We start from the raw sequence: 72089 nt of genomic DNA, 5'->3' as shown, positions 1-72089 counted from the left end.
AACAACTTCTTATACTATATAAAAGCCAACATTCCGATCCTGGTCCCTTACCTGATATATTGACTGAATTACTCACGAATAGATGGAGAGGTTCGGGTACTAAGTTAATTAGAGAAATACTAGAATCAAGAAAGCAGTACATTCTTTTTGTATGCCCAGAACATGTCTCACTGCCCATCAAGGAAAGAACGACGTATTACATGGACAGACAGAATCCCTTACGAGAAGTACACCCAATAAAAGGCGAGGACAATCAGTTTAAACGTGTATTTGTATATACGCCCATATCGAAAATAGAATTGTTAGAAATGAAGAAAGTGGTACCCAGTCATGACAAAGACCCAGCGGGTTTTCACCGAGAAATTAGAGACATGTTACTCATGGGAGAGTATACCTATCCCGACATTATGACAATATTAAAGGTATTAATGCCTGCTGGCATTTATGAAAAACTCAAGGAAAAAGAGTGGGAGGTGGGAGACCAAAAGATAGACTGGACAGCATTAGAAGCAGAAGAAAAGGCCCGAACTGCAGGAGCAGGGCTTGGGGATAAAACTAAAGCACTACCAGGTTTACTAGTACAGGTACTGCCACGTTTATTAACTACGAAAAAGGAAGACTGGGGTGCAATCTCAGCCTGTAAACAAAAGCAAGATGAAGATACTAGTGATTTCTATGCCCGATTCAAAAAATGTTTTGGTATAAATAGTGGCATAAAAGCAAGTAGCGAATCATACCCACATCTGTTTGTGACAAAATTAGTTGAAAATTCCTTGCCCCAAGTGAAGAATAGAGTATTAAAATTCGAGAGTACCTGGCAAGGTAACACCCCATCACAAATGTTACAGTATCATCACAATAGAATTAGAGAGGAACAAGAACATGAACAAAGACGCATGAAAGACACAAAAATGAAAATGTTAGTCTCCCAGACAGTTCCAGCTGAAGGTCATAAAAAGGGTACGACACAGTCCGGTGATTCAGCAGGACCTGTAAAAGGGACATGCAACTATTGTAAACAACCAGGTCATTACATACACGATTGCCCAGTCCTGAAGCGTAATATCGCCACAGGTATTACAAAAGAAAGACCACGGCCACCTAGACAGGATCAGAATGAACAAGGAGCCCCGCAGCATGCACAGTCCATGCCAGCTCCACAACAGTCTATACAGTTTGTGCCAGCTGCACCAGCGCTGCCTGTTGCTGCCACGCAAACCACGACACGACAGCTGTACCAGACCGCACAGTACGACTATCCTGATTATCAATGATACGCATGAACCTGCCTAGAGAGGGAAGTTGACTTACCCCTTATCGAGGTCCCTGTAGACCAAGAAGGACCTTATGTACATAGTGAACTATTAGGCCAAGATAGAAAATTTTTACTTGATACAGGGGCAAGTCGAACAACCATAAAACGTAGTGAAGTTCCAGGGGCACCCCTCTCAGGCTCACAGAATATTTCCCTTGGTTTTTCAGGAAAACCTATTGTTAATGAAGTATCACAGCCTCTTCCACTTACGATTGGACCCTTGACCCGAACTACAGATTTATTGCTTACTAAATAATGGCCAGAAAACTTGTTAGGTATAAAAACACTGAAAGCTCTAGGAGCTATAATATGTTGTTCTCCGGAAGGAGTAAGATTGTTTTTACGTGATTTCAAAGGTCACTATGTGTCTCGAGACATGGATCCCCGACTGCAGACTTTACCTACACATTTATGGGCACAAGGCCCTACTGATGTTGGTTGCATGAATATTACACCATATCGAGTTACACTAAAGGCAGGAGTGGTACTACCACGAATGCGACAATACAAGTTACCACCAGATGCTGTAGTGGCTTTACTGCAAATCATTGACGAGCTCATTGCCCAAGGAGTGGTTGTGGAAACAGACTCCAATGTATGTAATTCCCCGATAATTCCGATTCTTAAACGAACAGATCCAAAGGCCCCGCCAGTATATCGATTGGTTATTGATCTGCGCGAATTGAACAAATGCATTGTGCCACAATTCCCTGTGGTTCCAGATATCTCGTCATTACTGACAGCTATTGATTCCAAAGCCACGTTCTTTACTGTAATTGATCTCAAAAATGCCTTTTTCAGCGTCCCAATAGATCCGGAAAGCCAATACCTGTTCGGATTTAGTTTAAATGGACGTAGCTTTAAATTCACACGCGCACCTCAAGGATTTACAGAAAGCCCCAGCATCTATAGCCAAGCACTGAAACGAGAACTCGACAGTATCCACATGCCAGTCAACACTGCCCTGCTTCAATATGTCGATGATCTGCTGATCACCGCTAGAAGCGAACCTGAATGTGAAACAGCCTCACTGACGGTTTTACAATTTCTGGCCGGAAAGGGGCACAAGGTGTCCCCTTCTAAGCTGCAATTCTGTGTCCAGCGAGTTGTTTATCTTGGACACTCGCTGTCCAAGGAGGGAAGGCAGCTTACACCCGACCGCATTCAGTTAATAGCTAACATGCCAATACCCAAGACACAAAAGGAGGTGCGGGCTTTTATAGGCCTCACTTCATATTGTAGACAGTGGATCCCTCAGTATGCATTTCTAGCAAAACCACTCATTCAATTGACAACACAGGAGGCAGCCACATCGACTGTTCTCCCTTGGACTCAGGAACATGCACAAGCTTTTGAAAGCCTAAAGAAAGCCTTATGCCAAGCACCTGTTTTAGCAACACCATGTTACAATAAACAGTTTACACTCTTTGTTACAGAACGCGAAGGTACTGCCTTGTCAGTACTCACACAGGAACAAGCAGGATCACACAAACCATGTGCTTATTTTTCTAGTACATTAGATCCCGTAGCTCAGGCTTTGCCTGCGTGCCTAAAATCAGTGGCAGCAACAGCTTTAGCAATCAGACAAAGCGATGCCATAGTGTTAGGACATCCATTGACAGTACAAGTACCACATGCAGTAGAGGTTCTTGTGAATCGAACGCAAACACAACATTTGACCATAGCAAGACTTACAGGGTACGAATTAACATTGTTTCAGCCACATATAGAAATCAGACCCTGTAACACATTGAATCCTGCCACACTTTTACCTGTAATCGGAATAGACCCACTAGCTCATGATTGTATTGAAGTTATTACAATCACGACGAAACCCAGACAAGACTTGACAGATGTCCCATTGTCAGACCCAGACTTGACGTTGTATGTAGATGGTTCATGTATGAGAACAGGTACAGGAGAGCTAGTGGCCGCTTACGCAGTCACAACAGACACTGAAATCATTGAAACAAATTGCATAAATACCTTGTCAGCTCAAGCCGCAGAGCTCATCGCTCTGACACAAGCCTGTATTCAAGCCACAAATAAAAAAGTCAACATATACACTGATTCACGTTATGCATTCGGAGTTGTACATGACTTCGGCGTGCTGTGGCGAGAGAGAGGTTATTTAACTTCTCACGGTGCCCACATTCAGCACGGACCCCTCATTCATGCCTTACTAGATGCAATACATCTACCCACTGCAATATCAATTATGAAATGTAAAGCTCATACGAAAGTTACTGATATCATTTCTCAAGGCAATGATCTAGCTGACAGAACAGCTAAACAGACTGCTCAAACTCAAACATCCGACATGACAAAGACAATAGTCCCGACGCCAACACATTGTATGACGGTTAAGGATCCCGCTCTTGACGTAATTGACATACAGACACATGCTACACCAGACGAAATAAAGAAATGGACTGAATTAGGAGGGATCCAAACGGATCAAGGATGGATGACGAAGGAAAAATCTGTGTGGTTCCTTCCTGATTCAATGGTCCAAGTCATTATTAACACTGTACATAGTCCAGCGCATCTAGGAGAAAAAGCTATGCTAGACAGCATTCAACACATTTGGTTCAACAAACATTTACGAGCAGCAGCTAAACAAAAAGTTCGTACCTGTATGATCTGTTGTCAGTTTAACCCAGGTAAAAGCATTCCCGTAGAACAGGGTGGATTTCAGCCTCCTGATCACCCTTTTGAAGTCCTCCAGATGGATTATATCCAGATGGAACGATGTCGAGGATTCAAATATGTTCTCGTAGTTGTCTGTGCTCTTTCCCGTTGGACAGAGGCATACCCGGTTTCAGATTACACTGCCCCGACTACTGCCAAACAGTTGGTTCGAGAATTCTTCCCACGATACGGTTTACCACGTGTTGTCTACTCGGATAACGGCCAGCCGTTTTCATCCGAACTAATGAAACACGTTTCACTTTTGTTAGGCTATCAGTGGAAATTTCACTGTGTCCGACACCCCGAGGCAGCAGGTCTCGTGGAAAGACATAATCAGACCCTGAAAATTAGATTGTCCAAAATATGCAGAGAGAAAGGTGTCGACTGGGTAGTAGCGTTACCAGTTGCACTCTTTTACATGAGAATGGTAGCACACTCTCGAACAGGGCTATCCCCGTATGAGGTGATCTTTGGCAGACCACCAAATATGTGGGGGACGCCTATACCACGCAAAATAACTGATATTGACTGTAATATGCTGACAGATTACTTGGCTTCCTTGATGTCTGCACTACAATCTTGTCGTTCACAGGTAGCTGCAGCTTTTCCCGACAACACTGAGGTGAAACCCCATGACGTAATTCCAGGAGATTTGGTCTTAGTGAGGAACTTTGATCGGAAGTCTCAGCTGGATCCTAGGTGGAGGTCGCCTCAACTCGTATTATTAACGACGAGGACAGCCGTGAAGATTGAAGGTCGAAAAGGCTGGATACATTCAAGTCATATCAAGAAATTTCATGGACTACCGTCAGACGTAAACGACACACCTTGCGTGTCTTCACCGATTGACTCAAAACTTCCTTTGGTTGAACTGAGTAACCACGAACAATACAAACTAAAACTTAGGTCTAACCAGTCAGGCAATTTGATTGTTTAAGTCCTCTCCAAGGTGAATCGGTCGAATTTGTCTCTGACATGTACCCCTTAGACCTGTATAGAGAAAGAAACAGAAGGATAAAACTGAAACGACATGCGTACTGTAAATCACTGCGTAGTCATTGCACAGTGACGTTATTAATTTTGTTTTTCTTAAGTCTTTTAATAATTACTGCACGTATATTGTTGCACATATATTATCCTATTTCTAGACATGTTTATAATGTTACTGCTGAACATTCTTTTAGTGAATTACCTCCGCATGAGTTGTCTTATAGATTTGCGCTGCGCAATAACACGTTTATTAGTATGTTATTCCCATCAGGTTAGCAATGCTACAAATTGTTGGATATGTGGCCGACTCCCTCCCTATCAGAATTATAAAGGAATTCTACCTCTCTTTCCATACCCGTTCACACACAACGGCTCCTGTGGAGCATGGTTTAGTTTAATTAATTCCCTAGATTCGAATTCTGCAGTTTATCAAGACAACTGGGTATGGGGAAATTTGAACTTAGTTTTACTTAAAGTCTGCTACCCTAACAAGGAGGGACTTCCCAAAAGAACAGGAACTGATCTAGAAAATGAAGTGTATGGATTAGGTAATTTTACGCTTAATCTTATGATCCTAAATGTCGAATCCGAAGCTACTCCAATTTTGCCCGCTATGTCAATATTTCCAGTAAAAGGTGAATTATGTGTAAGAAAGAATGGTTCCATACATATGGGCCATAGTAGATGCACCACTGTAATAGAATTTAGTGATCAAGGCAAGTCTACATTAAGAGCTTCCCGCCATTCCTATTTTATATGTGGTCAGACGGCATATATACGTCTGCCTCTAGATTGGGATGGTACCTGCTATATCGGATTCCTTTTGCCACCTGTTTTCCTAGCTCCTCCTGATTATCACAGAAATACTCATTTAGTACACAATAGAGAAAGGAGAGATCTCCCAATAGTCGATTACACTGAAACAGCATGGGAAAAATACACAGATTTCAATAAAGGTCTCTTTCCCTATATAGGTACCGTTACTAATAGTAAGCTGATACGTAGATTAACTAGAACCCTTGAAGCAGTAGTGAACGAAACTATTTCCGCCTTAGGCAATTTAACAGAAGAGCAGTCTGCTATGCGGATTGTTGTGCTTCAAAATCGTCTTGTCCTTGACGTCATCCTGGCCGATAGGGGCGGAGCTTGTAGGGTCATCGGATCAAGTTGTTGCATTTTCATACCAGAAAATTCGCCATCTGTATATAAAGCCATAACTCGCCTTCATAAGATTGTAAGCCAGATACACCAGAATCCAGGCACCTGGACTTGGTCCGGTTGGTTTTGGAGTGTATTATCTACCTTTGGATGGAAGGTCCTATCCTTCCTAGGTATTGGCTTTCTCATACTATTCAGTTGCTGTCTATGTCTACAATGTGGACCAGCGATCTGTGGTCTGTGTGCCACATCGTGTATTCCACCACCAAGATTTCATTCATCCCAGAAGAAAAAAGAAGAACAAATGATGCTATATGAACAGATCAACGGATTGATGAAGATTGATATCTCTTAAACGGGCAAGTAGGGGACAAGGAGGGAATGTGGAAATATGGATTTTTCTGATCAGTTATGTCCCCTATCTTGGACCCCAACGGTTTCATGTATGAATCACAAGTACATGTATGTTCCCTCCAGTTCCAGTTATGAAGACGCAAACACATGTGCGTCCACCGTCAACATGTCCTCTTTCAGATCCGCCATGAATGGGCCGGATATTCCATTCCTAAGTATGAAAGGCCACCGGCTTTATATGATTCACTTATGCCATTTTACAGTCCAGGCAAGTAGGCCCTGATTCTGTCATCAAGCTTTTCTTGCCTTCTGCCTCTGAAAGCTCCAGTCTGAGCCTGCATCTGTGACCATGAACTTTGTCTCATTCCCTGCGCGGCTCACGGTGCCTGACATCAGCCTGTTGCCTGCCAAAAACTGTATTTCACCTTCGAAATTATCTGCTCCGCTCCCTGCCCAATGCATTCCTGTCTAGTAGTTTAAGTAAACATTCTTCCAGCTACCGAGCAAAAGGCCCGGCTTCTCTGTCTTTATGCAAGTAATTCATAGCCCTATTACTATGAAAGATTTCTGCCCTCGCATCTAGTGTAGACACCTAGACGCTTGTACACGCACTCACAGTCAGTATAGAATAAGATTCTACTCTAAGAGACCTCTCTTTTGGATAACATAGTTCTTTAAACATAGGATGTTAGATATGATTTGGGATTAGGTTGACTTGACCCTCCAGACTTCTGTCGCCACATGTAGAGCTAAATGTCAAGTCCCCTTCACCCCCTAGTTGCACGTCAATCACACGTCATGCTGCTGCGCGCGCATTTCTGCCAAGTATTTCTGCTGACATTGCGAAATTCTTTCATGGAACCACCCTATTATGACATCATACCTGATGACGTTCTTTAGTTACACCCAGTTACGCCCACTTTTGCTACGCATGTATGTTTTATCTTTACTATCAATTGTTACGCCTCCTGCATTTGCTTCACTGTAATGCCTATTGTATAAAAGTGATTACTTATCAATAAAGTACGTACTTCACTTCCTGAACCTCCGTGGTGATGGAACTTGGAGTCCACGATTCGAATCGTCCATTGGAATAAAGCCCTTTCCGAACCTCTAATACCACGGATTTTGCCTCTTATTTTACTGAGCTATTTTTATTATTTTTCTGTATCAAATTAAGTCCCGGTAATTAAATTATTTACCACAGAGGAGTGGTTAGAAAACGTGGTCTTTTGGACTTTGCATTGACGATCTCTTTGCCACTTGGAGGGGGACAGAAGCGACAGCGAAACAATTTAAAGAGGGCCTCAATAATAATGATTTGAATTTGCATTTCACCACCACTATAAGAGTGAGGTCCTATATTGGATTTAACAGTGTTTGTTAGAAATAGCAAAACCCACACTAAAACATACAAGAAGCCAACTGCAGGCAATTCCTAGTTACATTCACATAGCTTGAGTATCCCCTATGCAGAGAACCTTAGAATGATGCAAAATTTCAGTGATAAAAAGTTGCTAGGGTTGGAGCAAGAAGAACTTAAGGATAGGTTTTTAAGGTGGGGCTATAGCAATGCAGTAGTGGAAGATGCCATGTGCAGGGTCAATCAAAAGGACCGTGAAAAAGTTGATTTTCAGAGAAGTGACGCTTCCAAGAGAAAAACGAATATGAGTGAAAATCAACAAGAGCTGAGAAGGATTATGGGGTACAGCAAAAACCATCAGAAGGTTAGAAGAATCTTCTCTAGACATTGGCATCTCATTCAAAGTGATCCCACCAAAGGACATACATTATGATCCAGGCCACTAATGACTTTCTATTGTGCTAAATCAATCCGACAGGAGTTGGTAGTTAGCAGCCCCAAAATGCAGACCCCCGAAAATTGGTTGACGAGGCGTCCTGGGATTAAACGCTACTATAAATGTAAGGCCTGCAGATATGGGGTTAGCACAAAAGAAGTACTGTCCCCACTGACTAATAAAAGCAATTAAATCAGACAACCTTTGCAATGTAAAAGTGAGTTTGCGGTGTATGTCCTTCAATGTATATGCCCAAAAATGTATAATGGTGGCACAATTTTGAAAGCGCATTTAAGAATCTTACAGCACATTAGGGAAATTAAGAATAGTGACCAAAGTTACCCTGTAGCCCGTAACTTCGAGGAAGTGCACAATGGAGATGTGTCCAAGTTGAAATATTATGTGATTGACTCGGCACCCCCCAATATAAGCGGTGGAAATAGGGAACAGCAGCTTAGAAGATTAGATTTGAGATACATATTGAAGATGAACAGTAAGATAACAAGAGGATTAAATACTGAAGAAGAACTTTATGTACACCTGTGATTGTTTGGTATTTTAAAGCATCCTCCTCTCAGTTCTTAGCCATCTAGTGAAATTTGGAGTAAAATCGTGGTTATGTAGAATTATATTCAGCATGTTTTTTGATAAACAAATTTTTATTCATTTTACAAAAGGAATGCACCAGCTATATCACATTATACTTCAACAATCGGGAATTACAGTCACAGAATCCCCGACCCCAGCATACAGATGATAATGAGGCAAAGAAATGGTGGAGCCAACCAGCTCCGTCCTGACTAGACCATCCCCCCCAGCCACTTCCCCCAAATTCTGTGATATCTCTTGGGGCAGCCACGTGCTGCGTACATAATTTTCTCCTGCGTGGCACACCAGTCCACCCCACTCCGCCAACGTCCCACGGTGGGGGGATCCGGGCACTTCCACAAGGCTGCAATGTCTCTCTTAGCAACCGCCATGGCCGTATTAAAGAGCAGTTTGTCATTTCGTGCCCCATCCATCCCGTCCGTGATGCCCAGGATCGTGTGCTTAGGGTCAAGGGGAACCCCCCACCCCAGAACCTCCGAGAGCTCGATCTCGATGCCCTCCCAATATCCCGCTAGGAGGGGACAGGTCCACACCATGTGTAGGAAGTCTGCGGGGTCGTGGCCACACCTGGTACAGGCTGAGGACGGGCTAAGCCCTGCGCAGTGAGGACGAACAGGGGTGAGATACGCGGCATGCAGATAGTAAAGTTGCACCAAGCGCAACCGAGCAGAGGCAGTGACCAGTCTAGGGGCCATAAGGGCATCTCGCCAGTCCTCTTCCTCCAAGGGGCCTACCCAGACCTCCCATTGCGCCCGCAGTCTGTCCAGGGAAGTCGGGGTGTTATTAATCAATGTATGATAAATACGGGAAATGCCACCCTTCCCCAGGTCCCCGAACATAATCTGTGCTTCAGGTGGGCTATGGTCAGGCAGTCGTGTGCCCGTCGTTAGGTGTGAGTGGAGGGCATGTCGCAGCTGAAGGTAGCGAAAGAATTGTGAGGGATGCATCGAGTATGGGCCTGGAGATCTTCAAAGGATCGCATATGATCCCCCCTCCAAACATCCCCCAGCTGGGAAATGCCTATGCGGTCCCAGGTCCTGAAGTCCCGAAGCCCGGACACCTCCCTGAGCCAGGTCCCGTGCCACAAGGGCGTACAGCGGGTCATCATGTGCGTCCAGCCGGTGTGCCGCAATGCAGCCCGCCAGGCCAGTAGCACGGAACGTGTCACCTCTGGAAGACAAGATGGAATCGGGGTCCCATAGAGAAAGGAGTGCAGTCTGTCCAGGCCTAGATCCCCCAGCTCAAGCCTGTAGGCCGGTTTGGACCACCCCCCCATTAAACCAGTTGTGAGAAGTTGGCCTGGCATATGCTGGTCACTAGTTCTAGTGGCCACCTTGTACCAGTCCAATTCGACTCTTATGGTGATAGGTTAAAGACAACCTTTAAAGAAAGCTATCCTAGTGGTAGCTGTGGAGAGCAGCCTTCAGGCTAAGTCTTGAAGGAGTGTTAAGCTTATTGTTTTACCATAGATAACCTCTTGAATAACCAAATGAAAGAGTAGTCCACACAGGTATATATATATAAAATATATGTATTTATTCTAGGAATAACCCCACAAGTCTCTTTATGAGGCTAGAGGTGAAGATACAATTCAAACAAGCATTGATAATTACAATAAATAGCACTGGAATCACAAGGCCCCAGGGGGGGACCAAACCATATATCAAAAAAGTGGTTTAAGAACCACGACAATTCTACAGACAATGCCTAGGGCATTTAGGGTCGCTGGCCCCCTGTGAAACCACCCAAGGTAGTGAGGAAGGGGACCCACGGGAGACGCGTGCAGTGACTGAAGTTACTGTCGGGATCTCTATTATAGCCTATGGAGAATGTTGCGGTTTGATTTTACAAGTTTAAAGTCACTTCTAGCAGGAGTTCAAGTTCAACACTTTAGAGTTAAGCTTTTGAAGGGCCCACACCCACGAGAGTATCGAGTTACCACTGTTACCTGCCCCAGGGAAGCCGGGCACATAGGTCGTTTTCGATGTCGGGTCGCGGGCTGATTTTCAATGGCAAAACGTGAAGAACTGCTGCTAACCACAAGCGTCGTCGTGAAGAATGGAAATTTAGATCTTGTAGAGAGGAACCTGAAAGCAGAGGGGACAGAGTCTGGGTCACGGCACAGTGACCAAGGGGCTCAAGAGAAGGAGCCCTTCAATGTTGGGTGCTTCCAGGTCGAAGAGGTGTAGCTTGGATCGTCAGCCACGGAGTTCAAGGAAGGCCAGCTTCTGGAGGGTGACTGTCCCACAAAGTATGAGGGTCGCTGCGGTGTTAGTGTCTGGATTGGATCCACTAAGCCTTCGCAACTGCAACCCATGCAAGAAACACAAAGCAGCTACTAGTGCAGACCCACGAGGTCTGAGCGAGGTCTCCAGCAAGGAGACTGAAGAGCAGGCCTGGAGCAACCAGGGGAACTCTTGGAATTGAAGATTGTCCTCTGCTAGGGCTCACAAGTCAAGAGACAAGGGACCGCAGAAGGCAGCAATTTGGCGTGCGTAAAGGTGCGCCCACGGGTCGCCGGAGCGGGCTAGGGCATTGATCTTTGGCACAGTTGCTGCAGAGAGGTTGGCTCAATAATGGGCCAAAGCACAACTTGCCCACTTGTCGGGGTCGGGTGCTATGCAAGAGGTGGCCGGTGTCCTGGGGTATTGGGGATCTGGGCACCCACGGGGTCCACGGTGCAGAGCTTTGCTGTGCACACTCACTGGCCTCTGGGATGCTTGGAAACCCACCTCAAGGTAGGAAAGAGTCGTCGATGTCCGAAGGAGCAGCGAGGTTCCAACCAGGTCACTTGCAGTGTTTCAGGTGCCTGCCAAGCAGGGGGGTAACTCCTTTACCCCAAGGGAGATTTCTTCAGGTAGCTGTGCGGCAGCAAGTCAAAGATCAAGACTGTGAAGTTCAAGAATAATCTGAGGCTCTGGGGACCCAGTATTCACCTTTATCCAAAGATTAGGGGAGTGTGCAGATCAGGGTCAACCAATGAGAGGTCAGGCGGGAAAGGGTGGCTACACCCTCTCCCATTTGTGTGTTTCCCGCCTGGGCAGGAGACAGGATGCCCCTAAACCGGTTCCAGGCGGTGTATGCAGAATGTAGGCACTGGAGAAGCCTACGTGCAACTCTGAAAGGCATCCTATGGTGCACCCACCCAGTTCCAATCCCCATAGTCTGTCTGGGGAGGTGGGAACACCTCCCTGCAACAGGATCCCTATTGTCCAGCTGCCGTGGCTGGAGTTCTGCCCAGCAACAGGCAGCCAGAGTCGTGTGGGTGGCGGGTAGCATCCATTTCGTACTTTGCGTGCACTTTTAAATTGGTGTCTAAATTCTGCCGCTTTTCCCATATTGCCCCTCTAGCAGGGGGGAATCATGCCCTCAGTCCCATGGCTGGATTGGGGGTATGATTCCTACATGTTTGACATCAAACACGATATGGTTCTGTTTAGCCATTCTCAAGTTATCACGCTATCGCGATAGACTTATAATGCGGTTAAGAGTATATGGTATGGCTACACTACATAGGCCTAGAGGTTATGTTTGAAAAGAAACAATGGACAGAGAGAAATCTAACCAAAAACCAAATAAAAGCCCTGAGGAATCTTCAGGATTGTGAATCCATCACCATCAAACCAGGTGACAAGGGTGGCAGTATTGTTGTCCTTGACACGGTTGATTATAATAGGAGGATGCAGAAACTATTGGATGTACCATTACACTATAGGAAATCTAATATAGATGAATGGAACAAACTAAAAGTTAAGGTCCACAATCTACTAAGGTTAGCTAAAGAGGATGACATAATATGTGAAGAAGAGTTCCAGTTTTTATATAATGATCATCCACTAATACCAGCCCTTTACGGGCTCCCAAAGGTACATAAAAGCATTACTGACCCCCCTATGCAACCAATCGTGTCGAGCAATAATTCGATCACAGAACCACTTAGCAAGTATGTCGACAAATTCATTAGCCCATTGGTCAAAAAGTTACCATCATATATAAAGGATACGACAGATATGATTTCCAAGATTGAAGGACTCAATTTTAATAAAGATAATGAGTGGTTGGTGTGTTTGGACATTATACACCAACATACCCCAGCAAGATACAGTTGAGATGATCAAGGGGATATTTGGTCAGGAAGGAAAAGATCTTTCGCCTTTGGAAGTCTTCATTGTAGAGTGCATTGAAATCATTCTTATGAATAACATCTTTTTATTTACAAATGACCTTTATTGTCAAATCAAAGGCACCAGCATGGGAGCCACATGTGCTCCCAGTCTGGCCTGCCTCTATGTGGGCAAATTTGAAGATCGCCATATTTATAATGAAGTCACCCCTTATTTTGAAAACGTAAAACACTGGTCTAGATTCATAGACGATGTGTGTTTTGTTTGGAAGGTAGATGAGGAGGATTTGGTATCCTTTCTAGAATGGCTCAACTGTGGTGATTCCAATTTGAAATTTACGGCCAATAGAAGTAAGGAGTCGGTTGATTTTTTAGACATCACTATTAAAACAAAAGATGATAAATTAAATGTTGAACTTTATACTAAACCATCAGATAGAAATACTCTTTTACATCATACGAGCCATCACCCCAAGTGCCAAAAAGACAGCATTCCTTTCAGTCAATTTTTACGGATCAGACGTAACTGTAGTGAAAATAAGGACTTTGAACAACATGCACTATCCCTGCAACAGAAACTCCTGCAAAGAGGATACCCCAAAAGACTTATAAAAGATGCTCATAAGAGAGCCAAGTATTATAACCGTGACAGCATGTTTGAGACCCATGACAAAACCCAAAAAGAACCGGGAATTGTGATGGTGAGTAATTTTAATGGCATGAGCAACAAAGTAAAGAACCTGATAAATAAAAATTGGTATCTTCTTAATAAACCAGGGAAGAGCCCACTGAACAAGCCATTGTTTTCATACAGAAGGAATAAGACCATCCGAAACCACTTGGTAAAAACCTTTAGGGAACCAAGGAATAGTGTACAAACAAACATCCTAGCTGGAATGAAATTAAAAGGCAACTTTCCTTGTAGCTCCTGCACACATTGCAAAACGATCATCAAAGAACAAAAAGTAGTATTAAATAGCATATCACATTGGATAAATGAAATGGTTAATTGCCGAACAAGAAATGTCGTGTATCTTTTAATCTGTCCCTGTCAAAAGGGATACATAGGAGAAACAAATAGAGAGATAAGGTTTCGCCTAACAGAACATAGGTCAGTCATAAGGAATGGCAAAAAGAATGCTCCACTGGTAGACCATTGGCAAGAAATGAAACATAAGGAAGATGACCTTAAATGGTTCATTCTGGAGAAGATTAATATGTCAATACGAGGGTGATATATATAAAAAAAGAAAACAAAGAGAACAATTCTTTATGTCCAAATTTAAAACTTACCATCAGGGCCTTAACAACAGAGAGGAATGGGAAAGAATTATCAGATAATAGAGTACATAAGGATGAATGGTATTGACCATGCTCCTATAAATCCCCCAATTTAATCCAGAAACAAAGAACATAGAAAAATGATTATTAAGGGAAGGAAGCGTGTCCATTATACCATAAGTGAGTTTTGTCCAATATGCCCTTTTGCATACTTACCCCTCTAGAGAACGAGTTTGTACATAAATAGCTGCTTTTCTTGTGAACATTCGTAAGTAGTAAATATAAGTACGGTAATATATATGAAGTACCGAGGGATGAATGTGTTAATACGGTTTTGCTAATTCGCACTAGGAGCTCTTTTTTATGAACAATTTTGACTATGTAGCAAGAGAGTAGGCGATTTGAGCCTTGTTAACCTAAGACTTTGCAGTATCCTGTATTTGGAAAAACTTTGGGATATTTAACAATTAAGGAACCGTGAGGTAATAACGGATTTGTTAACGTCGCCAGATACAATACGGTGATGCATTAAGATAAGCTACACATACCCGGGGTCTAAATTATTCTAGCATACCATTGTGACTATATTCTCAGATGGTTATTTTACGTAGTGGCACAATAACGGATAGTCAAATGTTCGTCTTATTGTTTGGCTCTGGTGCGTAGTTTGTAGGACTCAATAAAGCTCGCGCAATTCAGATGTAGACGAAGGGACTACCAAAATGGCCGCACGTAACAGATATACGTAATTGTGTGTAACGCGGGAGTATATAAATAGCAAGGATGTGACGTTGTCATTTGTGTAAAAACATCTGAGAATCCCGTGAGACGAGACGCTACGCGTTCTACAAGATAAGACATGGAGGACCGTCTCGATATGAAATGGCAGTGGTTCTATGATTGAGAGCGCTACAATATGTAGTTAAATGCTTTTAAAATAATTTCGTTACGAGTTAAGTTCTAGCGTAACCCTTTAACATTTAGTTGTATATTTTACGTCTTAGGGAAGGAAAGAGATAGGGAATTCCCGTGAAAGCAATATAGCTGTTCACATCTGATGTTGCCGTGGAATGTAAATTGATTGTCGGTTTACTATTAGGAATCGTTAATTTTACGATTAAGATCTTAACCTGATTCCTAATACTCTAGTGGTGCATCTTAGAGTTCAGAGGGCTGATATCGCTTACATAACGCAAGAGCGGAGCGAGCGAGGTAGCCTCAATGTTAAGGGAAAGTAACTTGAGTTGAGTAATTAGATTTGATTCTACGGCATGTAACTTTACGCGTGGTAACGAGACCCCCATTAGTAACTACATAAGGAGGTTTCGAAGTATATGGAGTACCCAACAAACAGTAGAATCTCTCTGTTTGGTACCGGGGAGGAGATTTCAAAAAGAAGGCCCCCAAACCTAATTATAAATGGGTTTAATAAACAAATATGTGGTCGAAGATTAGGACCCCCAGTTTTTTTTTTTTTTTTTTTTTTTTTATTATTTTTTTTATTTATTGATTCAGCGAGGAAGCCATACATAATAAAATAATAAAATAAAATATAAAAAAAGAATAAAAAATATACAAATATTTCTCTTGTAAACAACAGAGGCAAAGCAGGGTAATACATACATAAAACCATATAGCCAAATTATAACCATCATTATTGTATCCATTTTCTCATTGGCTCCCATATCTGAGCCCCTAACTTTTTCTTTGAGAGACCTTTTAATTTATACAGGGCTGATTCAATATTAAAAATTGAGATTATCTTAGCCCTCCAACCACAAAAGGATGGGGGGTCCGGATCAAGCCACTGCGACGTTATACATAGCCTCAAAACCGACATAGACATAAACTTAAAGCCTCTATGAGGCACCAGTAATCCAATCGGGTCTGAGGTAGATTCAAATTCAACTCCAAACAATACCAGACTCGCTGTAATTGTTATCTGTACCCCCAGATATTAACTCATAAACTCCTCTATCTCTAATAACAGAGGCTGAAGGGCCGGGCAGGAAAAAAACATATGAATTGAATCTGCAGCATGGAGATCACATCTTGCACATTTATCACCCCTCCCACACTTCCATTTCGATATCTTTGCAGGAGTATAATACAAATTAAACAGAGCCATATATGACTGGCTCTTAAGACCTCCAGACAGCAAAATAGAACCAGCAATTTGGGTGACCAACTTTAGGTCTAAATTACTAACTGATAGTTTCTCCTTCCATATTGCTTCCTGCCTAGCCATATCATCCTGTTGCATACCCATAAGCTCCGTATAAATCTGACGTATTTTGGAATTCTGTTGCATTAACTCCAAAATACAAATCTGTCGAATCTGACATCTACCCCCCATAATTGCACCCTGAAGAAAACTTCTCAGCTGCAAATATTTAAAAAAATCAGCATTTCTAACATTAAACCTGCCCTGTAAAGCTGCAAACAAACTCATCTCTCCCTGCACTAACAGATCCCCAATTCTTTTAACACCATAACGGGCCCACCTCCGCATGACCGCGTCATGAAATATCCCAGGTAAAATACCCATAGCATCTAATGGTGTTTCCCGTAAGATACTCGGAATATGCAGCTGCTTACGTAACCCCTTCCAGACTAAATAAGCTGCCTGAATTATTTTAAACCTAGTTTTTTTGTAATAGCTTGGCTCCAAAATTTTCAACAATAAGCCTTGTGCTGAATCACCAAGACACCATTCATATATTGAAGGAGAAAGAGCAACATCCAGGACTGCTATCGGGCCACATACCAACACACCCATAAATTGAAGTAATGTTGCGCAATAATACAAATAAAAATTTGGGAGAGCCAAACCTCCTCGTTCCGTTGGGAGATAGAGGAATTTCATTGCTCTTCTTGATCGATGGTATCCCCATAAAAAACGTGTGCACATTCGTTCTATTTTAGTAAACAGCAATCTGGAAAAAAGGATTGGAATAGCCCGGAAGAGGTAGAGAAATTTTGGGAAAATAGACATTTTTAGGACATTACCTCTTCCATACAATGACAAATGGAGCCGGTCTAACCGTTCCAGCGTTTTACTAACGGACGCGATCAACGGCTCCACATTTCTTTCTGGGATAGTTTGAATTTGAGGTGAGATAATTATACCTAAATAGCTAGCCTCCGTGACTACCTCCATCCCAGATACTAGTCCGACTTCTGTATGTAGCACCTGGGTTTTCCCCAGATTTAACTTGTAACCAGACACTGCCCCAAACATTTTTGTGATGACCTCAATTCTTTGCAGTGCCTTATTCATATCACTGGACAAAACAGCCAGATCATCAGCATATGCCAGGACCTTAACAGAGTACGAATGCGCTGTTACTGGTCTAATTTCGGGGTCCGCCTCCAGACTACATATGAGAGGGTCAATAAACAAAGCAAATAGAAGTGGAGAACAGGGACAACCCTGTCGGGTGCCTCTGTTTATCGAAAATCTCTGTGACGCCTCTCCAATCAGCCGTATTGTTGCCCCTGGAGCCCGATACATTGAGCATATCGCCCGTATAAAACCATCCGGAAACGATTTCCACCTCATCACTGCCCAAAGAAACTCCCAAGACACCCTATCAAATGCTTTTTCAGCATCCAAAAAGGCAACGCCAACAGGTAGACTCATTGCCTGTGCCCAATCAAATACAGAAATAACCCGTCTAACATGGTCCGTGGTCCCCCTCCCTGCAATAAATCCATGCTGACGTAATGAAACTAATGGAGGGATGACTACCCCCAGTCTTTTAGCTAGGCATTTTGAATAAATTTTATTATCCGCATTAATTAAAGATATTGGTCGGTACGAGGATAGATCGAGAGGGTCCTTTCCCTTTTTTGGAAAAACCACAATTACTGTCTGTGACCAGGATGCTGGAGGTACCCCTTCAAACGCTCCTTGAAACACTAGCATCATTATCTCCTCTAAAGGCTCTCTAAACTTAACATAAAACTCCAAAGGAATCATATCTGGTCCCATCGCCTTCCCTGGAGATAGTGAAAGCATTGCTGTTTTTATCTCCTCCCACGAAAGGGAGTCTGACAACCAATCCTTATCCATATCATCTAAACCTACACAGGCCATTTTTGGGAGATAGCTCTCCGGGGTCAAGACTGGTTCAGCCATATATAATGTTTCGTAGTATTTTTTAAAGGCATCCTGAACCAGAAATGGTGTCTCTACAAGTTTTCCATCCATATCTTTAATTTTAACTATCCTAGAACAGGCCTCTCTTTGACGTAGTCTATTAGCGAGAACTCTCCCAACCCTCTCTCCATATTCATAACACTGATTCCTATGTACCTGATAGTTTGCTGCCGCCACATCCGCAAATTCCTGATATATTTTCGCCCGAGTAGCTGCAACTTCCGCCTGTACATCCTTAATCCTGCCCCCAACTTTTATTTCTTGAACCAATCTCTGCTCCACCTGGGATAGAACCACCAAGACCTTTAAAAACTCCAAACGATCAGTTTTACGTTTCCTTGCTGCAAACCTAAGTGTCTCCCCTCTCAACCCCGCCTTCAGTGTATCCCAGACAACATCAGCCCTTGCAGAACCTATATTCATCTGAAGAAATTCAAGAATCCATTTCTTCATCCAGCTACAATAATCTTCATTAAGTAGAAGCCTTCTGTCAAATGTCCATTTCCTTGTCGTAGACATTAGGCCAGTACACTCAAATTCTAATATCACCGGGTTATGATCCGATATTATTTTAGGTAAAATCCTTATAGATGACTTTGATAAAATAATATCAGAAACCAAAAAATAATCCAATCGTGCCATCTTTCGGTGCGGAGCAGAAAAAAATGTATACCCATCTTGGCCAGGATTAAGCTCAACCCAGGCATCATAAAGCCCTTGATCATAAACAAACGCCTGCAGACCTCTAAACCCTCTCGGCTTCCTTCCCATATAAATTTCGGGTGATCTCAAATTAAAACCAGACGGGAGGTGAATATTTAAGTCGCCACATACTATCATAGGCTGTGGATACAGTGAAAGTTCTGAACTAATCTCCTGGAAAATCTCAGGGGCATCCAAATTTGGCCCATATATTGAACAAAGTGTAATAACTTGGTGAGATATAGCCACCTCGATCATAACCCATCGTCCCAGCCTATCTACCTTTTGCTTCCTTACCTCCATCAACCCTTTCTTAGCCAATATTGCCACTCCCTTTATATTAACAGATTGGGATGTACAAGCTACTAGATCAAGCCCAAGCGTGCCCAGCCAAGCCCTATTGGACCACGCTATATGAGTTTCCTGTAGAAATAACAAAGTAGTATATAAAAATGGCTTTGGAGATATAATTTGGGAATGTTAAGGATTCTAGATGAGGAAATTAATATGTTGTACACTAAATATCTGTGGGCTGAACAATTTTAGGAAAAGACGGGTGTTGGCCAGGATTATAGGTTCCTGTTCCTGGGATTTGTTATTTCTACAGGACCCCCAGTTTTGTAAGCGATTTGGTATGTCATAGGTTTCAGTGGCATTGAAAAGTGTAGAACCAGTTTTTTGAGTATGAGTATTCATGATATAGCCTCATTGTGAACATTATGAACTAGTGTGGACTTGGGCTTAACAAAATTTATAAGCAAAGGATATTTCCCTTTAACATCTTAGGAACTGGCCTCTGCTTGAATTAAATAATAGCAAGAGAACCATCGATATTGTGAGGAGCAATTAAATCAAATCGAACTGCCTTGAAAACAATTGGAAAGGCTAAGAATGAAATAAACTTTTAATACGGTTCAAACGGTGAGCTAAATTGATATATTTTTTAAAAAAAAAATTTAAATGAATTCCTAAATAACTAGGTTTCCATTGACATATGGATAATAATACTAGTTTATACACATTCTGTCCGAATAGGGTTTACGAATTATGAAACGCTTTGTACGAATAAATGAGAATAAAAATTGAGGAGTAACCATAAGAAGATACAAGTGTAACAATAGGGTGAGTGGTGCCTCAAATTACTTTTTCTTTATTAAGTCTTCTTAAGAATTTAAAAATCGAGAAGTGAGTAACAAGAAAGTTATGACACAAACAGAAAAAAAAATTAAAAATTAAAAAATTATGAAAGTGCTTATAGTATTTGTATTTGTTTTGGCAAACTAGGATGAAGTGAATTGATACACTCCCCTTTGGCCATTTAGGATAACGATCACGAAGTCCCATTCCTGTGTAAGTATAATTACTAAACATGGATTGAATGTAGGCCAACTTCACTAATATGTTCCTGGTGATAAACACAATGGGGTGTGACCACTAGACGATAGAGTATGCCCTATGTGTCTCTTTCATTAACAATTAAGCAATGTACTCTAAGAGACCTTTGGGTACCAACAATGATACTCTATCTTGAGTGTCATTATTGATTTGTTATTTGAGGTTGGGTAACAGTAGATAATCCTGAAGCCCCATTTCCTGTGTAAAATATAATTACTATACATGGATTGAATGCAGGCCAATTTTACTAATACGTCCCTGGCGACAAATTAGATGGGGTGTTATCATTAGACGATTGAGCATGCCCCTTGTGTCTCTTTTATAAACAATTAAGCAATGTACTCCAAGAGACCTTTTGTTATTAATGATATTCTACCCCGACCGTCATTAATGATGTGACACTTGAGGTGTGGCAATAGCAGATAATCCTACATTAAGCATCAATAATCTATTTAAGTACAGCTCCTCTGCACTTCTATACCAAGCAATGGATTGGACAAAGTATTATTTATTGCTTGGTTGAGTCATCCAAAATCAAATATTTTGAACCAAAGAGAAGAAATAGAACTATAAGCACATGAATGTAATTTAACTGTATGTATCCCTTTTTTTTATAGATTGATTGTATTTGATAGTGTGAGCGGTTTTTAAAGTGTTGGTCCTGAAGAAGGTGTTACATATTATATACTACACCGAAACACGTCGACAAGAGGACACAATTATATTTGCTGTTTTTATATCTTATTTTTACTGTATTGTTTATTTTTATTTGGAAGTGTTTTACTTTATGTTAGATTTAATTATGTGCAACTATTGATTAGAATTGTTAAACATGAATTATTGTGAATGTATAATTATAGTTGTATTTTTATATGAACTTTATTTACTGACGATTACTGCAATACATTAAGCAGTCTTGGATACAATATTGGAATAGAGTTTGTGATATAGGAATTTTTAATAAAAAGATTATATCCTATTCTCGCGGTGCTATAGTCTTTAGATTTCTTGTCTTGGGTTCATTATATATTGTATATGATTTTACTGTTGGAGTCTTTTGAACAAACCCAAAAGGGAATCTCTTTGGTTTTTAATACTTTACATACCCGGTCCCTTTTGGTTAAACCTGGGAAACTCTCTCTTTTTGTACCTACACTACAAACAACCCAGTAATGATTTTACGAAGGTTGCAGAGGGGCCCTACTCAGGTAGGGGTCCCCCCTCACACATATCTCAGCACCCTGCCTTGTAGGATTAGCAAGGCCTGCTCTAGGGGTGACCTATGAGGATATATGTGTTGTATTAAGTGGGATACAGGATACCTATATCCCTGTAAGGGGTGCAAGCACCACCTTACCCAGACTACAGTAGTGGTCTGGTGGTGTCATTTGGTATGGCTGTCCCAGGGGTGGCACAATAAGTGCTGCAGCCCCTGGTAGGCCTCTGAGGGACCCATGCCCTGGGTACCTAGGGTACCATCTACAAGGGGCTGGTAGGGTGTCCTCAGTATCCAATTGGAAGGTACCTAGGGTACTCACATCAGTTTAGAGAAGAAGCAAATAGGCTGGGGTCCTGGATAGCAGGATCCCAGCCAGACTAGTCAAAAACCATCCAAATACCAGGCAAAAAGTTGGGGGCAACCATATAGTCAGATTCCACCTTCCTACACCAGTCATGTATGGAAAGGAGTCGGGTGGCCAGATAGTAGAGGTAGAGGTGAGTCATCCCCAAACCCCCGTCGAATGAAGGGATCCTGCACGTACTGAGCGCCAATCGGGACCTACTTTTCCCCCATAGGAACTTGGTGATGAAGCCATCCAGCGTATGGAACCAGGCCCTGGGGAAACACACAGGGGTATTTTGAAGCATGTACAGGAAGCGGGGGAGCACCATCATTTTGAAGAGAGCCACCCTCCCCATGGGGTTGAGGGGCAAGGAATGCCACCGCTGGAGATCCGCCCTGGCTCGCTTCACCAGAGGAGTGACGTTGAGGGCCCAGCTGAGTTCTGTCAGTAGGGTAACCCAAATCCCCAGGTATTTGAAAGATTGACGGCGCAGAGGTATGGTGGACTGCCAATCAAAGCATTCCCGGGAGAGGTGCAGGGGGACCAGAACCGACTTATCGGGATTCAAATGGAGGCCAGAGGCCTGTTAGAAGGATCACAAGATCTGAAGACAATGGGGACCCGACTGGGCAGGATCTGCCAGATAGATAAGAACGTCGTCTTCATAGAGGGCAATTTTGTCTGGCTCGACGCTGGACCATTCCCATCCCCGCATCCGTTCGCAGGACCGCATCAAGGACGACAGTGGCTCCATCACTAAAGCAAAAAGCAGGGGGGAAAGGGGGCAACCCTGCCTCGTTCCCCTGCAGACCGGGAAGGACTCCGACAGGACCCCGTTGACTAGGACCCGAGCCTGCGGGAGGGCGTACAGGACCTTGACCATGGCCCGAAAGCGAAGGCCAAGTTCCATCGCCTCAAGAACATCGTGAAGGAAGCCCCAATCCACAGAGTCGAAGGCCATCTCGAAGTCTACCAAGAGTAGCGCGAGGTAAGGAGTGAGGAGGTGGCGGCGAGCCAAGGCGGAATGCAGCCTACGGAGACAATGTCGGGTGCCACGGGAAGGCATAAACCCACACTAATCGGGGTGGACCAACATAGACAGATGGGGCCTGAGCCGCTGGGCAAGGATGGTGGCAAACAGTTTAACCTCAGTATTAATGCGGGAGATAGGGCGATAATCCACGCACTGCGGCGAAGGGGGCTGTGACCTCGGAATGACCACAATAGGGGCGATATCCGTTTCTTGGGGAAAGGAGCCCTTCTCCACGGCCTCCTGAAATAACGCGTCTAAATGAGGGAGGAGAACGTCCTGGTAGTGGGCGTAATACTCCTGGGGGAGGCCATCAGGGCCCGGACTTTTGCCAGAGGAGACAAGAGCGATAGCATCTCCAATTTCTTCGCGGGAAATAGGACGGTCCAGGTCAGTTTGGACTGTGGCGTCTAGCCGCGGAAGGCGGCCGCCCTCACCGTCCATCAGAGCCGCCAGGGAGAGGGTCAGGCCCGGGCCCCGTAAAGCCTGCGGTAGTAGGTAGCAAAGGCCTGCGCCATCTCCAGTGGGGCACGGCACGGTGACCCCCCTGGCGTCACTATCTCAGGGATGATACTATTCGCTCGGGGATACGTTGCCAGACGGTGAAGGAGCGCGCCGTTCTTGTCGCCCCATCCATATACTCTGGCCTCAGAGGAGCGCCAAAGGAGTTTAGCCGCCTCCAGCGACAGCTGTTTAATCTCCGCCCGAAGGCGGGCCAGAAGTCTCACGTTGGAACAATCCGGGGATCGGGTCTCAGTTCGTTCGAGGCGCAGGGCCCGCGCCTCCCGTGAGGTAATCTGCTCCAGCTGGGCTTGGCGTTGGAGCTTGAGGCAGCCCTTGGCGACCCCCCTAATCGTGGCCTTGCCCGCCTCCCAGAGGGTACCCGGAGAGGAAACAGAGCCTTCGTTGGAGAGAAAGTATTGCTTAAGCTCCACCCCCACTGCCGCCCGAAAGTCTTTGCCCTTTGGCATTCAACCTCCATGCTTGCCGGGCAAAGGCGGGAGGGGGCCCCGCACGAATCAGCACCGGCGCGTGATCGGAGATACCTCGCAGAAGAAGCGGGACATCCTGAATCAGAAGACAGTCTGTCGATGGAACAAAGATGGCGTCAATGCGTGCCTGTGTATGGTGCGCCGCCGAGGTGTGGGTGAATTGTCTAGCGTGCGGATGCCACAGCCGCCAGGCGTCGCACAGACCGAGAGAGGCAGACCATGACCGCAGCTGCTTGGCCTGGACAGTTCTACTTGAGGATGGGGGGCCTGTTATATCTAGATCCGGTGACGAGACCGCATTAAAGTCGCCCCCAAGGAATGTCGGGCCAGAGGGCAATAAAGTCAATAGCTCAACAGATTTAGCCAGAGTCTTTGTCAGCATCGAGGGGGGGAAGTGAAGGGACACCAGGTTAAGCGGTTTGCCATTGATTGTGCCACTAACAGCCACGAGGGTGCCCTGGGCGTCAAGGGTCGTGTGAACGGTCACTAAAGGAAGGGAGCGACGTACTAGAAATGCCACTCCCCGAGCGAACCCCGAGTGCCACACTCTGTCATATCCGTACCGCGCCAGAAAGGAACAGCGATTACCAGTGGGTTTCTTGTAGAAATAAAATGTCCACCCCTATGTGTCGCGCATACTTAAGGACAGCCATGCGTTTAAGGCGATCCAGGAGCCCATTAACATTCCAAGACATGATGCGCAGGGATACAGTCACTAATGGCGTATCGGACATGGTACATGAATTGCTACAGGCCGGACGGGGGAGATCCAGTTAATCTGTTGCATCAGGTGGAAGAGAAGGTGCTGCATGGGTGCGAATGAGTACAAACTAAGAAACATGTAGAGACACAAAACTGAGAAGAACACTCGGGACAACGGTCCCGCCCCCCTACCGCCACCCCCCTCCCTACACTTCAAAACAGAAGCATCTGTCGCCCAAATAACAAACCTAAGAGTGAACACCCAAACGAAAACGCTTGGTAAGCGGGAAGCTTGGAGGACCCCTCCTCATTGCAGGACATGCTTGTACGAACCATCAGAGAGTAAATAAAATACAAGTAAACTAGACATGTCCTCCGGCTGCGGAGCAAGGCCCAGCAGGCAGAGACGAGTTCAAACTGGGTCTTTCAGAAGCATTGGGCTGCAGGAGAGGTGTGTGTCCGGGGGGACCTGCAAGGATGGACAGGGCGAAGTGGCCCCAGCTGCCAATTGGCCAATGACCCAGGGTGCATCCTAGATGATGGAGCGTCAGAGGGCAACACCGGTTGAAGGGGGGTGCTGGGTGAAGAGTTTGAACGCGTCCGTCTCCGTCCACGGCGCCTGTGGGAGCGCTACGCTGGGGCTGAAGAGCAGGAGGCAAAGGGTGAGTTGAAGCATCTCTGGCCCCTTCCTGTCGCGGGGCGCGGTCATCAGTGTGCCGCGGGTGTTCCTCCGTCGCCCAGGCCCATGCTTCCGCCGGACTGTCGAAAAACAAGGTCTTATTGTCAAACACCACCCGCAGGCGCGCCGGGAAGAGAAGACGATATTGAAGATTGAGTGCCCTCAGCTTTTGTTTCACATCATCAAAGCAACAACGCTGACCCTGAACCTCGCGGGTGTTATCCGGGAAGATCATGATGGTGTGGTTTTCGTACAGGAGTTTTTGCTGCTTGCGGGCTTCCGATAGAATGATGTTGCGGTCTTTGAAGTTCAGGATCCGCATTATGATAGGCCGGGGAACCCCACCCGGGGGAGGCCGCAGGGCTAGGGACCGGTGGGCCCGCTCAATCTCAAACCAGGGAGAGAGCGAGCCCTCGGGGACCCAGGATCTAAGCCATTTCTCGAGGAAGTCCACCGTGCGGCCCTGCCCCGCCCCCTCCGGGAACCCCACTAGTCGAAGGTTGTTGCGCCGGGACCTGTTCTCCGCATCCTCCGCCCGGCGATGCAGTTCCTGAGCCTGGGCTTGGAGACGAGTGACCTGCCCCTTGAGTTGCTGGACGTCATCCTCAACAGTGGAGATGCGAGATTCGGCTTCCCTGATCCGGGCGTTGGCATTATGGAGGTCCTGCCGGATAAGGGTCACGTCAACGCGCACCTCAGCAATCTTCCCCTCCACCGAGGTTTGCGAAGCATGGATGGCTTGCAGGATGGTTGACAACTCAGCTGAGGGTGGCGGCTCCTGCTCCGGCGCCCCCCCAGAAGCACCCGCCTCCAAGGTGGTGAAACGGTCCATTTTGGTTTGGGTGGTGGGGGCCTTGGAGGACCTATCTGCCCTGCCCATGATGTCACCCCCAAGAGCCCAAGCACCTGGGCCCCCTGCAAGGAAGTTCCACAGTAAGCGACCCCAGCACCTCCGTGGGCGGCCCGAAGACAGGCAAGTAAGACAGTCAGTCCCTGGTCAGTCCAGGTCTCTGTCCGCGAGAGCGCCCCGGGGAAGGCCCTCACTGCTCAACGTTGGAATTATGGGCCACTGAGCCTGCCTAAATAGCCGGACAGGGACCGCTTGGAAGAAGCAGCCAAGGGTCTCAACAGGAGGGTCGCAGGCAAGAAGGTGTCCTCAGGGATGCTGGAAGGGCAAGAAAGCACACAAGATGCAGCCAAAGGCCAAGGCAGGGCCCCCGGATATCATAGGATCCACCACAGGCACCCCGCCCCGCGATTCCGCGGCCGAATTGGGGTCCCAGGACCGCCCGGGCACACAAGTTTGGGATCAGGGCCCGTCCACTCGATAACCAGCCGTGCACCCCTTGAGCGGGAGAGACCAAACCAGACGACGTGGGGAACCACACAGGGCCGGCTCCCCTCCAGTGGCGGCTACTCGTGCATGCGGGGGGCCCTAAATCTACTGTCCCGGACCCCACCGCCACCAGGAATCAGCAGCCGCAGTACAGGACTCACCCCAGGTCACCAAACACCAACAGAGCCTCTCCACTCTCCAACGTCGCCGTCACTCCTGCCTTCCGATATAGCGGCCGCTCCCCGAGGCAGGTCACACAGGAAAACAGGCGTGGTCAGGCCAGAGGACTCCAGATGTCACCCCCTCCTCAGTCCGCGGCGATGAGCAGCTCCCGCCGTCTCCTCCCGGTGGGCCAGGCACTGGAGGCGACAACTACCCCAGCAGGGGGGGAGAGACAAAGGGGCGCCCACTCCGTAGATCTACACAGTTCCCGCCGCCCGATATGGCGGCCGCCTCCACTACCGCCTCCCTGGCGGTATCCAAGGGGGAGAGCTGCAGGCGCGGCTCTGGCACCTCACACCGCGGCCCAGCTTCGTCCCATCAGCGTTGCAGCAACACGCCCAGGAGGCAGCGCGGATCCGCCTCCCCTCCCGGGACCGCCCAGCACCACAGGCAGTGCAGCTGCCACGCGATGACGGCTGCGCACACAGCAGCAAGTGCGGCGCAGTGTAGGGATGCCCCCCCGCACGAGCCTGCAGCCAGTGCAGACCCGAGGGGCAGCTATCGTCCTGGGGCCCCGCCACTCAGAGGGCCAGGCGTCACACACAACAGCGGAGGATGCGGCCACGGTCCGGGGCCGCCATGTTAACTCCAGCGGACGGCGGGCCGGTTCCGACCTCAGAGGTCTCGTTGCGGGGTCCGGACCCCAGGATGCCCCACCGGATTACTCAGCCAGGTAGGGAGAGGGGGGGATCCAGCTCCGATGGCTCTATATGGGAAAAAATGCGAGCGGATGGTGGAGGGGTCCCAGAGCACTCTTAGAGTGCGCCCACCATCTTGCTCGGCTAGCCACGCCTCCACTGTTCAGCATGTTATAGTAAAGAATGTTTCAGGTATGTGTAATGGAGACGCTCCTGTTGGGTAAAGATGGATGAGTGGGGACTAAAGTGGTTTCAATATCATATAGAAATTATGCTTTTTGACATTGTAGCTGCATTTGTATACTTTACTAAGTTTCAAGCTGTAGAGATACGTTCTGTGTTTTTATACATTGAACCTCTTAAACAGAAGTGCATTTTTTATATTCTCTGTGCGATATCAATATATCTTGTCAGCCCACTTGGACATAATCTCACGATGCAGACTGTGGATGGCACAAATATATAACATTGAACAGTTAAATTATAAGCTTGACTTAGTTCAACCCATACACTGCTCCTATGCATTTTTAACACTATGCACCTTAGAATAATTGCTTGTAGAAACTCTTTCAGAGTTGCAATGAATTAGCCTCTTTTATGTGAGAATACTATTTTTATCATGAAAGGTTTATGACATTTTATGTCATTTTCAGATGCGATTTTATGAAAAATGTTCATGAAATTAGTATAAGATAATGTTTTAACTAGGCATTTATTTATTTATTTATTTATTTATTTATGTATATCTTGAAACCAAATAGTGCACTTTTATTTGCAGAATTGTTTGTACAGGGAACAAGACAAGAGAGTGTCTCTTCTATGTCGATACGCAATGCAGAACACGTTGCTTGAATTTATTGGTTACCAAGATGGCATCTCGCTAGTTTGAGAAAGGCTGGGATAGAGCGCGGGTCACCAGCTCAGGTTAAACACACACATACCTAAATATTCACACAAATGAGCTAGCAAATCAATCAATTTTTGAGTTTTTACCTGCAATTTAATCTCACCTTTACCGAGTCTTACCAATTTTATCTCCTTAATAATTCCTTTCTCGATGAATCAGGTTTCTGAGATAGTTTAAGGTAGAAAATGACATTTAACTTAAACTTGAAATAACCACAAACTCAAAAAATTTTAAGAACTTTATCTAAATCAATAATTTTGTGAGTCAGAATCAATTACAACCTAAAACACATTCTTTCAAGAGGCAATTTAAAACAAGCATTTACAATGCAATAGGTCTCGCATTTATGCGAGTTTGAGCTATTCACATTGCAAATAACAATGCCTTTTATTTGTGTTTTCGTTTTTCAAACATAAATAAAAGGCATCGTCATTTACAATGCCAATAGCTTAAACTCGCGTAAATGCGAGATCTATTGCATTGCAAATGCTTGTTTAAAGGAGGCCTCGAAACAGGTCTCTTTCGGGCTCTGTTTTGTGCCGTGGCACAGGCGATCCATTTTTTTCCAGACTGTAGTGAAAGCAGGCACATCGATGTGCGCCTGCTCACACTGCTCACTTCTTACTAGTGGAGAAGTTACGGCATCATGTCTTGGCAGGTGAGAGTTGTAGGGGGAAGGGAAATCCTTTAAAGAGCGTCATTTTCTCTCGGGATTTCCCTTCTGTTTTTGAAACTCAGGAGCAGCAACACTGTTGTGGTGGTGTCACCAGGGCTTTAAGTGGAAGTTTTTTCACTAATTTACAAGCCATAATTGCTGCTTATATATCTTATGCAACTAACAAACATTGACAAAGCCAAGCGTCCTGACTTGTTGTAGGTATGATGTTACTCGTAGTATTGTAATTATAATTGCATTTATGTAGCGCGTACTACTCCTGACAAGGCGTCGAAATATCCTATATTTAGATGTAATGACAGAAAAATACAGGTCGGGCGGCACACTATGCTAACTACAGATAGTTTTTTTAAGCCACACCCTTAAATACATTGGCCACACCCCTTTGAGAGCCCCCCTCATTTTTTCACTCCACTTAAAGCCCTGATGCCACATGTTTGAAACATGCATGTTGGGCTCGTAGATGCATTAGGAAAGCCCAATGACAGAGTGGGAAAACAGTGATATGAGGTAATTCACTATGTTCATCTATTTTCTCTTCTCTTTTCAATTTGATACGGGTTCGACGCTTTCCTACTTGGTGCTTTTCTCACCATACATGCTTATTTTAACCTTGTGCATATGCAGAGGATTTCTTGAAAATGACAGACTTATCCTTACGATAAAAGATTACAGATACAAACAAAATTGTACTGGAATGTTTGACAAAAATCTGATGGTATGTTACCAGAGGTATTAAAAAATTGAGATATCACAATATGTAGCAAATTAAAGAGAGATGTGAATGTATTAAAGACTGAGTGAATTTCTATGCACTTTAGGTAAACATTCGTCCTAGAGCATTATAATTGCTAGAAACGAGTTCAAGGTGTCACACGTATAGTGACGTCATAGCTGCTCCAGAGAGGCACTGGGAGAGGGATGTGGCGTCACGGCCAGCGCGGTCTACCTTGGAACTGTGGTCGCAGGTTCTAGTCTCAGCGTCCTGATCCGAGGAAATCATTTAATCTCCCTGTGCCTAAAAAATAAATGCGACCTTGTCTAATGTTACTGAAACTCACGTAAAGCGTTCCAATACCTTCGTGTCGAGTTCGCACCATATAAAATTGCAAATATATAAAGCAAGGACCTAGAGACACGCATATACGTATATGGTGGAACTGGCAGACCAGGGCGGAAGCGGAGGAGTAGGGTTAGCGGGAGCAACAGCTTTATGTACATCGCTACGAGACCATCAACAAAGCAATTAGTGTGCTATACTAGCACAAAGTGTGACTCGACCTCGTCCTACACTCATCCCGCCCTCCTTTATGAGCTGTAAGAGGACACCAACAGCGGCTCCCAGCATTGAGTTTAGCAAGTTTCGGGCTCGTAAATGGTGGTTTCTTTCGCCGGGGTTTGCATCACAATGTAAATTGGGGGTGGGTGAGGTAAGTAGGGGCCTGACGTCATAGCTGCTCCAGAGAGGCACTGGGAGAGGGATGTGGCGTCACGGCCAGCGCTGTCTACCTTGGAACTGTGGTCACAGGTTCTAGTCTCGGCGTCCTGATCCGAGGAAATCATTTAATCTCCCTGTGCCTCAAAAATAAATGCGACCTTGTCTAATGTAACTGAAAGTCACGTAAAGCGCTCCAATACCTTTGGGTCGAGTTTGCGCTATATAAAATTGCAAATAAATAAAGCAAGGACCTAGAGACACGCATATACGTGTATGGTGTAGACCAGGGAGGAAGCGGAGGAGCATGGTCAGTGGGAGCAACAGCTTTATGTACAGCGCTACGAGACTGTCAACAAAGCAATCAGTGTGCTATACTAGCCCAAAGTGTGACTCGACCTCGCCCTACACTCAAACAAGCGCGGTCCGAGCTTAACACAAAGTTCTGAAATCATCGCCGACTTGCAGCGTTGCATTTATTTGTTTATTTATTCACATGGCAATCACTTATTTAACACTGTACTTAGATACATTTTTATTTTAAGTCTATCGTCCTTCTTGTCCGTTGCTTTCTCTAATAAAGCAGCATTCCTTGCATTTGCTTTGAAATTCATTTCCATGTACAGCCGTTTGGTCAGGATGTAGCAAGCAGTACACTCTGTACCTAGCAGCCTGTTAATGACGGATATCTCTCTAAACTGTGCGCTGCAACTGAAACCGGATCCCTAGCAACGCGCTATCCTGGAGGTAGAAGAAAGAGGTGAGAAGCCTCATTTCGCCACGGCTCGAGATGCTTCTAAGATAATTCCTTGACACAGATGTGTAAATATTGTTTTGCAACTTTCTGATCTATTGAGCGACACATATCTTTGCACACATTACGAGACTCCCACATTGCATGGAGACCCGGCAGAACAGCCTTACACCAGTTCCTATAACTACTGAAGTGCTCGAAGCAGCACATGCCTAATTACGGAAACCTCGGTGTCTTTTGAACTTCAAAGTTAGTTGGAGGGGTACACACCTACAAGGAAAGTGCCTTAGTTTTTAACACAAAGCTTTAAAATCATCGCCGACTTTTGTTTATTTTTTGCAGCGTTACGACGTGTGTGAACATAGAAGCTTAAAGCAACTTTACGGGGCTGTTATTTCTATACCTACAAAAACAAGCGCGGTCCGAGCTTAACAAAAAGCTTTGAAATCATCGCCGACATTTGTTTGTTTTTTGCAGTGTTATGACGTGTGTGAACACAGAAGCTTAAAGTAACTTAACGGGGCTGTTATTTCTGTACCTACGAGCTTAACAAAAAGCTTTGAAATCATCGCCGACATTTGTTTGTTTTTTGCAGTGTTATGACGTGTGTGAACACAGAAGCTTAAAGTAACTTAACGGGGCTGTTATTTCTGTACCTATAAAAAAAAATCAAACATCAAAGCGGCAAAAGTGAAAGTAATCGAGCAGAGCATCAAAGGGCTGGGTGAGAAGGGAGGGGGGAATGCAAGGGTCAAAGCGGCTAAAGTGAAAGAAAGCTATAGAGAAGGGAGGGGGGAGTGGGAGCAGCTGTGCACGTGCATGGGATCGTGCACTCAAGGTTTAGGCCAGCCAAAAGACTGTGGGTAGCACTTTGAAAATCCCATATATAAAATGTCTCTTTGAGCCTTTGGCTCAGCGAGACCTAATCAAATAAAACAAAGTCATAATAATGATCAATGAAGACGGTACCTGAAAAAGGGAAAAAGTGAGAGAGCAGGTATAATGACAGTTTTGCAGAAATATATTTACCTAGGGTGATAGATGAACCCAACTCTTTGAAGATAAGCCAGGTAGAATCTGCCAGGACAGGATGCAGACAGAGGATTGGACAGATTCGGATCTGGGAAGGTGACCTCTTCTAAGTGCAATGCCAGCGTCGCACCCCTCTCTGATACTACTCTCCTCTGGTGTCCCTCTTCAGAAATCCCCTTCTAGATGATTAGATTAGCGATCAGTATATCAATTTCTTGAGCAGAGTTTCTGGTCGCAGCAGGATCTGAGACAGCGTCTCGGACAGAGTCTGTAGCAGCATAAGCGTTGGGTCGGTGACGAGTCAGAAATGGCGGATCTGACAAGTCTGACAAAGTCTCTAGCTAACTTACCTCAATTATACTATTCTATATTCATGTACCTCCCCGCAGAATTGCATTTTTTGTGTTTTCCCCCTATTCTGATTGGTCAGGGCGAGGAGGTGTGTTCATCACACCATATTAAAAGTAATAATTTTACTGTGGACCATTGTTCTATGTTTCCGCCCCTTAATTTACTTTCCCATAGCTTTATTCCCACCCGCATTTGATTGAACAGGGATTTATAATGCGCTACTTTGCCCGGCCAGTTCTATGTGCACGCGCACGGGTTATGTGAGGTAGGAATTTCAGTCACCCTCCGAGGCCCAAACGTGAACTAATAATAAAGTTAGAAAAAGACACGTTAGAATGTGACAATAAATGATTTCACTGTATACCACTTATCTCTACTCTATCCCCAATTACTTATTTAAATCTTTTGCATTAGTGTTTAATAGAACTCACGAGTTTTAGTTCAAGCAGTAGCATATGCGTCAATATGTGAGTTTCAAGCGCCCATATTTAGTGCTATTGCGCAGCTGCAAAGTTTTCCCACCAAGCGACAGAATACGTCATACTACGTGCAGTAGATGCATGCGCAATGAAGTTCCTGCGTTTTTTGGTGGCCATTTTAAGACACTCGGGTTACTTGTTAGTAATACACATAGGAACGCTTCCCCTGGATACTGTATGTCATGTTTAATGCAATGTTAGTATTTACAAAACGTGTTGGTTACGTGGTTACATGTTATTTGAGAGGATTGCATACAAGCAAGTCTCGTTAAGTACGAAACCTTGCTCCATCAGTTTGTACAGGGAACAAGACAAAAGAGTGTCTCTTCTATGTCTATACGTAATGCAGAACATGTTGCTTGTATTTATTGGTTACCAAGATGGCATCTTGCTAGTTTGAGAAAGGCCACAGCCGAAAGGTGTAATGTGCGGCAACGCTGAATAAAAATATCCAAAATGTCATTCCTGTGGAGTGTTGGAGTCTGTTCGGAGGAAAGTGGGACAGACAAGTGCTGGGGAATATATACATATATCTATATATCAGATCTGAAAATAAGCGATAAGTAGCCCCCGCCATGCACTACTTATGACTTCACATATCATATCACCCATGACCAGTTCAATGACTTCATTTATGACATCACAAATGACATCTCTGATGACATTACTTTAATCTTTGTTTTTTTCAGTGAATTTCTAGGGTTTGTGTAAAATATTTTATAACCATACATGAAGCCAAATCCCCGCTGCACATGTCCAAAGAGTGTGTGCAGGAGGGGATTGGACGCAGGGCCTGGACTGCAGCCAGGCCCTGCAGCAAAGCCCAGGTGTCGGTTGTAAGAGCGGTGGGGCAGGACGGGGGGGTTCAACATACGACGACGAGGAAAACCTAAATTAAAAAAAGAAAACCTTGGTTTTCCTTTGTTTTACGTTTCCCTTGTCGTCGTAAGTTGAATTCCCCTCACCCGCCTGCCCCACCGCTCTTACCTGCACAACCCGCACCTGGGTTTTGTTGCAGGGCCTGGCTGCAGTCCAAGCCATACGCCTTGTAAAATCCCCACAAGCAGCCAACCACACACTATGCACGGCCTTTGGCCATGTACAACAAGGGTGTTGGTAACAGTGCATGGCCGCAGGCCAACCAACCCCGAGGCAGCCAACCCTTACCACAGTTAGCCAATCACCATCTGCGCACAGTCTTTTGTATCACGCTATGTGAGGTTGGCCGCAGGCAGCCAGCCGGAGATTGCCAATACCATGCCGCGCACGCCCTTTGGTCATGTATGGTGTGGGGTTAGTCGCAGGGCTTGACCTGCCACCAGACCCTCTGTCCAAACCCCCAGCAGACTGCTGACCTCATCTCCCAGGACCTCTACTATTTATAGGTGGGTGCTCCAGTGGCAACCCAGGGCACCCACCAAGCACAATATTGGGGGCCTTGGGGATCTCCAGGGCCCCTGCAGCCACAGACAAATCCCATATGGTAAGGGAGCCATAATTGCTCACACCGAATACAGAAGCTATTTATGTTGCTCTCAGAGCGGGAGCAATATATGTTCTGTTTCTCTGTTTGCAAAAAAAATGCTCTGGCTAGCTGGGAGCAGACTTAGTATATGCTCCTGTATGGCGGGAGATATGAAAATGGTCACGCCAGGCGGGAGCAAACACGTTTCACTGCCCGCGCACGTGAGGCAAGGGAAACTACTGTGTCCCAGAAGTGGACTTCCCAGGACACAGTAAGTGAACCAGCCCTGGGGTTGCGGTCTCTGTGGTCATTAAAAGCCCGGGGAGGGGGACCGCACGGCTCCTCTCTCTTTTACTTAAAGTTACGGCCCTAGAAGATGGGGTCGCCAGGCCTTTTTAAGGCTCAGAGAGGGGGGGCCACGAAGCCCCTTCCCTTAAAAAATACATTGTACTCCTGAGGGTTCGGTCCCCAGGGCCGAAAATGGTTCAGGGAAGGGGGCTGTGAACTCCCTCACTTTATTAATTGCATTGGCCCCAGGGGATGGGGTCTCTGTGGCCGAAAACGGTTTGGGGAGGGGTTTGCGTGCCTCCCTCCCCTTACCTATACCCAGCCACAGGTGATGAGGGTGCCGGGGCCCTAAATGGACTGGGGAAAAGGACCTTATTGACACCCCACTCCCCATATGTTATAAAATGGCACTGCCATTTTGTTTATTTTTTGTTTTTTGCCACGATCCCTGGGGACTCCGGCAGAATCGTGGCAAAATCTGCTGTTTTCTTTTTTTGATTTTGGTCCCAGGAGGTTCTCCCTGGATTCCCTTAATGGGATCTAAGAGGGCACTACCCTGCCCCTTATATAATTATTATATTTTTTAACTTCAGGACAGGGGACTAAGGGGCAGATTTACAAGCCCCTTGCGTGACTTTTGCGATGCAGTTGTGTCACTGTTTTGACGCAACAGCAGCGCAAAAAATGCGGCCTATTTACAACGTGACGCATCTAGGGAGATGCGTCACGTTGTAAAGCCCTACGTCAGGTATAATGTATGCAGGGTGGGCGTTCCCACGCAGGAAGGCCTCGTAAAAGTGACTCAGTGAAATTTACAAGATTTCACTGCGCCACTTTTAGGATGCCACTGCGTCAAAACCTTACGCCTGCTTCAAGCAGGCGTAAGTAGTGATGCAGTGTAGTGGGAATAGGCTTCAACACGCATTGCTGGAGTTGCGTCGTGCTTGCGACACGACTCCAGCAATGCGTGACTTTTCCACCAACAGATGCGTTAGAATTTCTGACGCATCTGTCAATCCTTGCTCCATAGTGCGCCGTATTGTAAATACAGCGCAAGGGTTTCTAAGGGTGGCGCAGGGAAAGTGACGCATCTGTACAGATGCGTCACTTTCTTGTAAATCTGCCCCTGGGTCCCTGAATCCTGTAATGACTGCCAGCAACATTTCTCTCATGTTGCTGGCAGCCAATAAGAGCACTCGGAATTTGACTTCCATGGGAGCAAGATGGCCTAAGGGAAAAGGAGCTCCTTGGGCCAATCAGAATGCTCTATTTCTATATTTTTTAATTGGGGCTCTTGCGAAAGTCTCACAAGACTCTCGTGGACCCAATCGTCCAGATATGCAAATATTTTTTAACCTTAATTTCTCAAAAACTACTCAACGGATTTACAGCATATCACATATCTGCAAACCAAGATCTAGTTTCCTGACAAATGTTGTTTAATTTCGTTCAGCAGTTCAGAAGTCTATGTAAAATGTATGGGAATTTTGCATTATGGGTTTCCACTTCTTGCCTCAAATTGAAGGAGTCACACACGTCGAGCTTACAAAATGTATTCGGGGAATAGCTTGAGCCTTCCATTAGCATTACACACACTAGTAACTGTGCCAGACGCGTTTCGAGCATACCCTTCTCTTGGTCACTGGCTTACACTGGAAACAGCAGTAGGAAAGCACGCCATGCTCCAAGGTTTAAATGTCCCTGCACCCATGGGCGTGTTTGCTAATGCACCCTGGTAGCTGTAGTTTGCTCCACAATCCAGACCCCAGTGGGTACCGCTGTTGCCGAAAAAAATATATTTACCCAAGTGGAGGTGTGTAAAAGCAGTCAGGTAAGGATTCCGCCAATATATCATTCTCGAATGCGGAATCGTCGTTCCATAAGCGTCTAAATGTCCTGACACTGCGGACCTGCTACATAGGCAGTGGGACTCCTTCGCGGCTTGGGCAAACCGCAATGCACAAAAAGAAAAGAGTTGCCTCAAATTGAAGTAGTCACACACGTCAAGCTTACACCATTTATTCAGGGAATAGCTTGAGCCTTTCATTAGCATTACACACACCAGTAACTGTGCCAGACGCATTTCGAGCATACCCTGCTCTTGGTCACAGGCTTACACTGGAAATAGCAGTAGGAAAGCGCGCCATGCTCCAAGGTTAAAATGTCCCCACCCCCACGGGCGTGTTCGCTATTGTACCCTGGTAGCTGTAGTTTGCTCCACAACCCAGACCCCAGTGGGTACCGCTGTTGCCGAAAAATATATATTTGCCCAAGTGGAGGTGTGTAACAGCAGTCAGGTAAGGAATCCGTCAATATATCATCCTCGAAGTGTTTGCATTGATAATTCCTCCCCGGCACAGCTTAGGGTACAGAACATCCTTCAGTTTACTATAAACTGGATGACTTTGAACTCACTCAAAGTAAATCCGGACAAGACGGAGGTTCTTGCTATCGCTACAGGGGCTAAACCCTGGTCCAGCCTCTTTTGGTCCCAAGAGCTTGGCACCACTCTGATACCGGTGCCAGCTGTGAAGAGCTTGGGTATTAGGTTAGATTCCAAGTTAGTGATGGATAATCAGGTAGCTGCGTTAGTGGGAAGCTGTGTGGGAATGATGAGGCAACTACGGAAACTTGTACCCTTGCTGTCATTTGCTACCATGGGTACCGTGGTGTCGGCTTTAATTTTGTTACGCCGGGATTGCGGCAACGCAGTATACATAGGACTCCCCGATAAACTTCTGGGTAAACTTCAGGTGGTTTTAAACGATGCAGCACGACTGATCCTTAAACTGCCGAGAAGAACACACGCCTCACCCTTGTTACAGCAGCTACACTGGCTCTCTATTAGGCAAAGGATCAGATTTAAGGGCCTGTGCATTGCACACAAAGCTAAGTATGGAGCAGCGCCCAAGTACATTAACCCCTTGAGTGCCCATGACGAGATGGTCTCGTCATGGGCCGCGGTTGCGCTGTGCCCATGACGAGACTATCTCGTCATGAGCCCCGCCCGCTAATGAAACGCCCGGCACAGGGCGTGGAAAGGGCGGGGCACTCAAGGGGTTAAAGACCGTCTGAAGCTTTATGTGCCTGGTCGTTGCCTTGTTTCATCAGAGAAACATCTGTTGGCCTGTCTACGCTTTAACAGAACCACCTTGGGGGGAAGTGCCTTCTCGGTTGTGATTCCCCAGCTTTGGAATAAGCTACGAGATAGTCTGCGCGGGGAGGCGACTCTCCTCCCATTTAAGAAGAAACACAAGACCATTCTGTTCACTGAGGCGTTTGGATAAGTTTACCCCAAGTTTTGCTCTATCTGCAAGTATAATGGCATTCCTGGGTGTATGGTTTGTAGCGCTTAGAGACCGTTGGTGATTTGGCGCTTTACAAATATACATTAATATAACATAACATTTGGGTTTGAGGGACTCTTGTGAGAGTCCCTCGAACAATATTTAAAAAAATAGAGCATTCTGATTGCCCTAGGGCTTTTGTACACTTGGGCATCCTCGCTCCTGCAGGAGTGCCTTTTGTATGTTGGGGGGCTGCAAGGAATGTAGCAGGCCCCTAGCAATATTAAAAAAAAATTAAATCACCTGGGTCATTAAAACCATGACCCCAGGAGAACTTTTCAAATGTTTTAAAGCAATCCTAGCTAAAGCTCTATGCTCTTAAGATGAGCAAGGCCCTCTTATGGTTGTTTTTATGATTGCACTTTGTGGGCATTTTGGTTTTATTTAAAAATATATATATGTCTCTGAGTCTCGCTTTTGCCATTTTTCAGCCCATAAAATGCAATCTTCAAAACTGTTAAAAGGAAGACTCACAGACATGTTTTTAAAAAAAAGTTATTACATTTTTTTATAATAATCATTATTACTAAACATTGTAACGTATGAATTTCTGAAATATACATTAGATTAAAAAGAATTGCTAAAGAATTCTTGGGGACATTCAGAAAGCTAACCTAGAAATGCATTGCACCCGTTGCTTACCATTGGCTTTGTAGACTGTAACTCACATTCTCCGGCTTTCCATTTGTTGGCTTTATTTGTTTTAGGCTGTCCAGCTTGAGTTCGTCCCTCCCGTTGCCCAAACCTTGTTTACTGTATTCTTCCAGTAACTCGCTTTCTGTAAACAGGCCCTTTATCTGCACATTCAAAGACAGAGGTCAAATGTCAAGCTGTCTTCTGAGGGAGCTTGGTGTTTACTTTTCTTTCTCTGATTTCAAAGCGAGAATTTATGTGACAATCCTGCTGAGTACCCATGTAACAGGAGAGGCTGTAGGATTTATTTTTTCTACCACACAAAAACAACAAAAAAATAACTGTGCTGATGTTTCTGAATATATCAGAACTAGTACAAATGAAGCACGTTTTTTTGTGATTCTGATGTGTGGTGGAAACAAATATTTGAATATGATCAAAACACATCAATACATTAGGTGATGACATTTGTACTCATTATCGTTTGTGTGCAGCAAAACCATATATCAGTGCAAATGGAATGATCATTTCAATTGAAATGTTGTGTCTCTAATGACATTGTGCTCCCACACTATGCAAACCATGCATACACTACGCCACTCCACTCAATGCCCTACCACTTTATGCCACACCACTCCATTCTACGACACTCTGCTCCACTCTACAACATGTCACTCCATTCTACGTCCTTCCACTTTAAGACGCTCTATGACACACCACGCCACTCAACTCACACTACTTCAATCTACGCCACTCACTCCAAGGCACAACATATCACTTCACTCTATGTCTCTGTACTCCACACCACTTACCCCACTCCACTCTACCCCACTTTAATCTACCCTATTCCACTCCCCTCCAGTGTACCCCAATATACCACACTCTATTTCGCTACAATCTACCCCAATCTACTCCATCCAATCTACCCCACTCCACCCAATCTAGCCTACTTCACTCCACCTCACTCCACTCCAATCTACCCCACTCCGATCGACACCACCCCAATTTGCCACACTTCACTCCAATCTACCCCAATTCACTCCACTAAGATCCAATCTACCCTACTTCACTACAAAATTCTCACTCCACTCTGCTCAACTCCACTTCAATCTACCCCACTCCACTCTGATCTACCACACTCCATCCCAATGTACCTTACTGTGCTCCTATCTACCCAGTCTACCCCACTCCACTCCAATCTACCCCAATCCACCCCACTCCATTCCAGTCTACCCAACTCCTCTCCAACCTACCCCACTTCACTCCACCCCGATCTACCAAACTCCATTCCACTCAGCCCAATCTACTCCACCCCACTCCACTCCATTCTATTCCACTCCACTTTACCACTCTCCACTCCAATCTACCACACTCCTCAAACCTATCCCACTCCACTCCAATCTAACCCACTCCTCCCCAATCCACCTCTCTAATCTACCCCACCCCATTCCAACCTAATCTATCCTACTCCAATTTACCCTGCCCTAATCTACTCTAATCCAATCTATCCCTATCTACTCCACTCCTATATACCCATATCTACCACACTCCACTCCATCCCAATCCACATCACCCCACTCCAATCAGCTCCACTCCAATCTACCTCACTCCAATCATCCTCACTGCAATCTACCCCACTCCAATCTCCCCACTCCGATCTGTCTACTCCAATCTACCACACTCCAGTCTACCACAATCCACCCCCTCCACTCTTCCCCAATATACCACATTTCACCCCAATCTACCCCAATATATCCTTATCCACTCTACCCTAATATATTCCACTCCACTCTATCCCAATCTACCACAATCTACCCTACACTTATCTATCCCACTCAAATCTACCCCATTCTAATCTACCCCAATCGACTCCACTACTCCAGTCTACCCCACTCCAAACCAATCTACCCCACTCCACCCCCATTTACCCCAATTCAATTGACCACACTACAATCTAACATGCTATTCTACCCAAGTCCCCCACTCGAATATACTCTACTCCAATTTACCTCACTTCAATCTACCCCACTCCAATCTACCACTATCTTCCTCACTCCATCCCACTCCAATCTATCTTAATCCACCCCACTCCATTCTCTCCCACTCTACCCCCACTCTGCTCTAACCCCACTCCACTCTACACAAATCTATCCCACTCCATTATACCCACATCTACCCCACTCCACTCTACACCACTAACTTTTAGCCAAGCTGAACAGCAGCCACAATGGTGTACAGCATAGCTAAACACCTTGCCAATAGCTCTCGCGTATGCAAGATGTATTGGCTTTGCCAGGGCTTGTTATATTTTGGTGTTGTCACTCTTTAAAAAATCAGTAAGTCTGCCTGAGTGCGGCCTGGACCTGTGTGATCAAACGCACACTGTACATACCAGAAGGTGGTGCATGGATGGGGTTGGTTGCTCACAATGGGTTTGAACACGGGCCTGGACGCATGCCAGGCCCTGAAGCCAACCCCATGCAACGCATGGCCAAAGGCCATTGGGTTGCTTACCTGTGATCGGTGGTACACAAATGCATAGAGTGTAATATGCTATTTGTCAGACCCCCTTTCAGAGCGTCACATGCACAGAGGTACTATTAGGCCCAATCGTGATGGTTGTGGCCTATTATTCCTTATGTTCCAGGTCCAGATCTACTATGGATCCTGCGCAACTGGGCCAAGTACCCCATCTGCACTTGATTCTCATTAGTAGCTGTGGACGAGCAGTCAAAGGCTCCCTCGGGGTGAAAGTGTAGATATAGGTGAGTGAACACAACTCATAACTCAAAGTGCACACAGTACTGACAATAAATCAATTTCTAACTCTACACATGTAAAGGAATAAAAAAAACACTCATGAGCAATAACACTATCCCCTTGAGGTTAGGGCACTAGTCCTGGTCAGGCAAATCCCTGTCCCACACTCTTTCTTATAATGTGGTCAAGGTTCCCCATAAACTGGTGTCCACATCCAGGGAATGGCTACCAGTGGTCTGTACTCAATAGTACCCCTTTGACTCCTTATGGTTTAGTCAAGAGTGTCTATGATGCAAAGGCTCAGTTCCAGTCTTTCCCGCACTGGCAGTTTGGAAGCGTTCAGCGGTGCAGTGAATGTCCTCCCCGCGGGCACCCCAATTCTTGATCCAGTTCGGTAAAGTCAGGCTGCTCCACTAAACACAGCAGCACTCAGCATGCGCACACTTTCTCCTTCATGCAGGGCTGCAGGTTCGCTCTATTTTTTTAAGTTGTGTGATCACGGGACTCAACTCTTCAGATCTACAATGTTTTTTAACCTTAATTGCTGAAAAATGAATTAACGTATTGCACCAAATTGAAAAAAGCAAACTTTCTGGACCAAGATCTTTTTGTATTCTTATTACTTCAACGGATGAAGTGTAATTCTCATCAGCTGTTTTCGCAGTGTTGCTGTTCAATTTTCCTACGGAAAAATGAATGTGAAAATTGTGTTTGGGATCCCGCTTTTTTTCTCAGCCCCTGCTTGGCGGATCACCCCAAAACTTTCATAGAAGGAGCTGAGTTGTTTTTGAAAAGTTTTATGATGATTCATCAAATGGGGCCAAAGCTATTAACAAACCACAAAAACGCTCTTTTTTATGGTAACTAGGTCCTAACTATAACTACATCGCCACTCTGCAATCTATATATACATATATATTTATACACATATATCTATCTATCTATCTATCTATCTATCTAAATAGATAGATAGATAGATAGATAGATAGATAGATAGATAGATAGATAGATAGATAGATAGATAGATAGATAGATAGATAGATAGATAGATAGATAGAGAGAGAGAGAGAGAGAGAGAGAGAGAGAAATATCTTTCTTGAGGCCACAGAATAAGGAAAAACGTCAGCTCAGAAGCTTCCTCTTCTGATAGTGATATTCAACTTTACCCAGTTCCTCTGTCAACAAAGTGGATGAAGGAAATATTGTGTAAAAGAGTGAGTTTGGAAATCAAAGGGTGCAACACGCTGATGAATTGGCCGGTTCAAGAGATGTTAAGCTGGACAGCTGCAGTGCAATCTGATCCCAGCGAGCTGATTGGTCACGGCCTGGGGCGAAGCGGGCAGGTACCGGGTGGCACCGAGCACTGTTATTTCTTCTATAAAAATACAATCGAGCCCACCGACGTGAGCTGGCAGGGTTCTTTCCTCGCCGTCCCACTGACGTGCACCAGGGAGGGAAGGCCAGAGTGGTGAATGATGTTACCTCCCCGTCCCCCCGCCTTCCTCACGCGCACTGTGCCACACAGCTGGTCCGGAAAGCTAACTGTGCTCTCTTTAGCTCTCCAAAATTCATGGATTGGTTAAAGCGAAGAAAAGAAGGTTCTAGAATTCGCTCTGTTTTTCTTTTGTAACAAACGGAAGCAATAGGTAGCGGTAACCACGAGGGAGAAACATCAATGTGTTATTAACTAGTTGACGTAGCCGTTAACGATCTATATATTATATAGATCAAGACATAATGCTAGATTGGATTAAAGCAGCGATTTGTTTAAAAGATGACTTGCTTTATATTAATCTCTAGGCTACTAATTGGACAGCATTTTTTTGCCGGAGTACACATACTTGCATGGTTCGGTGTAGTTTTGCACCAAATGAGTAGTACAAATTGACACTTTTTTCTGATTCCCTAACAGCTGTTATCTCATTGGTTCTGATTGGTTTTGTCAACCACTCACAGAAGGTCAGTGTCAAACTGGCCAATAGGGCAATCGGGCAGTGCCTGATGGGCTGATCTGACAGGCCAGTGTGCAGGCTGGTTTCTTAGCAGTTTGTTGGCTGGTTTTATGGCCAGGTGGGCCGTTTTTTTTGTATCAGTTACCTGATATTGCAACAAGCATTGCCTGCAGCAAACACAAATGCATGCACTCCACCCATACCATGCAAAATAACTTTACATGTGTGTCTTTACAAGTTCAGCACTGGCCTGATTTGCAAATGTGGACCACTCTTTAAGCTATCTGGTTTACAAATAGGGGCCAATTTTTTTTTTTTGGTGTCTGGGCCTAATTGTTGTCCCAGTCCGACCCTGCAGAAGGCAATAGCCTAATTCTGGTGTCATTGGAGTGGCATGCTACGCATTCATTTCACTGACTCTATAGGCAGGAAGGGCAAATTGCCTGCTGAGTTATGGGGTAATCGCTGAACTGTCTAATTTGAAAACTGGGGACCCATGTTCAGATCCGGCCTTGACATTTGACTGAAATATTGTTTGATTCTGGGCAAATCCCATAATCTACCTCTGCTTATAAAAGGTGAACCTTGGAAGTGCAATTGTTAAATATGTGTAATGTAATTTAAAGGTGTAAAAGCCCCCTCTTCTTGTGCTCTCTCCCAGTGAACTCGCCCATGATATAGAGTGCTTCTTTGTTGCACAGCAAACTTGGCACTGTAATAAGCAATACATATATACATATATATATGTACCTATGAGATACATACACATCTCTGCTGTGTACGTAGTAGATTTAAGGTGCGCAGATGAAGGACCTGATTTAACATTTGTCAGGTGGCCCATGCTCCATCAGGGTGGCAAAGTACTTTACTCCATCAGATTGGCAAAGTACTTGCTTCATCAATCTAACCGGACCTCCGCCCGCCATATTTAGAATGGACTTCACCGCCAGTCGAGCAGTGATCTCTTTGAGTTCAGAGGGGTTACAGTGGCTCCCCTGAAGCACTAAAATTGTGTTGGATGATTACAGTCAACTTTGACAGCCATCCACCAATTAACTAATAACACCCAAAGAGTTTTCCCCCTGGGTCTGAGGGTGTGGAGGGGGCCATTATTTTAGTTTTTATGTTTGCGACCACCAGGTTTTCCGTGATGGTGACGGACAGAAGAAAAGGTCATCAGACCATTTACTCTAAATAGGGCAGGCTGAGTGATTCCCTCACTCAGATGGACAGCTATCTGTCAAGCCATTGCAGGAAGCTTTTGGCCGATGGAACCAATTGAAGCGCTGCTGATGGAAAGCCAACTGTCCACTCAACTCTAAGGGGCATATTTACTATGGGATTGCGCTACCGGACGTCACATTTTTCGACATTATGGTGGCGCAAAGCCGCTTTGTATATAAGATAATGGGTGTTGCAGTGGGCGTTCCACCACAGTACCCATTGCTTTTTTTACACTGAACCAGATTCACAAGGATGTGTAAATCTGAGGCAGTGCCAAAAACTAATGTCATGCAAAAGTTGGGGTTAGATTGGCACAATGAGGAGAAATACTTTTATTTCTTCTAGTTTTTGCTCTATCTATGTGTGCTGCATTCTGTAACACACATAGAAAGAGCAAATCACCTTTAAAGATTGTTTATGTTTCTGGAAGGTGTACCTTCCTGCAAATGAACTATCATTAAATATTGACGATTTGTTACTTCTATGTGTGCTACAGAATGCACCACACATAGAAGTAACAAATCGCCTTTAATGATTGTTTATGGGCAGGAAGGTGTTCCTTCCTGCCCATAAACAATCATCCTTGCAACGCAGGCACCCTTGCATCATACTGGAAGGGGGCCTGCATTGGCGCTATGCAAATGATGCAGCATCATTCCGTGCCATTTCCTTGCGAATATACCCCTAAATAGGGTGGCTGGATAAATAGTTTGTCCGTAAAACTCCACCCCTTAGATACAAAATAATAGAGTGCTGTGAAGGCGAGCATGTCTATCGTACAAATGGGGACAAGGACAGTGGTAAGGAAGTACCTACTAGGCCCAGAGGGCCAAATGGCACAGGCTGTGGGGGGCAAAGGGGTGGTGGAGAAGAATGGGCTACAAAAACAGAAAAGAAAAAGGAGTGGCAAGGTGTTGTTTCAAGAGGTGAGACTCCCACTCTTTCCGGTACTGAAATGGAGAGTACTCACCAGCTGAACATTTCTGTTTAAATTTGAAGAAACACCCTGGTAAAAGATGCTCACCTGTTTTGACATATGGCCTGCGTTACATCCTGAGATGGTGAAAAGCCTCCTTTGTATTCCCTGTTCAATGACTGTGGATGAGTCAATGGGTCAGTGAGTAAGTAAATGAAGAAGCAAGGGGTGAAACAGAATGAAAGATGGGGATTATATTCCTACATCACAGAAAAGACCTGGAACGAGCTCCCAGTCAACATCAGACGCTCCCCCACCCTGAACACCTTCAGGAAGAGTTTCAAGACCTGGCTCTCCGACTGATCCGGAGCTGCACTTGTTCATTGCTCGACTGATTGAGTTATAAAGTATCCCCCGATTTACATTGTACCGATCATTAATGCTGCTTTGCATTTGGTATTTTATATTTGTCTGTCAGTTTTTAAATTGGACTGTTTTTATATTTCTGTGCTGAATTTTGTTCTGTATGTCCTAATATTGGGCTGTTTTAGTCTTGTGTGCTAAACACTTGTAGCTTGTATGCTTGTTTGTTAAGGATTTAATTAGCCGTCCAATAAAATTGGCTAACTGAGGTTCAGATGCCACGAATCAAGCAAAGAGCGAGGGATGTCTGTCCCAAACCTCCACCTTAGTGTAAGGCAAGAACACCGGGAAAGCGTTCCTAGATCTGTGCCTGTAGGGAGTAAATAGTTTGGGAGGAGACAAGAGACAGAAGACATTAGTTTTCCAATACATACGGTTTCACAGGCAACTTTTCCCCAAAATGAAGGAAGTTTCAGCAGGAGTGGAACCAAGGTGAGTGGAAGAATCAGCAAAGACAGCAAATGTGATAAAACATATATACCCCAGAGGTAAAATGAATGCAATTCTATTTATCTCTGAAGATTTACCTGCATTGATGAGCCCCAGAGCAAACAGCAGAGGGGAGAGACATGAAAAAAGTGGACACAGCCTTCTGGAGAACAAGTACAGATTAGAGCAATAACCCTCATTTGGGGGAGTAGTAAAGAACTCTGTCATGAGGGGAACCGCGAAGGAAAAAACAAAACAAACATGGAAAACACCAAAGGCTGAGTGCCGACTATTGAAAGCGGGAACCTTACAACGCAACGATTCTCGTCAATGTGACTTCCTTCTTACTCTGCTTATTTAGACCATAAAGCACTCACCTAACTTGTGACTTGTATAACTGCCTAGTCCCACCCTTCCAGTGTGCATCATACGTCACAGGCCCGGTATCTGTACTCTCCATTGGACTCTATGGGAACTGACTCTATACATTACCCTGTCTTAAATTGATTTTACTTGAGCAGAGTACAGGCCTTTGGGGAGATTCTTGACGGCAGATAGTGCCTCACAGGGACCTGTAACACTGTGCATGCTGCACTAAAGCTAGAAATGCACCTGTAGAGAACTTTAGGAAAATCGATATTTTTGAGTGGTTCACTCATTTGATTGACTGGGTAGGGTCAATATTTGGTCCCTCAGGAAATGACAGATTAAAAAAACAGGAGTCACCGGTGCAGGTAAGTAAGCATGGTGGCCGGGGTGGAGAAGGGGTCGACAGACGATGAGGGAAAATAACATTTTTTCATGGTATTTTCCCTCGTCATCATCTGACGACTCCTCCCCCAAGACCCCCTTGCCTCACCACGCTTAACTGCACCGTCCGCTCCTGTAAACAAGCATTGGCATATCCAATAGGTCTCGCTTTTGGAACCTTATGTGTTTATCCTGAAGTTTTGGCTTCATGTTTGTGCATTCCACTTTTTGGGAGATGAGCTCCAGGGGGGTTGGGGCATTCTATCCAAATGCAAAAATCCAGTGTGTTTACGAACAGCAGAGATCTGTGGGTCCAAGAGTCCACTGGGGTGCGATGCGCGAGGGTCAGGATGAAAAGTTGATGTTTTCAAAGAAACATCATAATTCCCTGGTGCGAAAGTCAATTAAGACATTGACACACTGCTTCTGCGAGGTGTGATACCCTTAATCTATAAGAGACTCATGGTGCGTAAAGACGAGAGCCATGCAAAATTGGACCAAGCAAAGATAAACAGTAGAGCATCCTCAGTAAGTCACGGTTCTTTCAAAACAACGTTCTCCTCACAAAAAAAAAAGGTTTGCATTCGACCAACCAAGCGGGTCTAAAACAACTGTCAATACTCGGTTTAATTGTGAGGTGCAAGTAAATGCAGGGGAAAATGATAGGAACAACTTGAGAGTAAACCCATCACAGTGAACAAGTTTAAACTGAACACAGTCCTGGAGACCAGCACAGAGGTTTCTGGCAGAGCTGCCTGGTGTGCGTGTATTATGCTGCTGTTCCTCCTGCTGCTGCCACCATCACAATGAGACGAGGTAAGAGGCCGCCTCCCACAGGCAGGCTGAGGGATACCACCGGCACTACTGTAAACACCAGAGACAGGAGGGCAGGTATTGCGAAAACACCATCGCCGACCTACAATCATAGAGGCAGCATCAAATGTGGTGGCCATCTTGTTGTGCAAACGTGAACCGTTAATTACTGGGCAACCGGTCCGTCCAAAACAACGAAACGAGTCAAATTCGCGCAAAATTTGAATAGAAATGTTTGTTTGTCTTGTAGAGTTATTTACCATGTACATTATATAAACTGTTATAAGTAGACGTTGTATTACTAATACAATGTCTATGCCACACATGGTTTCTTTGTACATAGCGACAAATTACGTAGAAACGTTTCCAAGTCAACATGTTTAACTTTTTCACAAATGGCCAGCTGCAAATTGACTTTTATTGCTGATTCCTATTGGATTGATGGTCTGTTGCACGCGGTGGGCGGGACGCCCATTAGTCCGAAGAGCACGCAATTTAAAAGGCAAGCGGATTTTTCAACATGAGCGCCTCCTCGCAGGTAGAGCGCGGCGTGGCATCAAATTGAAAGGCAACTGACACGTCCTGCATCCCAGACACACACAGCATTTCCCTTGCGGGAGCGAGCAGCAGCACCATTTGTTTGCAAGATAATTACAAACAGAAATCGCAAAAGCTCGCTCCCGTTAGGGAAAACGCCAAATGTGCACGCGTTGCACCGCAAAGCAATGCAAAACGTGCACGTTTTTGGCCAAAATACTGATCGATTCCAAAAGGTCTCCTCCTATGCAGCACATGCGAGCTGCGTAGACGATACCTAAAAACGCTTCTCACTGCCGGTGTTGTAACCCTCAACATGGCAAAACCAAATAAATGGTCATGTGTTAGGGGTACAGCATGCAAGTCCACTGTGAAATTATGCAAATACCAGTCAACTGCATAGTGTGAAATGCTGAAAAGCCTTTGAACACCCACATGTTGTATTAAACAGATAGCAAGTCCTGTGAAACTACTGGTAAAGCTACAGCAGTAACATGTCAAGCTGTACTATTTGACAAATTTACTCTTACATCTGACATTACATAAAGAATGCCTTGAAGCCCAAAAGGCCTAATTGGACAGTGCCAGTGTTTAACCTCTTAAGTGCCAAGGATTTTCCCATAGTGCCGAATACTTTTTGATGTTTATGGCAGTCCGTGCTTAATTAAGCCTTCACTGTATTTCCCACAAAAGGTATCCAGGCCAAATTTGCATCCTTTTTTGCACATATTGGGGATTTCCAAGATACCCATTGGTATGGGATTCCCCTTTAGACAACCAAGAATATAACCAAAAGATAGCAACATTTTGTGGGTTTTTTTGGGAAAAGTCTGAAAAACAGCGGTACAAGAAAGTGTATTATTTATGTTTGCAAAAATGGCATCTGCAAAATGTTTGCTGTGCTAAAATCACCCTCTCCCCGCTTCAGAAACAGGCAGAGTTGTAAACAAAATCATTCTTTTTACCACCGTTTTTGCATTTTTCTATGTGGTAGTCAATTTTACCCATTTTTTATCATTTCTAACTACATGCAGTTTGTGATGGATAGCGATGTAAAACAGGTAGGTGAACCCAGAAAGCTATACTTTTCTGAGAAGTAGATACAATTTAGATTTCAGAAAGGTGTCATTTGAGTAGATCGCTCATGGATTTCTAAAGAAACTTATTGTTGAAATATAAAACATTAAAAATGAATAAAAGAGGAAAAACTGGAATTAGGTAACATTCTCACCTGTAATTGTGTACCCCTAGGGCTGATTTACAAAAGTAAAAAGTAATATACCGTTACGTCCATCAGACTCTTCTGGTGATAGGGATAAATACTGTTTGTCGGTTGTCTAAAAACACACGTAATACCGGAGCCAGCAACTGAGCAGCAGCTTTAATGATTTTTTTTCCAATTCACATGGAAAATGGTTATGAAGAAATCCTAGGCAGTTTTGAAATGTGCCCAGTATAATGAGTTCACGAATAGTGTTTATTTGTACACCTCTACTTTTGAAGTTATCCATACCATCATGTGTTTTCATAGGGCTCTTTTGAAAATGTGATCTTTCTTGGAAACTGGCTTACATTTGAGAGCTAAAAAATTGAGAGAAATTAAATTCATAATAACAAATGTTCTACTATTAAGTGTGCCCACGCTTCTGATAAAAACAGTACCCCACTTGTGTGGCCGGGCATATCACCCGTGACGGCAAAAGCCCTAAAATGCAACAAGGAAACAGCAAGATTTCACCTTGCAAATTGACATATTCTGGGGATGTGGTTAGCTGTGATATTTGGAAAGGGCTCAACTACCATCCTAGGAAACCCACCAAACGCAGATATTTCTAAAACCTAGACACCCAAGGGATTGCAGGTGTTGTGATTTACATTGATCTTCTTATGTTCTCTTACCTAAAATGCCCTGTACATGCCAAACTTTGGCTAAAATCACGGATTTTCCAAACATTTGTGTTGAAATTTTCCATGATTTATGGAGATCAACAATTTGCTAGCACCCACACTTTTTCTGCTGATAACAACAGTATTTAATTTTTGTGGCTGGGCTGATCACTCGTGACAGGAACCAGTCAAAACCTGGACTTTGTGACATCAATGTGGTGTCAAAGAGGTCTTCACGTGTTATAGTTTTAGTCTGTTCCAATAATTGTACTTTAGGTCCCCCCATTGGGAGTCAATGTTTCAATCAGAAGTGTGAGACTGCTGAGTCGTGAGCCTTTGGCTATTGGCTAGATGTACTCAAGTGCTCTGTCATATAAATAAGGGGAACAGAGCCTTTTCCACCTATATTTTGAAGTTCACATGGAATTCTAGGTAAAAAAGCATGCTGGGATTCACCCAAGCCCCACCATCCTAAATTCACCTTGGTCTCTATGTTTCAGAAATGAACAGCATTGATTGGGTTCCCTGGTTGCTTGTTGACATCAGAACCCGAAGGTAAGCAGGGGAAATATTTACTGAACCAATCTTCATCAAACTTGGCATGAAAGCAGAACTTTATTCTGAAAGTGGGCTTTTTTGGTTAGGTGTAAATCTTATAGTGTCATAGTAGTTTAATGGGTTAACAGTTTTGAAATCTCTGCTGCTTTAACTTGAGAGTTAAACTTGCCAGTCCTTTTGATATTTTTTTAAAAAGAATTACAAACTTTGATGGCTGGATTAGGGATGAAATTTTTTTCTATGGGAGTCATATGCAAAGATTACTGACCCCAGGCGAGTGATTAGAATTATGCAGATAAATACAAAACACAAGTCACTCCTGAAAGTATAGAAAAAAGTCCACCTCTACAACGTCAGGCCAGACTTGATAGCTCGCCAGCATCCATATTAGGTGTCATTTTAGATGCTGAATTCGACTGCCATTTTTGTGTCTGACTTCTGACTCATCAATTTTAGTAAGTCTCCTTACTCATCATATTGCTTTTTAATTTTAATTTTATGTGTTCTGGGTTTCCCTTTTATTATAACTACAATTCTGTTACCAGTAGTTACCCTTAGCAGGCGAGACTGCTGTGGGCAACAAGGAGTTTCCCCTTCAGGTTCCAATAGTTGTTCGGGCACTTGTGCATCATGTCATCATACCCCACCATTAACAAGTCCCCCGGGATGCGGCACTTCGGAAGCATGGCCGCAGCGCGTCCATGCCACCTTGATTAAAGTAGTGTACCATCTTGAAATGAACTTTTCCTTACTCATCATACTGTTCTTTAATTTAAAATGTATGTGTCCTGGTTTCCTCTTTTATTCTAACTACGACTGCGTTACCAGTAGTTACCCATAGCAGGGGAGCCTGCTGTGGGCAACAAGGGGTTGCTGGATCCCGTTTTGACATTTTATTTCCCCTTCACGCTCTAGGAGCCGCTCGGGCGCCTCAACGCCGTGTCATCACGCCCCCACCTTGACATGCTTCTCTGGTGGCAACACTTCAAAAGCATGTCTGCAGCACGTCCACACAAAAGGCAAGCCTGTCTGCACCAATCCACGGCCAGGTCGCAACCAGCACCAACCACCCTGCTCATTTTAAGACAGACCCCATCCATAGGAAGATATACTCTAAAGAGGACCTGCTATCGATCCAGCCTGGTGCTAAGTCCCAAACCTGTATCACCCTCTACATCAGGACGGATGTAAACAATATAGTATGTCCCTCCTGCCTATTTTCTACCAATCTCCTAAAATATGAGAACCCCTAGTTAAAACTAAACTCTAATAAGCGTCCACAAGCCCGCCCCTTCAGGTGTATCCTTGTTAACACAAGGTCATGAATCAAAAACTATTACGAATTTAAAGACCTCATTAACCAATACAATATTGACCTAGCGTTTGTAACAGAAACATGGTCAAATGCTTCAGCAGGTCCTGACTTAGCCATAGCCACTCCGTGTGGCTATAAAATTCATGGACATGATCACATTAATCACATAGGTGGAGGAACTGTGATCATTCTTAGGAGGAATTTCATTGCTACCTGTACTTCTCTTCCTCACAACTCTGAATGCAAATTGCTTGCTTTCAAGATAAAGCTAGACGCTAAAAATACTTTTTATGGAATTCTTCTGTATCGTCCACCAATCACTAAATCCCACTTTATGGATCACATAGGTTCTTACCTAGCAACAAGATTCAATACTACGAACTTCACTATCCTTGGTGATTTTAATTATCATCTGGAAAACTCCATTGAAACAAATGTTAGCCAATTAATAGATATCATGACTACTTTTGGTCTTAGACAAATAGTCAATGCCCCCTCTCACTTAGCAGGGCACACCCTCGATGGGATTCTCACGGACCAGCCTCTCCTTCAATTTCATCTGCTGTTATATTTCAAGAGATTAACAAAAAGAGCTTCGAGGCAGCATCATCGTTACTATCATATTGTGCAATAAATATATTTGTGCTTCTAGTTTGCCTTTATAAGTCACTAATTTTTTTTAAGTTAATTGTGCAATTAATATTTGTTGAGAAATTCTTGTATGTTACCAGATAAAGTGCAAGCACTAACAGCTACCACCCCCCAAGCCCCCAAGATGTCGCCATGCTGCAATCCTTCTTAGCTACTAACCAAAACTGGGTCCTGGCTCAAACAAGCTCAGCTGAACTGAGCCCAATTAGCAGAAAAAACAAAACATATTGTCCAGACTGAGAATCACTACAAACTTCCTTTTTTAGCTCCTATCATGACAAATAAAACGTGAGAGGAGGGCTTTATGAATTTCCTTTTTCACAGGAGAATATTTATTATTTATTTCTCATTTCTCTCATATTGTGCGCTAAACAATAATTCATTGCGCATTTACATTTTATAAAAAACAACATAATACAAATCCAAATACATTACAAAACAATACAAAATGGTCTTGATCCCCTATATGGAGATTACATACTACATTCACTCCTCAAACATTCGTGGCCAATACACTCTTACAAACAATCTACATGCACTGAACAAAGTGGTCCTAATGACACCTTTCCTTTTTTTAATAGATTGACTCCCAACCTCTATAGAAGTCAAAATACTTTCTCTCTTTTTTTATTTTTTATACAATAAAGAGACAAAAAGACGTTGTTAGTAGGAACATCTCAAGTGGGTGCAAAAAGGACCAAACTGGTCGACGCGTTTCGAACCTCTATCTTTTTGGGTTCTCTTCAGGACTCCTGAGAAAAAGGAAATTCATAAAGCCCTCCTCTCACGTTTTATTTGTCATGATAGGAGCAATCCTTCTTAGGCATGGCCAGTTATTGCTCAAGGTGCATTCGTCATTTTGCTACTGTGAGTGCCCCATTAAGAAACCTGACAAAATGAGATGGCCCTTTCCAGTGGTCCGATGAATGTGATCAAAGCTTCAAAAGAATAAAACATGCAATTGAAAATGCAACCGAGATTCACCTTACCGGTGACTGCAGTCATGCTGGATGCCAAGAAGGCGACCCCACCTGACAGTCCAGATCAAGCATCAATATCTGTGCCATCGGTGCACAATCAGAGTGCATCTCAACCATCTCAAACCACTCGGTCTGGCTGACCAGTGCGAGCGCCTTGACTCCTTATTGCAGAGATAGGATGTGACTACTGATTGTACTTTCTATTTAACAAAGGGAGATGCAATATTGTGAGACTATGTGTGCTAGGACCCTTGGGGTTCTGGGCGGACTCAATAAGGAATTATGTAACTTGCTGGGAGGTGTTAAGGTTATGATGTAATGCAGTGTGTGATTGTATGCTGAGGAATAAAGACGTACAATCCAGGGCTCTGTGGGTTGTGTATTCCTTTGTATGCTTGCGGGTCTCGCTAGGACGCTATACTTCATTCTAACTCTTCTGTGTAGTGTCTGTCCTCGACTTCTGCAGCCTCGTTGACCCTGCCCCTCTATAGCTCCTTGGTGTGCCTGCTGCCACGTTCACTATGTGATAACCAAACCCTGTGGCTCTTCTGTGTACCTTTCCCCCCGTGCCAGCATCTATCACCGCTTTTTACATCCTCAAAGAAGTTATACTTAAACCTTCTCTCCTCACCAATTTTTTAATCTCTCCAATGATAACCACCATTGGGAAAGATTTAAAAGAAATTAGGACCAGGGATGGGAGGTGTTTCTCCAACTTACCCAATCCCCAGGCTCATATTAAAAAATTTCAAAACTCCAGGTGTTTGGACATCACAAGAAATAAATGCATTAAGGGGGTTTAATATAAACACAAAAACAACAGTTGATGGACAGAATGCAGAACAATGTCATACATTCACCCCAGTACAGAGATCTGGGCCTAAATCCATTGTTTCTTTGCTCACCCTGCCATTCCAGTTTGAACCCAGCCATATTCAAATCAGTCTTGACCCTGTGCCTCATGGGAACAGTCCAACCCGAACTGCCAAGCCAGGTCCTTCCTGGACTGGAACCAAGCATCCTAGGACCGGTTTCCGGGTTTCACCCCTCTTCAGCCAGGATAGCTTCATTCCAGTGGCATGGAGAGCACGGGACTCACGTCTGAGCATACCCGTCCCACTCGGGGTGACAAATGCAAAAACAACAGTTGATGGACAGAATGCAGAACATTCCGTCCATCTTCTTGTGTGTTTTGCTGTTCGCCCTATGTGGGAAGGGTATGCCCAGACGTGGGTCCCATGCTCACTATGCCACTGGAGTCAAGCTATCCTGGCTGAAGAGGGGTGAAACCCCGAAACTGGTCCTAGGATGCTTGATTCCGGTCCAGGGAAGATATGGCTTGGCAGTTCGGGCTGGACTGTTCCCATGAGGCACAGGGTCAAGACTGATTTGCGTATGGCCATGTCTGAACTGGGGTGGCGTGGTGAGCAAAATAACGATGGATTAAACCCAGATCTGTGACTGGGGGTGAATGTTTTGCCAATGCGCAACATTCCATCCATCTTCTTGTGTGTTTTGCGGTTTAATATAAACCCCATGGTAAGGGGGGGGCTTGAAAGGGCTTTTGCTCCCCCACCCACCTTGTCCAAGGGCAATGGGTTATTTAATAATTCCTACCTCTTGCCCAAGACAGGATGTAACATGTGCCAGTCAGAGGCGCAACTAGAGCCAAATTTCGGGGGGCGGGGCTAATAAAAATTTCAAAGGGGGGCTAATGCTTCCAGCAAAAGGAGTGGAGATGGAGGGGCTCTAAGAAGGGGTGAAAAACAACAAAGCCTCGTTAACAAGTAAATGGTCTTTTAAAGACCTGTGAAGTGCTCGGGTGCAGCTGCAATAAGGCGGACGCCAGACCAGCCAGCCCACAGCATCTCAAAAACTGTCTGTGTGTGTGCCCGGGAAGCTGCCTTAGCCTGGGTTGACACACACAACGGGGGGCTGAAGCCCTTTGAGCCCTATGGGCGTTGCATGCCTGGTGCCAGTGCCACCCTCGTTGCCTTGGCCAGGGGGCAGGGGGATGCTATAATACAGAGAGAGAACAGGTGACAGGGTTATTTTTTGATTTGACTGTCATTTTTTCGTTTCATGTTTTTCTGTTTGGTTTGGGCCCTGATGAAGTGACGTGGCGCTCACTCACAGCAGATTCAGTCCGATGCTCAGCGTTCTTTTTCCGGCTGGGTGGATACCTCACTGTTCAAGCAGTGTCAGGTCGATGCAAAGCATCATCCACAAGCCAGTGGACTCAGAGAATCTGGACACAGGCGTGTATAATGGCAGATACAAGGGGGAAACATGCGCTTTGTGTTATAAGCAGACTTTAAATTTGGTGTGCCCTCTAGTGGTTTCTTTAGCAACTGCCTTTGTGATTTATTACTGCTCCTGTACGATTCGAAAAATACTCAGGGGCATATGTACAAGCCCCTATTGCCACCACAACGTCACTTAAATCAACGTTGTGGTGGCGATAGGGGCTGCGCCTTATTTACGGAGCAGCGCTAAGCCACTTAACGTGGCATAACGCTGCCTTGTAAATAAGGCTCCCTTTCACGCTATGGTTAGCGTGAGAGGGGTATGCAGTGGGTGCTGTGGTGGGTGTTCCACCGCAACACCCATTCATTTTGATGCTGCCCCCTATGTCAAAGGGTGGTGAACATAGGAGGCAGCACACATGGAAAAAGCAAAATGCCATGGATTGTTTATGTGTAGGACGGTGTCCCTTCCTGTACATAAACAAACCTTTAACAAAAAGTTCCATTTTGTGATGCATGAAGCAGCACACATGAAAGTGACAGAATGGCATTTCTAGGATTGTTTATGTACAGGAAGGGGCACCTTCCTACACATAAACAATCCTACCCTGCATGCAGACACCCTTGCATCATGGTGCAAGGGGGCCTGCGTTGGGGCTAAATTGCAAAACGTGGCGCCATCGCAGGGGACTTGCGGTTCAGAAGTGGTGGAGTGAGGCGTTAAGCCACTAAGGCTAACGCCTCTCTCTGTCACGTCCTTGTACATATCCCTGTTGTAAGTTAGTTCTTCATGTAACATGGCTGACAGTGGTCATTAGCCCTTCCTTTGTGTTCTTACCTCCTTAGCCTCACAGAATCCCTATGTGCGTTCTAACTTGTACCGGAGTGTTCCACTCTTGTCAGTTGATGGTCTGGTCAGCTGGCGAGGTGTGCGCTCAGCGTGTCCTACAATAAACCTACATGTAACTAACTAGACGTGTCCTGAGATTCATCTACAACAATCCCCTCAAAGAGGTGGGCCTGCTACACAGCTGGGTCTCTAAAATCCTTTGTTAGGCCCCTGTACTCTGACAGAGTCCTTTGTTTTAAGAAAAATCGAGACTTGGGGAACCAGCCAAATACAAATGTGTGATTTATCTTTAGGTAATGGAATTTACCAGGTTTGGTACCTGTGATTACTGCTTCTTTCTGTTTACACCAATCATGTTGGTAAATTTCTCGGGTGTCATATATCGGCGAATTATGTCTGCTGTGGTTCTACAAAAGCGGATTCCAATCCCAACGTCCCTACTTGGATAACTGTGTGATCCTGGACCAAACACCGGATTTGGTTGTGCTTTGATCTCCTGATACTCAACGACGGGCGTGTGTAGAAACAGCAGACACTGGCACTAAACATAGCGCCCCCTGCCTCGGACACTGAATCACTGAGGAAGTTGCTTCTATTCTCCAGCGTGCCAAGGGTTGTCACGACCCCCTTCACCAGTGAGGCGCGGAAACCCTTTCTGCACAGCTCCTGGCTTCTTCCTTAATTCCTAGATTGGGGGGTCAGCGCCCTTCATGTGTGTTTTGTCTCGTTCCACCGTCTCCGTCTTTCAAAGGAGAAAGGTGACATATTGCACCTAATTGCAAAAAGCCTCTTTTAGTGCGAGTTCCCCATCATCCTTCCAGGCCAGAGGGAAGTCCTCCAATTATCTGTGAATTCCTGAATGTATTTACAACAGAACAGCTGTTTTTACGGATTCAGAGCCAACTTTCTCAACAAAAGGCGCGCTGCACCCCACGTGCGCTTCCCTGAGAGACGTCAACAGGGGGCCTCTGTTATGCAAATATCACGGGGGAAAGTCCCTCAGACAAGCCCGCACTTGCCTGGTCCCTATGCTGCGAGGAATGCGTCTCTTTAGACCTGCGTGTGATGTTTCTGTTTATTGCCCGTCAAGACCCCACGGTAAATTCTAAACGTGTAAACATCCGGCGCGTCACAGCGCCCTTTGTGCGTCTGAGTCTGCCTTACGCGTGCAAATGGCTTGATTTACATGTGCATGGTGCTGAATAATTTCACTCACGTGCCATATCAGCTCACTACGGTGCAAAACAGTGCGAGTGTAAAGAGTTGGGGGGGGGGGGGGGGAGCGCGGCATGCCAGGGTCACGCGCCCTGGCGCGCTTAAGAAGGTCCTCAGTCTCGAGAGTGCGTGGGTCAGTTTAAGCGCCTCCTTCTACCCTGGAAATGGTTGGATTTGTGCTATGGCCAGGGCTTTAGGTGGGATGAAAAGACTGGGGGGGGGGGGGGTCTCTCAAAGGGGAGTGGCCAATGTAATTAAGGGGGAGGCTTAAAAACACATAAACGAAAAATCTGTGCTTAGCATAGTGTGCCGCCCGAACAAGTAACATCATACCTACAACAAGGCAGGACTATTGGCTTTATCAATGGTTGTTGGTGCATAAGATAAATAGGTAGCAACTATTGCTTGTTATATATAATATTGAAAAAAGCTTCCACTTAAAGCCCTGCTGACACCACGACGATGTTTCTGCTCTTGAGTTTCAAAAAGAGAAGAGAAATCCAGAGAGAAAATTACTCTTTAAAGGATTTCCCTTCTCCTACAACGCTCACCTGGCATGACGTCATGCCGTAACTTCTCCACTAGTGAGAAATGAGCAGTGTGAGCAGCGCACATCGACGTGCTGCTGTCACTGCTGTCGAAAAAAAAACGGACCGCCTGTGCCAGGGCACAAAACAGAGCCCGATAGAGTCCCGTTTCGAGGCCTCCTTTAAACAAGCATTTGCAATGCAATAGGTCTTGCATTTATACGAGTTTGAGCTATTGGCATTGTAAATGACAATGCCTTTTATTTATGTTTTAAAAACCCACACATAAATAAAATGCATTGCCATTTATAGTGCCAATAGCTCAAACTCTTAACAACTGCGAGACCTATTGCATTGCAAATGCTTGTTATCATGATGCTAGGGCGTTCCATCGGAATGCAACATCCCCCCCACCCCAAACAACTCCAATAATGAACCGCTAATTTCACTGCTGGTCAGCTACATGGACGCCTCCATCAGATTAAGTCTGAAAATTACACGGGATAGAAGGAAACATACAGGGTTTGCAGAGATTAGAAAATAATTCAAATGATACACAACCAGATTTACCAAGAAATACAAAGATCTATTCATTAAACACCGGAATTAGCTCAGGTGATAAGACAGGCCATTTAGAGCAGCTCCGTATGGCCCTCCCTTACCTTAATAGAGAAACTGCTTCTTAAAAGAGGACGAAGCCTATTTATTATTATTTATTGCTCTTGGGTTCCCAGAGGTCATAGTGTCACCTGAATCATGAACAGCTGCATCAGACAATGTAGAAATGTAGCCTACAGCCGGGTGCGGGAAAGGGGCCGGCTAAGGTGAAAAGGAACCAGCGATGTTGTTGAATATTTCACAAGGGGGCACCGAGAAGTCCTAGGCCCCACGCGTGTTGTTCTTGAATACAGCTTCAGTTTCATTAACCGTGTTGAAAATGACACCCGCGGGAGATGAGCAGGCCTCTTTAATCACAGGCAGACGGGTGGCTCTCTGCACTGGGCGCCCTCCACCTGGGTACAAGGCCCTTCGACTCCCACAGTGAGGGGTAAACCACAGCGCAAACCAGATGGCGGCGGTGTGGAATGAGGCGCCGAGACCTCAGAGACAGCCAGGGCAATAAAGTGTCAGAGCAGGGGGGTTGCCTTGGGAAAGGGAGCAATTATGGCTGGGATTCCCAGTGGCATGCAGATGGGTTTGTGGCCTTTTTGTTAAGCACCTGTAAATTCTTTAGGGTGAGAGAGAGCAGGATGCATCTGTAAAGGTAACAAATATGACACAAGTAATCCTGAAAATCTAAGCTGAAGTTGGCCGCGCCAGCCCATCCCCCCACCTGCTTCCAGGCTTCCCCCAGTTTTCAGTTCTTCAAACACTTGTGCTTTGTGAGCACAGCTGTACTGTCAATAACAGCCCAACCTCGGGCCCCCCCTCAAAATAAGCAAACACCACAGTCAGTGCCTCGGTCACGAGTAATATGGGTTTTAAAGCAGATTGTAGTGGAAGGCCTGTGTCCATGTTTTTAATCGCCAATCATCAAGATTGTTTTTTTGCAAAGCATTGAAAAAAAAAAACAATTTAAATTAATACCATGACATAGCTGGGAGTCCATCCAGAGAGATGCGTCTGATACGTACCGCGCTGTCTCTCATGTTTGGGCATGAAAGTAACTGTTATAAAGGGGATGTGGAGGCAGGGCTGGACCTATTTATGAACTTTGCTATAATTTCCCTGCAGATGACAACAGGTTCTCCTTGGAAAAGAAAGCGCTATTCACAAGAAATATCGGGACATTTTCGCCGAGTGCAAACAAAGTGAAAACAAAACCAGTCGGTGGCACCCTGTGAGATGGAAGCTCTATTGCTATCAGCAGCGTCCAATCGATCCGCGCCTTCATCGTCCATATCACGCCATAGGCCATAGAAATAAAGACAGAATAAAAAAACGATATTATCTGAGATGGGGGAAGGAGCGGCCAGGCACGGGGCATAAACGACACAGCTGCAAATACCACCTCTGGCACTGAGAGGGGACCTTGGAGGAAGAACGGATGAAGAGAATGGAGGAGAGGACAGGAGAGTAGAGAGGGTGTGATAGCAAAGAGAAAGGTCTGGAGAAGAAGAGAACTGATAGAGGCGAGAGTAGGAAAGAAACTAACAGAAGGGCGAGAGGCAGTGGTGAATGAAGGAGGGGTAAGAATGGAATGACTGAGTGAAAGGAGGAGGGGAAAGGACGGGGGGCAGATGGTGAATGGAAGAGAGCGATGGCCGGGGATGGGGTCACGATGTGCTTTACGACGCGTGGATTCTGCTTTAACAGTGCTTTGAAGTAGGAAGGGAAGCGGCCGTACGGCCGCGAATGTGAAAGTGATCGCGATCACGATAAAACATCAAAGCGGCCGAGCGGCCGCGAAAGTGAAAGACAACGAGTGCTTTCAGGCTGCCAAATGGTGCGCGCGCCCGGCACACATGCACAGTAGTTGGCGGCCTGAAAGCACTCGTTTGCACTTCCAAAAGTGCTTACTATAAGTCTCGCCAGAGCAGCGCTAAAGCGCTGTCTCAGGCGAGACCTAAAAACTGCCGTCTCAGACCCGGTGAGACCCAGCCCACTTAAAGCCCTGGCTATGGCCAACGTTCAGAAATAAGTACATCCCAGAACACCACCAAATTTGTGCAACATAGAGAATAATATATCCCCACGGAGGACAAGCAGTGACAAAGGAAAGAGGTCTAACCTTGGTAGTCTGGTGCAATGGGTTAATTTAAAAAATAAAATATTGCAAGCATATGCCACAAACATAAAAAGCAAAAAAAAAAAAAGAAATATAGCACTAAACCTGGCTGCCAGACGTTTACAATAAAAAACTACATTTGAAAACATGTCAGTGATGTTTTTAAATGACCATCCTTTCAGCTACTCCATGCATTTTTTATGCATTATTGCATCATTATTTGTGAGGGAGACAAGAATAAATCACAACTTAACCAAGGCCAATCTCACATAAACACTTTATACCAGCTACGTAAAAAGGCGATGGGAAATAAACCCCCATCTCACTTGGCAGCCGACAAATAGATGGCATTTAATGTAAAAATAAAAAATGCAGACCACTTTGTCACTGAAAAGAAAGAACTATTTTAAGGCGGATGAGGACAACGTGCACAGGGTTTTAGTACAGTTAGGGGTGAATGAGTGAAGTGGGCGGACTCGTTGCCCCATGCAGTATGCTGTGGTGGACGAAAGCAAATGTCAGTTATACAGCAGGCAGAATTGCCCGTGCACAGGTGAACAACGTAAAACACTAAAACTTTCTTAAACTGTGCCTGGAATCCGGAGAATGACACTGCTATCCAGGCAGAGGTCAGAAAAGTTTAGTGATCTCTTAAAGACCTAGTGAAATGCACGGTGGAGACACGGGCAAATATATGTACGGATCCAATCATACTGCCTAGTTTCTGTGCGAGGAAGACAGTTCAAAAGCTTCAAACTGTTGAAAACATCATGCACAAGCAAAGGCTCCCTTTTTTTACTTCACTTGCTTTGCAAGCCCTTTAACAGGAAAGAGACAGAGATGTTTTAAGGCATGGGCAAAGTGGGCTCTCTCCTAGGGCCCCAGACTTTGAAGGGGCCTGCTGATAGACCCAGCTCTGTTCTGCAGAGAGTTTTGCCCTCATGACCATGAAAAATTCTTAAACAGATTGTTTTATTTACCGTTTTTCTTTATTTTATTTTTAATGTGGGTGATGTGTGAAAGTCTATTACACACATTTTGCAGAGAAATGTGTTTATATTTCATGCAACATACATAAAAAAGTTTATTTTAAAACAAAACAGGACCTCACATGTGAGAAATGGGAGGGTGTTTCACAGAAATGATTTGCAATAATATGAGCGAGCTGCTGTTGTGTTATAATACTGAAAACACTACACTAACCCTGAAAATTAGATGTAAACACATTTAGAAAATGGATGGAGGAGTGTTATGTTTTGTTAGTTAATTTCTGTAGCTCACGTATACCCATGGGCGTCTTGGCGCTAATTGGGAATGGCAGTAAAGGCAAGAGAAGACTAGGCATTGAAAAACCACGTTTTTAGCAGTTTCCTAAAACTCAGTAAGGTGGGGGTTGCTTTGATATTTATAGGCAGACTGTTCCAGAGTGCCAGGGATTCGGAGGAGAGGCAACTGCCCCCTCATTTGAGTCTCTTAAAGCTGGGGCGGAAGACCATCATGGTGTTTTTAGATCATAGATCTCTGCTGGGTATGTACCAGGAAAGGGGCTGTTTGAGGTAACTGCGACCTGAGTCAAGCAAGGCCTTATAGGTAAGGGACAGTACCTTGAATTTACTTTGGTTACTCACTGAGAGCCTGTGGAGTCCCTTAATGGAAGCTGAAACAGGATGGATCTTGGGCAGACCAAAAATAAGTCTTGCTGCCACATTTTGCACACTCTGTAGTTTCTTCACGTAAGTCTTGCTGCCACATTTTGCACACTCTGTAGTTTCTTCTCGTACTGTTTTTGGAGCTTAAGATACAGTCCATTACAGTAGTCCAGTTTTGTGAAAATTAGTAAAGAGATTACCTTTTTTCTAGAGGTAAGAGGAATGAAAGGAAGAATTTTCCTGATAATTCTCAAAGTGTTGAAACTGGAGGAGACGACTGAGCTGATATGCTTATTGCAATTCAGCTTGTCATCAATACTTATACCTAGATTTTTCGCTTTTGGGAACGGAATGGGGAGAGTTCCCAACTCTGTTGGCCAACACACTGAGCTCCAGAAATCTGGACTATTACCGAAAAGAATGACCTCGGTTTTCTCCGAGTTCAATTTGAGGCAGTGCTTACCCATCCAGTTGCTGACGGCTCTCATACAGTTGTGAAACGGGGAAATGGTGACTTCCACATTGTTGGAGGCCCACACAACGATTTGCGTATCGTCCGCGTACACAGTGGGGGAGAACCCAAAAGATCTGATCAAGGAGCCAGTTCGGTAACATAAATATTGAAGAGCAGGGGACTCAGAGAAGATCCCTGAGGGACCCCGCATGGAAGATAGAAGGACTTGGATGTGAAATTCTCCAACATGACTGAGTGCTCTCTGTCCGTTAGAAATGATTAAAGTAAGGCAAGAGCTTTGTCAGTGATCCCCAGTTTTTTGAGGTGACCAACAAGGGTGGCATGATCAACTGTGTCGAACGCCGCCGAGAGGTCAAGGAGGATAAATGCTGCAGAGCCTCCTTTATACAAGATGGTTCTTAATTCATCTGTGATCTTTATTAAAGCTGTCTCAGTACTATGTTCCACCACTGCATCCACTTCTCCTTCCAAAAACCCCTCACACACCGCCGCACACTACAGACCCCCCGTCGCTGCTGGGGCAAAGTCACTGAAGAACAACTACAGACAAGCCTCGCACTCAACCCTCCGACGAACCCCACCAACCCCGATGAGGATGCACTCACCCTCGAATGCTGGATGTTCGACTGCGCCAACACCGTAGCCCCGCTGAAAAATTCCACAAGCAGAGACACCAGCAGAAGAGTCTGCTGGTTCACCCCGGAACTCCTCGACTCCAAACCCACCTGCCAGAAACTGGAAAACATATGGCACAGCAACAAGACGCCAGACAGCCGCACTGCCCACAAAGACCCCATCCGCAACCACCACCACCTCATCAGGACCGCCAAAAGGACCTCCATCACAGACCGCCTTGACAACAACGCACACAACAGCAAGGAGCTCTTCACCATCATGAAGGAATTCTCCAACCCCAGCTCCAACACCAATGATATCCCACCATCGAAAGCCCTGTGCGACTCCCTCGCCACCTTCTTTCTCCGGAAAATCACCGACATCCATAACAGTTTCAGACCCCGGATGACCCCTGCCGACCGCGCCGCACCGAACCCACCGCATCCCACAGCCCACGACACCCTGACAACCTGGGCCAACGTGAGCATCAAGGACACAATTAAGACCATGGGAACAATCCACTCCGGATCCCCGTCTGACCCTCTCCTGCACCACATCTTCAACAAAGCCAGCAATTCCATCGCACCCCACCTGCACAAAATCATCAACCTCTCCTTCAAGACCGCCACCTTCCCTGAGAACTGGAAGCACGCAGAGATCAACGCCCTACTGAAGAAACCCAAGGCGGATCCGAGCGACCTCAAGAACTTCCGACCCATCTCCCTGCTTCCGTTCCCAGCAAAGGTAATCGAGAAGATAGTTAACACCCAGCTCACCCGTCACCTCGAAGACAACAACATCCTAGACCTGTCCCAATCAGGATTCTGCAGTAACCACAGCACCGAGACCGCCCTCATCGCCGCCACAGATGACATCAGGATCCTGCTAGACAACGGCGAGACGGCGGCCCTCATCCTCCTGGACCTCTCCGCCGCCTTCGACACCGTCTGCCACCGCACACTATGCACGCGCCTCCACGACGCAGGGATCCGAGACAAGGCCCTGGACTGGCCCACCTCCTTCCTCTCCGGCAGAACTCAGAGAGTCCGCCTCCCCCCGTTCCGATCCGATGCCTCCGAGATCATCTGCGGCGTCCCTCAAGGATCTTCCCTCAGCCCGACGCTGTTCAACGTCTACATCATGACCTCAACATAATCTCCTACGCCGACGACACTCAGCTGATCCTCTCCCTCACCAAGGACCCCCTCACCGCCAAATCCAACCTCCACCAGGAAATGAAGGCCGTCGCAGACTGGATGGAAGATAGCCGCCTCAAACTGAACACAGACAAGACGGAAATCCTCATTCTCGGGTCCCACCCCTCCGTATGGGATGACTCCTGGTGGCCCACGTCACTGGGGTCCCCCCCAGCCCCCACCGACCATGCACGCAACCTGGGAGTCATCCTCGACTCAAAACTCTCCATGACCAAACAAATCAACGCAGTCTCCTCCACCTGTTTCAACACCCTCCGCATGCTCCGCAAGATCTACAGATGGATCCCGACAAACACGAGGAAAACAGTCACCCAGGCCCTAGTCAGCAGCAGACTCGACTACGGAAACGCCCTCTATGCCGGAGCCCCGCTCAAACTCATCAACAGACTACAGAGAATCCAGAACGCCTCTGCATGCCTGATCCTCGACGTCCCACGCCGCGACCACATCACCCCCCACCTGAGGAACCTGCACTGGCTCCCCGTCGACAAAAGAATCTCCTTCAAGCTCCTGCTCCACGCACACAAGGCACTCCACAAAACCGGCCCAGCCTATCTCAACAGTCGACTCTCCTTCTACATACCCAACAGGAGACTCCGCTCTGCTGACCACGCCCTTCCCGAGGCAGATCCTTCTCCCATCGCGCCGCCAGGACCTGGAACACCCTCCCCCTCTACCTGCGACAAACTGAAGACCTGCTGACCTTCATGAGACAACTCAAGGACTGGCTCTTCGACCAATAGCAGCAGCACCCCCCCCCCAGCGCCTTGAAACCCTCACGGGTATGTAGTGCGCTTTACAAATTATTGATTGATTGATTGATTGTTCTCTTACCGATTACTACTCATCAGAGGGGAGATGTTGGTGGCCCTAGTAGGGTCACTAGTAGTAGCTTGCAAAGATATCCTCTCTATACGAGTCAGCAGGAAAACCTGTTCTCAGGAGGCGATATATAATTTTTTGGCCCAACAAATTGTCAGTCTCCAAGTAGTCAGCCAGCTGATAACACATGATTTTCCTAAAACACTGTATGGGAGTGTGAGGTAGCAGAAATACCTGTCGCAGAAACCGGAGGAAAGGTGTAGGAGCAAACCAGGGCTGGGTTTGCTCTTTAGGTGAATGTGTTTCAATTGGTGTTGGAGTCGGGGAGCTTTTACCATGCAACCTTGGGAAATTTGATAGATTGACTGTAGTGTAAGTAGAACACATCAACTAGAAATCAGGCGTATCGAAGATCGAGGGGCCAGAAAGACTAAGCAAACAGAGGGAATATGGCTTATACATTTTAAAAGCAGCATTTGTGAAACAAGCTCCAGCTACACCTGGGTAGCAGGCGGGAACTCCAGGATGACTGAAGACAGGTTGTATTGCCTGAGGATCAAAATAGTAAGCAAGAAAGCACAAGGAGTCAACCACAATCTATGATGGACCATAAAGGAAACTAAAGGAAAGCCATAACCTTCAGGAAGTGCAACACATACAAACAACGCAACACAATCCCTGGTGTCTGCTCCATCTTTAGGTGGACTTAACTACTGACTCTCCATCTATCACACCGAAAGTGATCAAGCTTACCAGGAAGTGATGTTGTAAGGTGAAACTGTGTTGTGCTGTCTAGTGCCTGCTTGAGCCCAATTTCCACTGCCCTGTCTTCCCAATCCATAGATTACTTAATTGCAGAGAAAATACATCTGAAGTCATTGCCCCTGTTTTGATGAACGTCCACTGGCTTCCTTTGGAAGCACGGTCAAAGCATAAAATCTGCTGGTGCACATTCAAAGCCCTGACATTGGCAGATTGAGGTAGCTCGCTGACTTCTTGAACATTTCTCGTGGCATGGGACATTCCATGAGCAAGAACTCACTATTGCTGGAAACACCAACATTCCATACGTCTCAAGCTCTAAAGCAATATCTTGTCTGGCTCTGCTTCATCTACTCTCCCTTCTAAATTAGACCTGAGCATTCTGAGTTTTCGAATACTCCAAAGAATCACCTGTTCAAGATTTACCTAGGTCAATTCTGGTCCAATTTAATTTCTCACAACTAAGATCTGATGTTTAAATGACTCCATATATCTTTTCTGAGGTCTGGGGTTCTGATATGTGTGGTAGGTCTTTCTCAATGATACATACATGTTACATATAAATCAAACTTAATTGTATGACAAACATGAAAGGCACTAACCTGTAAGAATGTGAATGTGCAGGGCTTAGAATCTTGAAAATTAATATTTTAAATGATGAAGTTAGCTAACAGGGTGGCATATTGTCAAGGATCTATCGCCGAGTTATCGGCACTTTATCTTAGCCAAAGTCGCAATAAATTAATTGCCCCATTCACAAGCTGGTGCTAACAGCCAAAACCACCAGTTTACCGGCGATAGCAGATGCAAGAAACATCGCCACGGATGACCCCGGCAACTATCGCTAATGAGATGCAGAGAGGCATTCCCGAGCAAAAAGCCGCGACAACACCACACCTCAACATTCTCAACGACCAGCCAGATCGGCGATAAGAATACAAATAAGGCACGTTAGCAGCAGGAAATTAACACCTTCTCTGACCTGGTGCAAAGTCGGACTACAACCTGCACCAGAAAAGGGAGACCAGCCCAGAGCCACACCTGAAGAACAACAGATGCCATGGAGCCAACAATCATGCAGCTCGGACCCCCAAGAGGGCCACAACACCCACTGCCACCCAACCCCGGACCACCCCCACCCTCCCCGTGGTCCTAACCCGGGCACCCCCACCTACCCCGAACCAAGAGATTGCACATCAACGTCACGAAATCATGAACAAAATCATTCGCCTGATGCCACAGAATCACAACAACTAACAGTCATGTGAGTACAGAAAAAGCAGAATCAATCATTCACCATTGAAAGTCCAAACAAAATATCACAATCAAATTTCTCTCCAAACAACTATTTGGAAGAGTCATGGCGGGTCATCCCTGGACAATCTGTAAGTGACAGCCTGTAAGACAATATCCAAGATAAGAAGGTGTGTCAGGCACTCATCAAAGGACAGAGAGAGAGAGAAAGAGAGAGAGACTTAACAAGGAGCACAAGGACAATCGGGCCCTTGACTCATACCTGCCAACTGTTGCGTGTGTTTCGCAATTGGTGCACCCTAAATCTAAGGCCTGTCGACAATTTCAGTGCAAAGGCCACATCACATTTCAGAAATGCAAGCAGTAGTCAGACTAAAATTAGGCATGAAAGCTTCTTTGTCTCAATACACTAGGCGGAAGGACATCTGAACCTCCGACCTTGGCCTTCAATGCGCCCGGCACCCCCTGAGTGAGATACCATGCCAGACTCTGACGACTCCCACACCACGAACTGCGTTAATGAAAGACCAACATGTCCACACCCCACACACACTTGTCCCTGCTCGAGCTACACCTGCATGGGATGCCCCTGACACATTGGTAAAAAACAACCCATACGTCCAAACGTTGAATACACATACGACTCATTGCGCTGAGCTGTGGCATATCGGCCACAGAACTGCCGCCTGTCTGAGGAGTGCCGGTGGTACGGAACCAACAAACGCAATGGCAGGCAATTCCGGGCACATGCACAACACCTGTCACGTGGAACTGTACCGTGCACGAATGCTGCATCTGTTGGGAGCTCTGCCAATGGCAGTTTTGCGAATCAGTTACCATCTGAGTTTCCAGCTTGCGTACGTCACTTGCGTCCAGCCCTGGTTGCACTGTCGATCATGCACATTCCAGTGGCCCAAGGAGGTCTGCCTATCCAACACAACAGTAGCTGAACTGGATTATGACTTGAGTGTGCGCCCCCTGTTGGCCCACGAACACGAGGGCAACCGGGATACCCGTGCATGGGATACCCTGATCTGTGGCGTATGTGCTGGCAGTAGTGGATGGGAGATTGCACAAGTCATTGTGTGCAGTGACCACATCAAGGCGCTCCCCTATTGGGCTGTGTTGCGGATTGGTGAAACTGCGTGGACGGAGCACATCTGTCCGGACCAGTTAATGGATTGGCTCTCCCTCGTGTTCCTTGAACTCAAGAACAACGTACTTCTGGAACTGATTGCCTATGAAGCTGCGCTGCATTCATGGACGAGTAACTACCTTCCTTCAGCCACAACTGATTGACACAGAGAGCACAGGTCCCAACACCGTGTTGCATCGTGGAGGAATGGTAACATATCCCAGAACAGTGGACATGTCTGCATTCGCCCGGACTCAGAATGCATGTGCGTGCAGCTACGCGTGTTGTCACACACTTGTGCAAGGTGATGCAGCCCCATGGGCGGAGCTGCACAGTGTCGTTTGGCAAAGTTCCAAAATCTGGCATACTGCTGGAGGGAGACTACATACATGGCAATGTAGCACGACTTGTGACCATGTTGGTCCCTTTCACCTGCTCATCGTCAGCATAGCACACAGTCGGCGCAGTCCGGTGGTACAGCTCCATTGCAGATCCCATGGGCTGTGAGTCGTGTCCCCTGACACCGTGTGGAAATTTAGCTTGCAAACTGAACATTATCTGCGCCATCTTGCCTCTCCCCAGCGCCACGCACAGCGAATGCACGGCCGCCATTTTAGGCACCCCACTCTCTCCCCGCTCATTCTCGATCGCCAGCGCTTTCCCCTGGCGCTGCGAGCATCCCCCGCGCGCCGGCCGCCCCCGCTCTCTCATACACGGGCCATAAACCCTCTCCTTCTGCGCAACCCTGCTACGGAACCACATCCGACCGACATCCCATACATGGTCATGCCTCTCCTTTGATAACCCCCTTCCTCTGCGCCCCATTGTCCGAACTGGTCCCAGGCCATCACCTAGCCCTGCGGATGCAGTTTATTGCCCCTACTGTAAGGGAAACACCCCACATCAAAGGGATTACAGTAGATCAAAGCCCCTACCCCCTGAGACCCGACCGGTCACACACACCCCCGGGAATTGGCGGAATACCCTGCTGCGCGATAGGCGGGGACTTCTACTGTAGCTATGTGTGGGATCGGATCTGAGCCGGGGCTTCAGGGGATGTTCTCTCATACATCAAGGGAATCTCAAGAATGTACTATGTGTAATAAAGCAATAAACCTGTGTATAAGAGACCAGGTCTCAGAGATGCAGTTAGAGCACCTCGTGACGATACCTTGCTGTCTGATCTGATGTGTTCTGCTCCGACGGAATAAAACTTTGTTTCCTGCCTTCCAGTCTCCGGCGCCTGCCTCTTTCATTGGTAAATTATCGAGTGGTATGAGAGGCGATTACCGCCGGGCAAATACTTGAAAGGTTATCGATTGAAACTGCCGCTACCATTTAACAATTGGCGTCCCAAACGTGGGGCCCATCAGCGACACGTGGATCCAGTGGGAGAGGTCCCGACGACAGAGTGAACGACTGCAACGATCGGGAGAGCTCCTGCCCAATAGACCCTCGTCTGGCAGCCGATCATCCGAACTTCACTGGTTCCGAGCAGACCTCTCTCGAGTGATCTACGGTCCTGACTGGGAACCATCAGGAGTGCCGCGGCAAATACGGAGAGTAGAGGACGATCGGGCGCTGGAGGCGGAAGACGAGAAACTGTCCACGCGGTCCGGGTAAGGTCGTGATACACGACAAATTGCGAAATAATTGATTGATTGTCTGAAGCTTTGGAATACTAGTATTGCTCATTGATTGTGCTCATTGATTGTTCTCTTTGAGATATTCGCTGTCTACAAACGGGGAGGAGTAGAAATACTCTCTCTCTCTCCCTTTGCAGATAGTGAAGGGTAGGTAACGCAGACTTTTGTCCCCGTTGAAACCCGTCGTGCCTATCTTTATCTCCCCACTGATTGATTGTCCGAACATTGATTGTTTTGAAGAATAGTGCTCTTTGAGATATTCTCTGTTTGCAAATAACGTAGAATAGAAATATTCTGTCTAGTCTTTGCAAATAGTGAAGGGTAGGTAATGCTGACTTTTGTCCCCGTTGAAACCCGTCATGCCTATCTTTATCTCCCCATTGATTGATTGATTGATTGTCCGAACACTAGTTGTTCGATATTGGTTCTTTGGAGGTATTCTCTGCTAACAAATAACGAGGAATAGAGATATTCTGTCTAGTCTTTGCAAGCAGTGAAAAGATAGGTAGTGCTGACTTTTGTCCCCGTTGAAACCCGTCATGCCTATCTTCTCCCCACTGATTGGTAGTTGGTTCTGCCCGGACCGCTTATTAGAAGTGGACCATCCGGCCCCACTGGAAGGCACCCCTAATAAGGACATGTT

The sequence above is a fragment of the Triturus cristatus genome, chromosome 5_2, assembly GCF_964204655.1.
Source record: "Triturus cristatus chromosome 5_2, aTriCri1.1, whole genome shotgun sequence".
Classification (NCBI taxonomy): Eukaryota; Metazoa; Chordata; class Amphibia; order Caudata; family Salamandridae; genus Triturus; species Triturus cristatus.
The sequence above is the reverse complement of the archived record's forward strand: the minus strand, read 5'-3'. Positions refer to the sequence as shown.